The sequence below is a fragment of the Cyprinus carpio genome, chromosome B12 (assembly GCF_018340385.1).
Source record: "Cyprinus carpio isolate SPL01 chromosome B12, ASM1834038v1, whole genome shotgun sequence".
Classification (NCBI taxonomy): domain Eukaryota; kingdom Metazoa; phylum Chordata; class Actinopteri; order Cypriniformes; family Cyprinidae; genus Cyprinus; species Cyprinus carpio.
Window position 1 is genome coordinate 298,738 of NC_056608.1, and position 71,191 is coordinate 369,928.

At 38.0% G+C, this 71,191-nt stretch overlaps 4 protein-coding genes, 3 long non-coding RNA genes and 4 other non-coding genes across 12 annotated transcripts; 7 read left to right on the plus strand and 4 right to left on the minus strand.

The window, feature by feature from the left end:
• Positions 1 to 8,479: 8,479 nt before the first annotated feature.
• si:ch1073-357b18.4 (uncharacterized protein LOC797129 homolog) lies at positions 8,480 to 12,066 on the plus strand. 2 transcript variants are annotated; one of them, XM_019089324.2, is made up of 4 exons: positions 8,480 to 8,930; positions 9,237 to 9,299; positions 10,220 to 10,500; positions 11,264 to 12,066. In XM_019089324.2, exons 1-4 carry the CDS (start codon positions 8,786 to 8,788, stop codon positions 11,879 to 11,881), a joined length of 1,107 nt encoding a protein of 368 aa, XP_018944869.1. In that variant the 5' UTR covers positions 8,480 to 8,785; the 3' UTR covers positions 11,882 to 12,066. The 2 variants fall into 2 exon arrangements, with proteins under 2 accessions (XP_018944869.1, XP_018944870.1); XM_019089325.2 differs by having other exon boundaries at positions 8,864 to 8,930; positions 10,191 to 10,500.
• An 887-nt stretch (positions 12,067 to 12,953) lies between these two features.
• Positions 12,954 to 13,026, plus strand: trnar-ucg. Its single transcript has one exon. It is a non-coding gene; the product is annotated as a tRNA-Arg (tRNA).
• Positions 13,027 to 13,205: 179 nt separating this feature from the next.
• On the plus strand, positions 13,206 to 13,277 carry trnam-cau. The gene has a single exon. It is a non-coding gene; the product is annotated as a tRNA-Met (tRNA).
• Positions 13,278 to 13,619: 342 nt separating this feature from the next.
• Positions 13,620 to 16,693, minus strand: mrpl58 (mitochondrial ribosomal protein L58). The gene is made up of 6 exons (XM_042734881.1): positions 16,455 to 16,693; positions 16,306 to 16,333; positions 16,164 to 16,223; positions 14,123 to 14,205; positions 13,867 to 14,036; positions 13,620 to 13,762 (listed from the first exon to the last, which is right to left on the minus strand). The coding sequence occupies exons 1-6, from the start codon at positions 16,647 to 16,649 to the stop codon at positions 13,678 to 13,680; spliced, it is 621 nt and encodes a 206-aa protein (XP_042590815.1). The 5' UTR covers positions 16,650 to 16,693; the 3' UTR covers positions 13,620 to 13,677.
• A 115-nt stretch (positions 16,694 to 16,808) lies between these two features.
• Positions 16,809 to 16,880, minus strand: trnaq-cug. Its single transcript has one exon. It is a non-coding gene; the product is annotated as a tRNA-Gln (tRNA).
• A 4,530-nt stretch (positions 16,881 to 21,410) lies between these two features.
• On the minus strand, positions 21,411 to 21,483 carry trnar-ccu. The gene has a single exon. It is a non-coding gene; the product is annotated as a tRNA-Arg (tRNA).
• A 63-nt stretch (positions 21,484 to 21,546) lies between these two features.
• On the plus strand, positions 21,547 to 28,024 carry wdr45b (WD repeat domain 45B). Its single transcript, XM_042734883.1, has 10 exons — positions 21,547 to 22,072; positions 23,893 to 23,967; positions 24,174 to 24,275; positions 24,405 to 24,493; positions 25,514 to 25,607; positions 25,688 to 25,878; positions 26,043 to 26,128; positions 26,207 to 26,308; positions 26,434 to 26,555; positions 26,710 to 28,024. Exons 1-10 carry the CDS (start codon positions 22,006 to 22,008, stop codon positions 26,814 to 26,816), a joined length of 1,035 nt encoding a protein of 344 aa, XP_042590817.1. The 5' UTR covers positions 21,547 to 22,005; the 3' UTR covers positions 26,817 to 28,024.
• A 721-nt stretch (positions 28,025 to 28,745) lies between these two features.
• Positions 28,746 to 39,579, plus strand: foxk2a (forkhead box K2a). Its single transcript, XM_042734882.1, has 9 exons — positions 28,746 to 29,219; positions 30,233 to 30,427; positions 30,944 to 31,085; positions 31,215 to 31,361; positions 32,147 to 32,340; positions 32,569 to 32,765; positions 33,247 to 33,528; positions 34,081 to 34,281; positions 37,938 to 39,579. The coding sequence occupies exons 1-9, from the start codon at positions 28,927 to 28,929 to the stop codon at positions 38,087 to 38,089; spliced, it is 1,803 nt and encodes a 600-aa protein (XP_042590816.1). The 5' UTR covers positions 28,746 to 28,926; the 3' UTR covers positions 38,090 to 39,579.
• A 492-nt stretch (positions 39,580 to 40,071) lies between these two features.
• Positions 40,072 to 42,961, minus strand: LOC109073148. The gene is made up of 2 exons (XR_002014816.2): positions 42,343 to 42,961; positions 40,072 to 41,433 (listed from the first exon to the last, which is right to left on the minus strand). It is a non-coding gene; the product is annotated as an uncharacterized LOC109073148 (long non-coding RNA).
• Positions 42,272 to 49,726, plus strand: LOC109073147. Its single transcript, XR_002014815.2, has 3 exons — positions 42,272 to 42,326; positions 46,490 to 46,633; positions 47,010 to 49,726. It is a non-coding gene; the product is annotated as an uncharacterized LOC109073147 (long non-coding RNA).
• A 16,015-nt stretch (positions 49,727 to 65,741) lies between these two features.
• On the plus strand, positions 65,742 to 67,789 carry LOC122139117. The gene is made up of 4 exons (XR_006155991.1): positions 65,742 to 65,833; positions 66,497 to 66,514; positions 66,964 to 67,058; positions 67,657 to 67,789. It is a non-coding gene; the product is annotated as an uncharacterized LOC122139117 (long non-coding RNA).
• The last annotated feature ends 3,402 nt before the right edge of the window (positions 67,790 to 71,191 follow it).

The following is a 71,191-nucleotide window of genomic DNA, read 5'->3' on the forward strand; positions in this document are numbered from 1 at the left end:
ATGAGTACCAAACCGGAGGATTCTATGTAACGAGATCAGAGTAAGAACAATATGATCTGATTAGCTGGATCATATTCTGCACAAATAGAGAAATGACATAGAGTACCAAGAACATTTGGCCAAAGGAGAATATCTTGAAGAAGCAACCGTGTGTATTTCGGTCTGAGCTCTGCATGCATTAGTTTAGCATGCAGCTGTCTGTGGAGCTCATGCATCACTTGCAATTCCAGCTGTGTTTTTTTATCATTCCAATATGGGCTTCAAGTATGTCGTGGGAAGCAAAGTGTAGCCTGCAGGGTCTTATCTAATAACAATGAAAATCCCCATGTAATGGATGTTGTAGGTGACTCGACACAGAATGAACAAGGAGAGGGGATCCCAGGGAGAGTGAGAGGAGAAAAAAAGGAGGAAACACATTCAAACTGGCACTTGGATCTATGGAAACTCATTTAAGTGATAAATTGTGTGAAAGAGCATAGGGAATAAATGCTGAATATCAGACAGACATGAGGAGCATTACAGCAGTGACCTATCTAGTTCTGGGAATGTTTTCAGTGTCAAGTTTTATTTTTATTCCAAGAATGTTCTGCTAAAAGGTGGGATAACATTCTCTAAAAACATTCTAAAAATGTTTATTGGTAACATTATTAGAAGATTATCCCCTAACATTCTAATAAATATTTTAGCAGGAAGCTTTCCATTGCACTAGATTTGGACTTTGTGGATGTGAAATTTGTTTGAAAGTGAAACTTTGTTTTTTTGTTTTTGTCAGACATTTACAAAAGTTCTTATTGACATTAACAGAGGTTTAGATGTTGACAGTTTATTGAAAATAATAGTTTGGTTTGAAGTCACCATTATTCAGATCAGTACTTGGGCAGTTTGACTCGACTTTTCAATGTTAGCTTTTATATGGCTGTTGTAACTATGTTTGTTATGGCAAAAACAACAAGAAAATGTGATCAGATGATGTTGGCTACTTGTTGATGTCAAAGACATTATCATCATGTAGTGATGATCAGCTGATTTCATCAAGAGTCTAATCTATGCTATTAATTTCATTTTATTTACTTTTATGTGATACATTTCAACTGAATGAGATCCAGCAGTGCTATAATCAGATAATCTGTATATCTATCTGTAATTTTAAAAATTCAACTAATGAAAGCTTTGGCACAAACATACATAAAGAATCATTCTATGAATCTCGACAATGGTGACATGCTTCATGCCACAATGTTTTGTATGATACACCCAGAATGCATTGCAGCATGAAGCATGTCTCCATTGCTGAGATTCATAGACTGATTCTTGATGTCTGTGTGTCTTAATGACAAAGGTTTTTTTATTATTTATTTATTTTTTATCCTTGAAGTGATCTGATTAAAACACTGCTGGATCTCAGTCTGTAGAACCACTCAGTGTCTGTAATAAATAGTGTGCAACTAATACCATAGATTAGACTGGAAAAAATCAGATAACAAAACCGTTACATGATGATTATATCTTTATCATCAGCAAGTAACCAGCATTATCTAATTACATGTCATCTTGCTGTTTTGCCATAACAAACATAGCTACCACAGCTAGAGAAAAACATTAAAAAAGTCAAGAGTCAAACTGCCCAACTGATCACTAACTAAACAAACTAACAAACTAAACACTGATCACCATAATGGTGACATCAAACCAAACTATTACTTTTAAACCTCTGTTAATCTCAATAAGACATTTTGTACATGTATGACAGAAATAAAGTCAATCTGGTTTATAAACAGTGCTGGAAATACTGTTTTTGGAGTTATTTAAAAAAGTTTAAATTTATCATCAAACAAAAGGTTGGGTTTTTAACATTTGAGTCCACATCTAGTTTCCACTGGGAAGCTTCCCATTAAAATCTTTACTAGAATGATAGGGGATAATGTTCTAATAATGTTATTAATAAACATTTTTAGAATGTTTTTTAGAGAATGTTATCCTACATTTTAGAAGAATATTCTGGTAACTAAATTAAAACTTGCCACCGAAAACCTTCGCAGAACATTCTTAGAACAATGAAATTTGTAGCTGGGGAGAAGATGCCATATGTCTGGTCACCTGACCTTTCTGTGTGACTCACTAGTGCTCAGGGAGATACAACTGGAGCTCTGCCTACGGCTCCACCTGTCATCCGGTCTGGTGTCATATGTGCTAACTTATCATTGCATCTCTGCAAATAAACAAGCCTAAAGCAATAGATGCACTATTGTAGCAAAATAAATGTACTTTTCATCTGCTTACGTACCCGATGAGTCCATTTAAGACACCCATACCAGTATAGATTGGGGTCAGCCGGCTGGGAATTGTGCAAGTCTTTGGGCAGCTACAATGCAAACGAGTCACGACCTAGAGGCTTGGATGCTGCTGATGGGTAATTAGCCCAGTTCTGTAGGAGCTCGTGGGTGTCTATGGCACAAAGAGCACTGATGGATTGATTTGAAATAAAAGAAAAGAGCAAGGATGATCTCCTTTGTTGCATCTAATCCATATTGTATGAACTGAAATGGGGTTGACAGAGGCAAGCTTGCAGCAAGTTATAACACAATATAGGGAAAATCTGAGGAAATTAAGCTTTCACACTGCCAAAGTCTGAGTAACTGTCTAAATCTGGAGATTTCAAACAATGGGCCGTTAAGGGACTACATACAGCGTATTGGGTGATATTGTGTGAAATCAACTGAATTTCAGAAACTTCCACAGCTAAAATAGTGATTTTTTTTTCTTCTGAAGATGGAAAAGCATAAATAGTGATGAAAATATGCATGTCACAGATGAAAATTTACTCATTAATGCACTAAAAATGTACCTTAGAATTGGAGCCAAATTACACAATGGGGAAATTACTTAGGAAAAATGGCAGCATTTTGCATGTCTGTAACTATTAACAATATTTTTTTTTAGATGTTGGTTTAACAAACAAACAAATAAACATTTCTATCTTCTTTTGTATTCCACAGAAGAAAGTCAGTCACACAGATTTGGAATGACATGAGGGACACTAAATAATAACAAAAGTGACATTTTTGGGTGCACTAACCCTTAAATGTAATAACTAACATGAAGTAACAATGAAAATACTATAAAACAATATAAGTAACATATTTATGAAACTATACCCTGGATGAATAAAATAAATGCTGTAAAATGTTACTCATTAGTAGTTGATTTTATTTCTGTATATCAGATATAGTATCGCTGCACATTTTCATTTAGTAGATCATTTTATCCAAAGTGACTTACAAATAAGAATACAACGACATACTTTGAAGCCTTGAGTCATAGTTTTAATTTAGTTTCCTTGTAAGTGTAAGTGAGAAGAACTCATGCTGAACATGCAAACAGCAGAAAGGAGAGCGAGAAACAAGAGAAGAAGAGAGAAAGATGGCATAATAAAAGGGCAAATTCCCACGTGTATTAGCTCATTATATATTTCTTTACCTGGAACAAAATGCCACTCTATCTTCAACATTTCCTACATCCAGTGTAAAATCCTCAGAAGATTAGAAGATGACTTATTCAGAGCAGTTAAAACCATGTTTGCCATGTTTGCTCTTTTCTGGGCTTAAAGACTTTCATAAATGCCTCACAAAACCTATTTATTTTTCATTCTGTAGGTGATATAATTGTGATTATTCTATCTACACTTCTGTGCTGGAAGGATAATTGCATCATTCTCTGTTAATCACAGCTTTAACAAGCAATATCGTCTCATATTTTTCCAATTACAGTTAAGCTTTAGAGATTCAAAACAAGTTTGCTGGTGTCAATATTAATAGCAACATATAGATGTCTCTGTGGTAACTGAGCTATACTATGTATAACAAAAGTCATCACAGTGAGTCACTATGTGCCCACTCACATAACATTCAAAGGACATCAGCTCTTCATTTCAAATTAAATAGTTAGTTCAGTGTATTTCGTTTGGCAGGTGACACAGCCAAGAGCATCTACAGGAGAAACCAAAAACATGAAACATCCAGTTTCAAGAAGAAGAAAGAAAGAAAGAAAAAAATACTTTAACCACTGTATAAGGACATTTTGACCGGCAAAATAATATATGGGTTATTGTATTGGTCTGTGCCACATCAAGTATGAAACTGTTCTTAGGGCAGGAGAATCTTTAATTTACACAACGTAATGCAAGTTTGCAGGTCATCTGATCCGTGGAATTGCGATATGTTTAGAATTTGTACCCTCTGGGGAAAGAACCATGAAATAACCCTGTAGGTTTCATTGCGATGACTATCAGTGTGATTGTACACAGCTTCACTGCTTTATACTCCAGACAGCATATCGAGAAAACAGGAGAGATAATGCCAAGGGAACCTGTCTTCTGTGTCCGGGTGACTCATTCTCTCGGGAAAAGGGAGGCCATGATATTAATGAGAGTTTGACTGGATAAGCTTGTCACTAACAGTGTTGGGGTCACGCAGTAACACAAGTTACATAATCAGATTACTTTTTTTTAAAATAAATAGTAAAGTAACACATTATTACTTTTTAATTTAGAAGGAAATATCTGAGTTACTATTTCAAATAAGTAACAAGTTACTTTGTTTCCCATGTCTTGACTGACAGCCCTCGTGTTGTCAAGTTGAGAGAAATGGGGAGTAATTGCAAGGCGTTGTGTGTGCTGTGTGAACATGATGCTTAGTTCTATAGTAAATATGAACATGTATTTACTCATCTCACCTTCACAGAACCAGTATTCCTCAAAATGAATAAAAACAGTCACATTCAAACTCAGCACATTAAACAAACCTGCAGTAATTAAATATGTTAAATACGACAAATATCATTTCTGTATTTATTCCCATTTTATTAACTACCCAGCTGGCACATGACTGACCTTCAACGTTGAAATATGGTTGAAATAAGGTCAGTTGTTGTTTCAATGTTGAAACAACGTTGAAAAATGTTTAGTGCTAAATCATTGAAAAAGGTTAACAAAAACACTTGTAAATCAACATAATTTTTAAAAAATAAGATTTATATGTTGAATCAACTTAATGTCTTCAACAGCATACAAAATAAATGTCTGCCTTTTAAATTATTAATATTAAATTATTTAAGATTATTATTATTATTTTAATAGCATTTTACAACATTTTAATCATGATAACCTATTCTAAAATCTAAAGGTATATGTTAAATATTATCATCGTTAATAACAATAAAACTAAATACATTTCGCTGCGTTATCACACTGAAATAATTACTATTGGTTGTTTTACTTTATTGCTTTGATCATGATTGGTTAATCTGGCTGTCATCCAGGAAACTGGACAATGAAACCTTTCTAAATTTGAAAATATGACCGTTATTATCGTCTTTCTGTGAGTGAGGCGGCTGACTGTGAGCTGCTGCTCGTTGTAACTGCTCGTCAGTCCCGAATTATATTTGCCTGTTATTTTTTTTTTATTTTGAATGAATTTGAGTCTTGACATGTCAATGGAGAACAAAAACTGTAATTTGAACACAAGAAGGGTCAGTGTTCTGCGAGGTCCTGCAAACATACTGGCAAAATGAGGTAAGAAAATCACTTTCTTTATTATCTTTCGAAAATAGTAAAGTATAATGTTACCAGAGTTTACAAATGGGTAAAGGACATGTAACCTGCAGAAGATAAATACCTGTGTGTGTATTTTTGTATTGCTTTATCACAGATGCTCAAGTTAGATGCTCATCAGATGTTGTTGTGTTGCTGGTAAGTTATGCGTTAATGTCTGTTAACAGAAAGTTGAGTGGAAGGAAAAAGTGTGGAAGAAAAAGATGCACAACCAACCGAGAGAACCGCAGCCTTATGAGGATTGTCAAGCAAAATAGATTCAAGAATTTGAGTAAACTTCAAAAGGAATGGACTGAGTCTGGGGTCAAGGCATCAAGAGCCACCACACACAGACGTGTCAAGGAATTTGGCTACAGTTGTCGTATTCCTCTTGTTAAGGCACTCCTGAACCACAGATAACATCAGAGGCTTCTTACCTGGGCTAAGAAGAAGAAGAACTGGACTGTTGCCCAGTGGTCCAAAGTCCTCTTTTCAGATGAGAGCAAGTTTTTATTTTATTTGGAAACCAAGGTCCTAGAGTCTGGAGGAAGGGTGGAGAAGCTCATAGCACAAGTTGCTTGAAGTCCAGTGTTAAGTTTCCACAGTCTGTGATGATTTGGTGTGTGTTCTCCAGTTCCCGCCTCCTTTCTTCCCGTTATTATGGAGTTTTTATATTATTACAGTGTTTACCAAGAAATTTTGGAGCACTTCATGCTTCCTTCTGCTGACCAGCTTTTTGAAGATGCTGATTTCATTTTCCAGCAGGATTTGGCACCTGCTCACACTGCCAAAAGTTAGTTAAATGACCATGGTGTTGGTGTGCTTGACTGGCCAGCAAACTCACCAGACCTGAACCCCAGAGAGAATCTATGGGCTATTGTCAAGAGGAAAATGAGAAACAAGAGACCAAAAAATGCAGATGAGCTGAAGGCCACTGTCAAAGAAACCTGGGCTTCCATACCACCTCAGCAGTGCCACAAACTGATCTCCTCCATGCCACGCCGAATTGACGCAGTAATTAAAGCAAAAGGAGCCCCTACCAAGTATTGAGTACATGTACAGTAAATGAACTTTCCAGAAGGCCAACAATTCACTAAAAATGTGATTTTTTTATTCGTCTTATGAAGTATTCTAATTTGTTGAGATGAGGTGAATTGGTGGGTTTTTGTTGAATGTGAGCCAAAATCATCACAATTAAAAGAACCAAAGAATTAAACTATTTCAGTCTGTGTGCACTGAATTTATTTAATACACGAGTTTCACAATTTGAGTTGAATTACTGAAATAAATGAACCTTTCCACGACATTCTAATTTATTGAGATGCACCTGTGTATAATTGCAAATGTCGGTACAATTTAAATGAATTAAGATTGTTTAAAGCAGTGGTTCTCAAAGTGTCAGGCTCCCTCTTATACAGGACAGTACAGAAAGAGCACAAGTGGGAGAGAGTGGAGGGGACGGTGTCAGAAAGGACCTAGAGCTGGGACACTTTCAAGGATCACCCGAAGCACAACCACATTATATGCACGAGGCTGTTGGTTCTAACATTTTAGGATCCCCCTCTGTAGAAATCACATTCCGCGTTCCCCGCGTTAAAAAAAAAAAAACCCAATCCTGGGGGGTTCTCCTCGTTAGAAATTACCCCCCCCCCCCCCAGGTTCCATTCCTGAACTGTCCAACACATTTTCACTGCACAAATGTACAAATCTCTTGTAATGAGACACATTAGTAAAACATGTTTTTTACAGAAACTATAGTTTTCCACCAAAATAAAAGATCAGGTGGTTTCAGTCTTAAAAGTAGAAGGGTTTCTCTTGCAAGTGCAGTGCAAAATATGCATATTGTTTTACAAAAACCTTTAAATATTATTGTATTTGGATTGTTCTTCTATAGGTTTTTAATGAAACATCCATGCACAAACACCGCAAGCTAAAGTTTGTGATTATTTTCATCTGTTTTATACAGTATGTTTCCAAAATAAAACTGCTGTTTTACAATTTTGAGCATGTGGTAGTTTATTGAAGTTGATTGTAAAGCCATAACTGCCAGTCATTTGATTTTTAACCTTTACAATGTACAGTGTTGATCTAAATGAACGTACAGTTGTGTATTTACAGTTTCACAGGGACAGTTTCCAAACAGTGCATCTAGTACAACATATAGGATTAAGTATTTGTGTAATCTCCATTATGAAGACAAAATGAATAATAATAATAATAATAATAATTGTCGAATCATTAAAACTTGGGGACGTGTTAATTATTCAGCACATCATCAAAATCTCACCCCAGCTGGCAACTGAATTTGAAACCTGGTACATCCATAAATAGTAGAAACAGGCTTATGCAAACAAAACACACTTTTTTATGGCATATTTTGTGCTAGTTGCGTATTATGGGAGAAAACACTATAAGCGGTTAGTAAAGTAGTTAAGTATCATTTCGCTGTGTAATTAATATGGTTTGTGCATTAGCTTTCATCAGAGAAAAACACAATTACAAATTCTGATTCATTTGTCCACAGCGCCATCTGGTGGTAATTTTGGTTCTCTACGTGCGCATAATAAACTTAAAAAATATTTTATAAATTTCTACAAAATGCATAAGAGATATACAGTGGGGCTCAAAAGTGTGATACCATATTGAGAATACTGGGTTAAATTGATCAATATTAAAATTCTGATTCTTAACAACTGTTAAGGAAATAACCTGACATGACTCTCTGCGAGCTCCGCAAACTAATGGGACTTCACCGGGAATGTTTTAAAATGTAGCTGCATGGCTGACTAAACAGTATCAAACAGCTGCGTTTCTCCGGCAGGCCTACGGTGATTTTATTAGTATCGTCGTCTGCGATGTGCGTCTGCAGATCTGCGTGTGACGCAGGCGACCAGCAGCCAATGGCGTGACACACAAACGCAGCAGAGTTGCGCAGTTACATTGCGAGAGGAGCGCAGCCATTACACTTGATCTTAAATCTTTAGAAAACGTCGTGCGGATTGCACTGGCCAATCAGTTTTCTCTACAAATTCCGTGACAGTATTCTGAAATTAGCACTCAAATCCGAGCGGGATTTTCGCGATCTCTGCTTAGGAAAGTTGTGAAACTTTATAAACCGGGTTACTTCACAAGGTGTAGCGCGTCTGCTAGTGTCAGTGTTTCTCAGCTCGCATCTCACGCGCGCTTTGATGCAGCGCGATGATGGGCACACCTCTGAAGAACGAGCCATCTGCTGCTGGTTGCATGCCGTTGTGTTCTGACCTTACGTCTACCGGCGACTCGACTGCACGAGCATCATCACAGCAGCGCGAGCAGATCGAGGCCCCGACTCCTGTTTTACTCTGTGAGTGTGATTAACGCATGCTTTAATGAGTCTGATCGTTTTCAGCTATTGACTGCATTTTTCCTTCTTTCAGTAAAGTTGGCTACTGTTTGGTCACCAATCACAAGTCTCTGCTGCCTAGAACTAATTGATTTCTTCGCAGAGACATTAATTGTTGAGCTTAACATAAACCTTTCAAGACACACCTACCAATAATCTCTGAGATAGTATTTCTGCACAAGCCGGCTTCATTAAAAAACCTTTAGAGCCGCAGCAGCATCGTTTCAAGAGGGATTTCATGTTCTGCATTGTATTTGTGCTCCACAGATCCCATCAGCGTTAACAGTGCTTTATCATCTTCACCCATTTTTAACAACAAAGTCCCACATGGTGAGCATGGAACCTTTTCCTAACTTGTAAAAGACTAAACCATGAAGAATTGTCCGGCTCTAACATCAGTCTTGGGAGTAACAATGTAACAGAATTACGTAATTGAATTTGTTACAGTTGCTGAGAAAAAAAAAAAGTGTAATTAAATTAGTCACTTATGAAAATGTTAACGATTACGAAAGGGGTTACATCTGGATATTATCACACACATACAGATTTGATTGGCTGCTTTCCCAAATTGCATTGACTGCTCTAAAATATAAGACACCAATGTCACTTGTTTATTCTATATTTTATTTCCTATTTCGGTTTATGTATATGCTTTATTTGTTTAAGATTCCGTTTTTTTTTTCTCTCTCTAAAGCATTGTTAGCACGTGTTTACTGTCATAGCTATGCAAAGATTTGATTTCAAGAACAGTATCATAGCTATTAAGCTATTTCTTGTTATGATTTTAAATCCGTATTTGATTTGATTTTGATATCTTATTATTTTGAGTTGGTGTTTTATATTTTTATTGTGATTTGTAATAATTATGTTTTTTTGGGTGCTGAAGGATTTTGAAAGTCTGACAGTAATCAGTGTTGAGTACTACTAAAAAAAAAAGATGAACCCTGCCTGCTTTAAATGTTTCAAAATGATTAACAGCTGAAAACATTTGTTAGAAATTTAGAAAAGTAATCAAAAGTAATCAGTTACACTACTTTAATGAAGTAACTTAAACAGTTACTCTACTTATTACATATTAAATAGGGTAACTTGTAATCTATTACCTATTACATTTCCAAAGTAACCTTCCCAACTCTGGCTGATTTTCAAAATAACATGCTGATTGTTTGATGTTTATGTAAAAAATGAAATGTTTTGAGTTGATTTGATAATCTGTTGCAGCCACTAAACAATGTCCACAAAATTGGCAGGTGGTCGAGGGATTGAAGCTGTTTCCACATCTTCTGAGTTCACCCATGGTGCCATCGTGCACCTCATCGAAGCGATGCAGAGGTGCTGGGATGTTTACAGCTCACGCGAGCGCTCGCTTCTCTTCCAGAGCGTTCAGAAAGAACTGGAAAGCCACGGTCACTCCTTACCCGTAGAGAAGATTCGCCGCAAATGGAATAACCTCATTGTTACATACAAGAGAGTTAAAGATCGCAGCTCGTTGTGTGGAGGCCAAACAAAGACCTCATGGGAGTACTTCGAAGTAAGAGCTTGTGTAATGATGCATGTTTATTTCTTTCACATTAAATTCATTCCTTAAAAACTTCCAGCATGTTTTTATCATATTGTTTGCTGCTCCAAGCATTCCCATATCAGGAAAGTTTGAAGAAGTCATAATATTAAAGGAAAAGCTCACCTAAAAATGAAAATTAGTCCACGATTCACTCCCCCTCAAGCCATCCTAGATGTATACGGTTTTCTTCTATCAGACCAATACAATTGGAGTTGTATTAAAAATGGCCCGGCTCTTCCAAGCTTTATAATGGCTGCGAATGGGCTTTAAAATGTTGAAGTCCAATATAAACACATAAAATCATAATAAAAAATGCTCCACACAGCTCTGGGGGGTTGATAAAGGCTTTCAGAAGCGAATTGATGCATTTTTGTAAGAAAAATATCCATGCTTACAACCTTATAAAATGTCATCTCTAGCTTCCTCCAGGATATTTTTTAATATAACTCATATTTATCTGAAAAAGAAAGTCATATACAGCTGGGATGGCATGAGGGTGAGTAAATCATGGAGTTATTTTCATTTTTGGGTGAACGATCCCTTTAACGCATGGGTATCGCCCTTTATAAAAATACTGAAATAAATGCTTGAACAACCTTAAATACAAAATAAAAGTTAAATGCATATAAATGCTGATATCAGGAATATCAATGACGAAAAATAGTAGGATGGTGGAATTACAGTGGCGATTTTATGATTAATCTTCCTTGTTCTGTTTTTATTTTCAATACAGATGATGGATAATATACTAGGAAAGACTAAATTTGCTCAGAGAGGCCCTGCTTCAGCCACTCTTGTTGGATTTGCAACCACAGCCAAAGCAGGTGTAAGATCAGAGGATCATGCGTCTAACAGCATGCCGGTGGCTGCAATGACCGCCTCGTGCCTCCTTCCCACTGGAATCATCACATCCTCTTCCCAGATCCCTACACTTGTGACGTCCCCAGTGCTGTGCAAAGTTACCCCAAAATTAAACCCCAGCCCCTCTTGTAGCACAGACACACCTCTGCCCTCCCTTTCACCAAAGCCAGTGCCGCTGGTGAACCGTCAGCCGCTGAAGCGGAGGCTACACCATCTCCGGCTCAACTCCATGGCCTCTCGTGTAGCTCAGCAGCAGGGGCAAGCTGAGGAACGCACCGCTCTTCTTCGCAGTTTCCTCACCGCTCAAGAAGAGCGCATCCGTTTAGACGAGCAACACCAACGCAAGGTAGATGCGCGTGAGCGACGCAAGGAAAAATCTGCACGGACCATGGCTGATGCGATGGGGAGGATGGCGACGGCACTGGAGCTGATCTCATCCAAGCAGGACACCATTATCGCTCTACTCCAGAGACTGGCTGATAAGCACTAATATTGCTTTTGTAACAAAATTGCATTTAATTTAAAGTATATAAAGTGTGTCCTGTTGTTCATGGTACAAGTAATTGATTTGGAAACCTGTTTCTAGTTGAAAAAGCTTGAACGATACTAGAAAACATGGACTCTTTAATATTAACAATATATACAGAGCCTATAAAAATGATTCCTTCCTTGTAAGTTTTCATGTTTCACTGTTTCGCAAAGGGTTTTATTTGGCTATTTTGACAGTGAATAACAGTATTGTTTTAGTCCGTACAAAACTTATTACAGTTATGAATAATAATAATAAAACTCTTCTTTTTGAAGATGTGTAGTTTTAAAAGTAAAAATAAGATTGCATTTGTTTTAATTATTGTTGCCCTCAAGTGAACACTGGCATAACACACACCACACACACTGCTCTTATTCAGCAATATGCGTCTTTAGCCGTTCACAGGCCCCAGCTCTTATTCTGATACTCAGTTTTTAATACTGTTTTGGATATAAATCAGCTTTACTTGCAGTGAGTCGTTCCCAAGCTGAACATGTATAATATCCTTACTATTGCGGTGGGAGAAACAGCTGCAAATTATCCAGGGTTAGTGAACCGTCTGAATGAATCACTCTGAATCGTGAACAGTTGTCATCTTAGAAACCTGTTTGACAGATTAGATAGAAAGAGTGATTCATTCGTCAAACTGGTTGTGGTTCTAGCGACGTGTAACAGACGAGTGGACGCGTTACTTTACAGAGCAAGAATTCTTTATGCAGAATCGATCACCGATAAATGTAAGTTTAACTGTTAGATAACTGTTTAACTATTAATGGCATCCAGTGGTAACGTTACATGAAAACTGACTAGTTCTGTGTTTAATGCTCGTTGGTTCATCTGCCGCGAGGCATTATCGTTTTACCAACTCAAACAAATCATCTTGTTATCGTGGCTAGTGCGGTTTCGTATGGATGGTCAAATAGCAAACAAGGTTTTAGCTGAGTTACTAGAACTAATTAGAACGTTAAAAAAAAGTGACGTCACCGTAGATACCAAACTAGAAAATATGTAGTGGTAGTGACATATTTGTATCGACCGCGTGGCCTAATGGATAAGGCGTCTGACTTCGGATCAGAAGATTGAGGGTTCGAGTCCCTTCGTGGTCGCTTTTTTTTGGGGTTCGAGTCCCTTCGTGGTTTTATTTTATCATTTTATTTTCTATTATGAATTAAATTTGAAAGCGGCGAATTTTAGTTTAGCGATACAGCGACACATGAACGTCAATCTGTTGAGTCCGCTTGGTAGTATTGCTATTAGTAGATCTGAACTACTATGTCACATCAGTAGCAGAGTGGCGCAGCGGAAGCGTGCTGGGCCCATAACCCAGAGGTCGATGGATCGAAACCATCCTCTGCTAGTTGATTTTTTTTTTTTCTTCTTTTTTTGTTATACCCACCCCAAAACTACTAATCTTTTTCTGACAATGTATCATGTTCATTTATTATGTGACAAATAATAATCTAGATATATTTTAAATTTTGATTAGTTTTTGTCGTTATGTATGGCAAGTTAAATGGATGAGTAAATTCTAGTGTCATACAAATATCTTAATTCTAATTAAATGCACTACAATAGTATTTAATTAATTAATACTGAATAATTAATGATTTAATTCATATATTGATTAATGTAATCTGAAACGTACTAAAGTAGATGCAATACACTACATTCAGCAAAAGAACTCACCACCTTCACAGTGTCATTTTGCAATGTTTATATCAAAGTTTGAATACAGAACAAACACTCATAAATTGGGTTCAGTCAAAGTCAACTCGTCTTGCTTGCTTTGTTGCCGCATGTAATTTCTTCTGTTTGAGTCTTTCCATATTTCTTTTCTCTAATCTGCACACACACACAAAACAGATTTTTGTTAAACTTGTGTTGCATTTGCAATACTTTTTCATTAATTGCTTTTTAAATATATGTTTTGCTTCATGAATTCTAACCTATGAGCTCTCAGGGTGATATCCTCCTCAGAAGGCTCTGGTTTCTGCTGACTGGCTTCAGTAATCATTTCTGAGATCTTCTGAAGACAGTCTTCTAGATTTCTCTGTTGGCTTCTGCTAATATCTGAGGTCACAATTAACTCTCCGGCTTTGTTGACACGTGTTTTATTCTGTTGACACAAGTATTCATGCCTTGAGCAGTACATGTTACACACGTGTTTGCTATTATAAGACTTACTGAAGAGGTTAAACTTACTTTTAAGAGAATCTCTTGCCTCACTTCTTCTGGTATCCATTCTGCTGTTTGCACATGGAAACGGACCTCTGCTTTTGTACTGACTGCAAATGAATATCACAAAATATAAAGTGACAAAACGAAATACTGACTTTATTTAAAATGCCTTCTTTTGATGCTTAATGCTTGCATTGTATAGGATTAATGGATGTGTTCAATAATATTTAGAATTGTTAAATGTTTGACCTGAAGAGCAGGTACATTGTTATTTGACAAACCCATTCCCACAATATCCTGAACCACTTTTTCGTTACATTTCAAAATCCTAATCTTACACACAATCATTTTAGCATGTATAACATTCATTATATTAACATATTTCATACAATGTGTGCAGGTTTCATTGTTACTCCAGCAGGTGGTGACCTGGTCTTTGGTTTAAAAAGTTAACTAGCAGGCTAACTAAAAAATAAGTACTAGTTCTATTTTTTTCTTAACAAGAAAAGTATAATTAAATAACAGTGTTATCTAGCTACTAATAACTTAGTTACTGTAATAATATTAGTTACCATCCATAACACAGCTTAGTTACTAAGTTACTTTTGATGCCTCAATGCTGCTGATTTAAAATCCTTTATCAAGTAATTTCTAGATTTATTTTCATAATTTTCACAACTTGCACATTAATGTGATGTCCCCTGTGCAGCAGGCAAGCCTGGAATATGGAAGTAAATACTTCTGACTGCGATCTAATGTGGATTTGAGGCAAATGATGAGGCAGAAATATGTCATTAGTAACATTCTAGAAGAATTTTATGTGGAAGATACACATCTACAACTTCTGTGGGGCGTGAAGAAAAAATAATGTAACTAGTGTAACTAATTACTGTTGCTGGAAAGTAATTAGTAAAGTAACAATATTACTAACTAGTAACTTGTAATGAGTAATATATCACATTCTTTGAGTAACTAGCCTAACAATGTTAAAGGGATACTCCACCCCAAAATGAAAATTTTGTCATTAATCACTTACCCCCATGTCATTCCAAACCCGTAAAAGTGTCTTCGGAACACAATTTAAGATATTTTGGATGAAAACCGGGAGACCTATGACTGTCCCATAGACTGCCAAATAAATATCAGTGTCAAGGTCCAGAAAAGATATGAAAGTCGTCGTCAGAATACTCCATCTGCCATCAGACGTGCAATCTGGGTTATATGAAGCGACGGGAACACTTTTTGTAAGCGAAGAAAACAAAAATAACAACTTTATTCAATAATTCCTTTGACAACAGTCTCCTCTGTGTCTCTCCATATCACTGTATGCTGCGTATGCGTATAACCCAGATTGCACATCTGATGGCAAATGGAGTATTCTGACGACAACTTTCATACCTTTTATGGACCTTGAGACTGATATTTACTTGTCTATGGGACAGTCACAAGCCTCCCGGTTTTCATCCAAAATATCTTAAATTGTGTTCCGAAGACGAAAGGAGCTTTTGGGTTTGGAACGACATGGGGGTAAGTGATTAATGACAAAATTTTCATTTTTGGGGTGGAGTATCCCTTTAAATAGTAGTGCACAAATGGGTGAATAGTTATTATTATTATTATCATTATTATTTACTCTTACAGTTACATGATGCGCTTCTGGTCTCAAATTGTAGCTTTTTATTTCTTACAGTATATAAATGTGTGAATTTCTGTCATGATGGTTCTTTTCCATATCATCAAATGTAGTAACAAAGGTAATAAAGAGTTGGTTATTATTATTACGTCTCTTTCCGGCTCAGTCTGCATTAGTTACTGTCACGTGATGAACAAACGTGAACTCGAAACAGGTGAAATAATTTCAGTACAGAAGCCATGATGTTGCGCATGCTCGACTGAACAAATCACTCCCTGAGACGATCGTTCGTCCCGAGTCACATTAAAGATATGCTCATTTTAATCGTCCAAGAACAACCCATACTTTAAATGTTAAAACGGCTTTCCATATAGCAGCTGCTGCAGAAAACCTTCAACGCCGAAGACAAGATTGTTCAATAACGCATTTTACCTTTATTGACATGTTGACCGCCGGGTCCACTGCTCCGACTGTATGTTATCTTCAGTTTATCTAGAAGAGATGAAAGTTCATGAGCTGCGGATTTGAGTCGGTTTATTACAGATATGCTGAATCTGAATCCTGAACTTCTTACCGACCGGGATGCGCGAGAGCCGATCGTTCTGAGAGAGAGAAAAATGACATTATGTTTAAGCAGTGCTATGTTACACATCAAGGCGCGTATCATGGAACAAATACACAAATTATGTTTTTGTATTATGGAGAAAATCAAAACATGATCACCTGTGTAAAATGCGATGCCTGTTTCATGTGGGAATAACTATTGCATGTTAAGCGTTTCGGTCGCGTTTTGTCACTACCGAATAAGCCTACAGTTACTAAATTACGGCATATATTCCTCGAGCATGACATCTTATGCAGCTGTAATAAACATAAACTTGTAACCACGGTCGCCGCCATGTTTAAAATGTGGAACATGCTCGCGCAACGAAAACATCCGGGTGAGATCCGCTTTGGTTTCAGATGCGCGCTTTCTTAATATGAACATCAAAAAGTGTGTGTAAAGTGCTTATGAAGACACAAAGTTATTGCATTGTAAATTATTTTCTTTATGCAACACGAGTAAACAATAAGGGAAGGTTCCACCGAGATTTGAACTCGGATCGCTGGATTCAGAGTCCAGAGTGCTAACCATTACACCATGGAACCACCTGTCTCTGGAGCTGAAAATAGTTCCTTAGTTACTGTTGCTATCCCCGACAAACAATGTTTTCACGCACTGAAAAATACGAAAAAATACAGCAAAGGGGAAACTGCAACGTGCTGACAGACAAGACAGAGCAGTTACTTCTGATATGAATCAAGCAAGGTCTCGGGACTTTCAAATTTTGTCATTTGTAAAGAAATTCAAACGATAAATACCGTCTTGTGGCTCTTTAATGTGTGTGTACAGATTACTGTATTGGCTCAGTTCAGGGCTCACACAAAGAGCAGCCTAGGGGCCCCTGAACACCAGCTTCAATAGGAACTGAGGAATGCAGAAGTAAAGTAAACAAGTTTACCAAACAATCCAGGCTTATTTCAGTTAGTCATGTATTATTTTCACTTGATTTGGTTTCACAAAGCAAAATTACCATAGCTCAAGCTCAGTCACTATGGCAATTTATGCTGGGAAGCTAACCTGGTCCGTCAGGCTAAGCTGAGCTCCTCTAACACTGACCGATAGGAACAAGCTACAAAAAAATAGGTTACAACTAACTATATTTAATGCATTGCGGCCAAAATGTAATGACCTTTTTATATATTTTATTTTAAAGATGAAAACATTTTAACATAGTTGCAACTTGCCCATTCAGTTGATCAGCATTTTCTAGCCATGCAGCCTTTCTCTTGGGTTATATGACAGCTGTACCTTTTATGGTTATTAGTAGAACATTAAAACAGTACCATCTAAAATAGCTCTTTAAAGCATTTAAAACACTAAATTAAATGTTAAAACCACTGAATTAAAAATGAAAATAAATAATAGAAATCAGACTACATTTTAACTGTAAAGAGTAACACACAAGTATGAGCTGTTTTCTTTCAAATCAAAGCTAAATACACGTAGAAACAGCGCATTCTTGTGGCGCGGATGATACAGAAGAGCATACGCAGCATACGGTGATATGGAGAGACACAGAGGAGACTGATGACAATTTTTTTTTTCTTCGCTTACAAAAAGTGTTCCCGTTGCTACATATAACCCAGATTGCACGTCTGATGGCAGATGGAGTATTCTGACGACGACTTTCATACCTTTTCTGGACCTTGACACTGTTATTTATTTGGCAGTCTATGGGACAGTCACAGGCCTCCCGGTTTTCATCCAAAATATCTTAAATTGTGTTCCAAAGACGGAAGGAGCTTTAATGGGTTTGGAATGACATGGGGGTAAGTGATTAATGATAAAATTTTCATTTTGGGGTGGAGTATCCCTTTAAATTGTAGTCAATATTGGAATAAGTACTAGTATCCAGGGGAGCCCACACACCATAGCGGCGTCCCTGCTAGTATGTAATAAATAAGAACTAGTACGATCTAATGAATAAGTACTAGTAACTTTACAAAACACACTAGTACCTAAAGAATAAGCACTAGTAGGTAAAGAATAAGCTCTAGTAGCTAATTAATAAGTACTCGAACTTCAGATACTAGTACTAGTGAATACTAGTGATCAATGACAACATTTTCATTTTGGGGTGGATTATCCCTTTTAGAATAAGCATGCACATAAAATTATCCTGACTCATTGAGCCTGGCTCGAATAAGTAAGATTGCATGAACATAAATTGTCGTTTATGAAACCACTTTAGTCCCGATTGATTTGTTGGGTTATTTCAAGTCAGGTTTTGGACTTTAAAACCAACTTTTTTAGTGTCTTTTATGAAACACCCCCTGATTCAGATAATCAGCTCATTAGAAGTGAGCTCTGTGCATCAACTGTGTTCCGATTTACATGGTTCCTACACAGTGTTCATTGCTCCATACTCCCCTAGCAGGGGACATGTGTTGAAGTTTACTCCACTTCGGGCCATTCATTCACAGCTTTGTGCTGCGCAACGTCTTCACACATGGATAAGTGTGACATCATATACCTCGGTAAATAAATACGATTTAAATTCATGTCTCGCACACTTCAATGCACTTTGAATGGAACATATACATTCGCTTTGAACTGGAATCATGGCGGAATATCCTGTGAAGTCCACTTCACAGGGCACTTACGTTCGAATAGGTCAAACATATGAAGCGATAAGAGAAACATACAAAATGTGCAAAGCAGGGGGGCGTGAGGACTGGAATTGAGAACCGCTCTACACTGCTCAAAATTCACGTTTGAATCATCAGTGGCAAGTCATTTACATGTGTAAACGTACTTACAGACTGTGATTCAGAATAGTAGCATTGTAGTCTTCTCTCCCAGGATCACACTTAATATTTGGGTTGGACTGTTCTGGAACAGTGTTGCAAATACAACTTAACCACTGATTTCTAGTTGTGTCCTCTTTTGGAAGGCCAAACAAAGTATTTTTGCTTTCACAACAAAACTCCACGACATGGCAGCGGCGGCAACAGCGAGAATCAAAGTTACGCATTCTTTCTTTGCGTGAACATTTGGGCAGCGTTATGCAAATCTTCCCACAAATCTTTCCACCATGTGATGTAGACATGTGGGGGCGTGTTAGAACGAGCCGTTTTAGGAGGGGTGTGGTTGGTTCTTACTTTAAAGGGGTCATATGATGCTGCAAAAAAGAACATTATTTTGTGTATTTGGTGTAATGAAATATGTTTATGCAGTTTAAGGTTCAAAAAACAGATTATTTTCCATATAATGTACATTATTGTTTCTCCTCTATGCCCCGCCTTCTGAAACGCGTCGATGTTTTAAGTTTGTTCATAAGTATGATAAGTGAGGTGATTTTTTTTTTTGTAGCTATCCAGTGCGTTGTGATTGGCCGAATGCCTCAAGTGTGTGACGGAAATGTTACGCCCCTTACTTTACCGTGATGCCGTCTCCCAGGCCAGCAGCACAAGACTCAGTCCAGCTGCTCTGCTCGTGCACATCCCATCATCACTTTCTTTTAGCAGTTCAGTCAATGTACTGTTAGGAGTAACTGAATAACTCGGGATATTGGTTTATTTAGCATCTGAGGGAGTGTAAGGCACGTTTATAAAACAAATAACTTAAGTTATTACACAGTTAAACAAATAACTTAAGTTATTTGTGGATTAGTGCGTACTGGAGATGCGAACCGTTTCAAATGATTTAGTTCGATTTAGTGAACTGAAGATCCAGTTAAATATAAAGATTTGTTTGCGATCCAGACATCAGATGAGACGAAACAAATAAAACCCGTTACAAACGAGGCATTTGTTGCATCCAGTGAGGACATAATTACAGATTATAATGACTTGTACTGTTTTTTTACGCATTGCATTGCGTATCGTGCGGTGTAAACATAAAACCGTGTATGCATTTGTGATCAGAGAAACAACGAACAACAAGCGCTACTCTACTGCTCAAAACTCGTGTTTGAATCATCATTGGCAAATTATTTAAATATAAGAAACGTACTTACATGCTGTGAGTCAGAAGCGCCAGACTGTCCTTGCAAAGTTTGAACTGGAACCACCTTTGTGCCACAGACACATTGCAGGCTACTGGTTCAGGAAACAGTCCTCATCCTCCATAAAATGTGCAGCACACGTCTGAATATTTGGGTTGAACTGTTCTGGAACCATGTTGAAATACAACTTAACCACTGATTTCTAGTTGTGTCCTCTTTCGGAAGGCCAAACAAAGTTTCACTTCAATCAAACACACAGTGACTCCACAACATGGCAGCTGTGGCAACAGAGAGAATAGGTATGCCTTCTTTCTTCACGTGACCATTTAGGCAGCGTTATGCAAATCTCCCCACATAGTCATGTAGAGATGTAGGGGCGTGTTAGAACGAGCCGTTTTAGTTTGGTGCGGTTGACCCTTAACTTTTATAAAGAATATCTCTTTGGATTTGAGACTTTAGTCTTTGCAACTTTGCAGATCTTCTTTATGCACCAAGAGCTTGTAACACTCCAAAGAGAAAGAAAAACTTGAAATCGCATCATATGACCCCTTTAAGTAGTAATGTAGTAAAACGCAGATATTAAAAGCCGAAATTCAGTATACACCTTATTGATGATGTATATTTTATACAGGCAAGCAGATAAAGCCAGAAAGCAATGTGCAAAGTTTCACGGTAAATGGTTTCCCATAGAAAACCATTATAAGGAAAACACCGAACCATTAAGCGGACTGCGTTCATATTCCAGCATCATCTGCGTGCCTACAGTATGTAAATTGTGCATCATTAATATAGAGATTACTGAATTTGATATTTTAATATGACTGTTTTAAATATATTGAGGCACTTTAAGTGTTTTTACAACGTTTTGTCGCACTGTTTAATGATTAAATTATAGCCGCTGGTGCTTAATACAGATTGCAAATGGCCAAAACTTGCATTTTGTTCACATACATTTGTTTTATTCTTTTGAGAGGTGATCTAAATATTTGCGGCTGTTAAACAGATGGAAAATTGACAGGCTTGTGCTACAGCTCTATGGATGTTTTGCCCTCCAAGTCTTAGAGCCGGTCATGTGACTGAAAGCTATGAATTATATCCTAACATTCAAAAGCAAAAAGAGAAAAGCAGTCACCCCAGATGGGACTCGAACCCACAATCCCTGGCTTAGGAGGCCAGTGCCTTATCCATTAGGCCACTGGGGCAGCGACTACGCATCAACGAAAGAGTTCCACACTTAACCGGTGATTCATGTGAGACGCGTCAAATCTGCAATTTCACGTTTAATTTTTAATATCGCCTACAATACCTTTTACGCTCCTGTTTTAATAAACCTTTAGCAAAACCGCGCTTTTATTGCTGCACAGAAAATGCGTACTTAAATACATCTATAAGTTAGCGGTTGGTAAATGTCATGTGTAAACCGCATTAACGTTATACGTTCTATGTTTTTGCAATATCTGATTTATAGAAATAAGCAGACCACATAACGCGTGAACACTGGGATTCCTGCAGTGAGATTACTGTATTACAGCCTGCGCTTAACCCGGAGAAAGGAGGAACAACAGGCGCCCTGCCAACTTTATTTCCTGGATAGAGAGACAGTCATGATATTAAACCCATGTTCCTAGCATTAGCCTGCCAGCGCTAGCCTTCTTAGAGGAATGCCGTCCTTTAGTTAGGCGTACAGTCTTTTCATTTAGATTAGCCAAATAACGCCAAGCACTATGAATTTATTACCATCAAATCCCCACGGTAATGGATTACTTTATGCTGGATTTAACCAGGATCACGGTAAGATGTTTACTTTTAGCTAACGCAAGCTAGCATCACTCTTTTACCGTTACCTTTAAGAAACACAGAGGCCAGTGAACTTATTCACGTTAGACATCAAAAACGCATCAGTTTTTTTATTTAGATGTTGCAAGTCCAAACGTCTAGTTGTAAGATATATCACACTTCATAAACAAGATTACTGTTTTGCCTAGCAAGCTAACGAACTTGAACAGCTGCTTAGCCATAAAGATTAAGTCACGAGTGTCTTCCCTTCTGCGCTGCTGTCAGCGTTTTGTTGTAATTTATTGTTTGTATTTTAATTGACCGACAGCTGTATATATGCACAGAAACCGCAATGTTCTTAAAAGGGACCACATTTCAACATATTATCAAATAAACATTGTCAGCTGATGTAGCCAGGCTAATACCAGCGCTAGCTCTACGACTGCTGTATAGTGTGAGTTTCAGGGGATGATTTTGGGCATTTGGATTTCAATTAAGTTGATTAACACTGTATTACAATGTATGTGATGAAGACCCATCAGTAAGTGAATAAGGGTGATGCTCGTTTGTCATCAGCAGAGTGCTGACACGCAGTATCCTGAAGCTCTCTCTCTCTCAATACAGCTCTGGAAATAATAAAAGAGAATTTTTGAATTGGAATATTTGAAGGGGCCACTGCAAAATTATCTGTTTCTCTGTAAAATGAACATTTTGATGTTGTTGTTGTTGTCTTATTCTATTAAGTACTGGCAAAATTTCTCCCAAATTTCAGATAAACATTGTCATTTGGAGCATTTATTATTTGCAGGAATTGACAACTGGTTAAAATAACAAAAATGATAGTGTTTTCCCACCTCGTAATGCAAAGAAAACAAGGTGATGTTCGTTTTTAAACAACATGATGCTAATGTTTTAACTTGGGAAGAGTTCAATAATCACATGTGCAGCTTTCATGCATCTTGGCTTGCTCTCCACCAGTCTGTCACATTACTGTTGGTTGACTTTATGCCACTCCTGACACAAGAATTCAAGGAGCTCAGCTGTATGTTGGCTTGACCATCCATCATCCTCTTGATCACATTCCAGAGTTTTTCAATTTTAGGTTCAGGTCTCGAAAATGGTCCTCCATCCACACCTCCATTGACCTGGTTGTGTGGCCTGGAGCATTAACCTGCTGGAGAAATAACAAACAAACAAACAAACAAAAAAGTCCTCTGAGTTGGGGAACAACAACAAGTTTTCTTCCAGGACATCTTTGCACTCATGTTCCCTTCACAAAAAAGACTGTACCCGATTCCAGCCTTGCTGAAGCACCCCCAGATCATCTCCGATCCTCTAACAAATTTCACAGTGGATGGCTTGTAGGCCTCTCCAGGTCTCAGTCTAACCATTAGACGACCAGGTGTTGGGCAGATCTGAAAATTAGATGACTCCAGTCCTCCACGGTCCAGTCCTTATGGTCTTTTGCAAACCTTGGACTGGCTCTTCTTTGCTTCTCATTCAACAGACACTGGAATGCAATGTCTGCCATAGATGTATAGTGGTCTAGTAATGTCTAGTGGTCTCTTATTTTATTTTTTATTTTTCCAGAGCTGTATATGCCTGAATACATTTGCTGTACATCCTTGGGAGCAAATTACTAGTTGCTTTCCAAGCAGATGCTCATAGATTGTTGTCATAAGCACAAACAGGATTGTGGTTCTGATACTGACACCTTCCTGTGGATGTTTAGTCTGTGTAGTCCATCTCTAGAATGGTCCTCTTAAGGGAGAAACTGTAGAGCAGCAGGAAATCCCAGTATTTCCCTTAAAATGTCTTTTTTTTTTTCCCACCAGGATGTTTTGCGTGTGGAATGGAAAATGGATTCAGGGTGTATAACACAGATCCTCTCAAAGAAAAGGAAAAACAAGGTGAGTCTTCTGTTTTTTATGACATGTTAAATTCTGCAGATATTCAATAAACACACCCTGACTGATGTTTGAATAAGACATTTTCAGCAGGGGTTAACGGATATTAACAGTTATTCATTCACCATTCACAGTTTATGGGATCTTTGTCAGCGACAGTATCCCTGTTTATTGTGCTGTTGACTTTCATTAATTCTCTTTGCTCTCAGAGTTTCTTGAGGGAGGAGTTGGTCACGTGGAGATGCTTTTTCGATGCAATTATCTTGCACTTGTAGGAGGTGGGAAAAAACCAAAGTACCCTCCCAATAAAGGTATGTTTTTCTTTCAGATGACAGTTGTTTGATGGCTTTATGGCCTTTTTAATGCGTGTTCTACTGGATTTTGCATCTGGTTGACACATAAATTATTTCTGCAAGTAAATCTTTCCTGTCTTTGTGTAGTGATGATTTGGGATGACCTGAAGAAAAAGACTGTGATAGAGATTGAGTTTTCCACGGAGGTCAAAGCTGTTAAGCTTCGCCGTGACAGGTATTGATCTCATATGTTCTTGTAGTTGTATTCTTCATTTAAATTCTTTGGTATAAAATTTCTTCGACTCTGAACATGTCTGACAACTGATTAAGGATATTTTAAGGATCATTATAGGCAAATTATTTTTATGCATTGATATTGAAAAGCATTTTGTCTTTAAAGTTGCATTTTGTCTTTACAAATGCAGAAATGACTCTTACAGTCTTTGACATTGACTGACAAATATTGTAATCAGTACAATACCAGTAATATACTAGTAAAATTCATTGTACTGCACCAATTTCAATGCCGTAACAAAAACTCTTTGAACATATTTATATGATAGAATAAGTAAAAATACATAAAAAAAATATTATGTAGATTTCAAATATTTTTCAAATGAGTAAACATCGCTTTTAAAAAGTAGCAAGTTGGTAATAAAACAAATAAGAAAAACACTTTACGATTAATAGGACAAAGAGTTATTTTAGGATCTAACTAGACGCTTATTAAAGCTAATCAAGCAGATGTTATCACATCAGTTTCATGACTTTTATTCAAGTTGTGAATGCATTACTGACAAAAAGCAAGCTGCCTTTATAATCACCGAAGATATCAGTCACTTCATGCTGAGTTCTGCACTCTCATATTACAATCAAAGAAGATGATGAATCTTATTTACATCAGATCTGCTCTTTGTTGGTTAAAATGAGAGGACTGGTGTATATGCAGCACTCAGTGAGAGTCTGACTAACCTAAACCCCTCTGATCAGCCGTTGCATCAGACATGTCTACGATTGGGCAATGCTTCAAAAACATTAAAATTAGAAACCTTTAAAGCTCTCCAGAGTGCACACAAATACACACGGACCGTACGAAAGCACCCCTCCATCAGAGTTGGTACCTTCTGATAACTCTGGTCCTTAGTTTGTGATTTTATTAGGAAAACAATAAAGATTAGATTTAAGTTTCTTATAAAAGTCTGTTTTTTGTGTGTGTGTGTGTGTGTGTGTGTGTGTGTGTGTGTGAGTGTTTACATATTGTTTTTTTGCTGGATTCCATGATTAAAGTTTTCACATTTACTCACAATCCTCATCAGCTGCATGTCTTTGAAACATGCTATAACCCTAAAGGTAAGTTGTGTTGTAGCAATTCATCCGTGGTCTTATACTAAACCACAAGCATTATTATCAAACTCCGATTGTCTTTGCAGGTTTGTGTGTCTTGTGCCCAAACAGCAACAATTCATTGCTAGCGTTTCCAGCCACTCACTCCGGACACGTTCAGATCGTAGATCTGGCCAATACAGAGAAGCCGCCCGTGGATATCCCTGCGCACGAAGGAGCTCTGTGCTGCATCGCTCTCAACCTTCAGGGCACACGGATAGCCACGGCATCTGAAAAAGTCAGTTCAGTGCCACTGTTGATTTTGGCATCATTTCGGTCTTCATTTGTTCTTTGTGTGTGACATGCAGAGCAAATCGATTTGATCATGTCACTAGATTCACATGGATTGTTCCAGCACTGCATGCCAGCGATTGGCTAATGGAGAAAATGTCTTCTCTCTAGGGGACCCTGATCAGAATATTCGACACCTCAGCAGGTCAGCTTATTCAGGAGCTGAGAAGAGGATCGCAAACTGCCAATATATACTGGTAATCCACTGCACGCCTATTGTATTATTGTAAAGGGGAATATGTGTGTATTTATAACAGAGTGTATTTGTATTTCAGCATCAATTTCAACCAGGATGCCTCTCTTATCTGTGTATCGAGTGACCATGGCACAGTCCACATATTTGCTGCAGAGGATCCCAAAAGGAACAAGCAGTCCAGGTTTGTGTTAGAGCACACTAAAGGTTTTAGTGGAAATCATCAACTTTTTATTATCTGGCATATTTTTATGCTGCGTGTTTTATTGCCAACGTTGTTTACAGTCCTCAAACCCTCTTTTACCACAGCTTGGCATCGGCCAGTTTTCTCCCCAAGTATTTCAGCTCCAAATGGAGTTTCTCCAAGTTCCAGGTCCCGTCCGGTTCGCCCTGCGTCTGTGCCTTTGGAACAGAACCCAACGCTGTTATAGGTAGAGTGAAGCGTACTAAAATGCACATTTTAAACATGAGCTCATATTTTTAAAAATGCATGCATGTGCTGTAAATAATCAATCATTTACTGATATGACTTGCAAAACTGTTCAGCTGTTTAGTGACTAACTTTTCCTGCAACCCCTCCTCCAGCTATTTGTGCTGATGGCAGCTACTACAAGTTTCTGTTCAACCAAAAAGGGGAGTGTTCAAGGGATGTTTACGCTCAGTTTCTGGAAATGACTGACGAGAAGATCTGAGCATAGACACTACTTTACCAGATTGTTTCTTTCTTAAGGACGTCAAGGGACTCGAGTGGCATTCGTAACACATATGACCGTGACAGACATATGGAGGAGAGACCAAAAAAAAAAAAAAACTCGAAATACTCTTTGATTCAAACATGAGAGAGCTTTCTTTGAACAAACTGAGGGATGACTGAAAAACTGTGATTGCAGAAAACACATTCTGTGGAGTGACGAGAGGGAAACCTTATTTTTTTTGAAAGGACAACATTTTTTAAATTGTCTTCCATTGGATTTTTTAAGCTTTGGATGTCCTTGGCTAGGTAGCGAGAGCGAATCTCTTTGTCCACTAACAAAACCTAATCTAATGTAGGAAGCGCCTCTGTAACTAAGAGCAGAGGCGGGTGGAAACATGTACATCATTCACACTATGTATTTGCAACTATTTGCTAGTGTTAGAATTCTTTTTTCTTGCTGTATGAACGCAGGATACCGGATGAAAAGTATGTAGCTACATAGTATTTAGACAAGTATAACAAAACAGCTATTTTATGGTGTATATGTGTGCTTCTCATTTCACGTATTTGTTGGCTCTAAAAAAAAAATCTAATATAATCAGTGCTCTGTAAAAGTTTTACTTCAGTCACCGTACTATCACACAAGATGCGTGACTGATATACACAACATATTACGCCGTGGGAGGAATGAAGAGTCGCATCATAATATTTAGTCTATACTTACACTCTAAATGGGTTAAAATAAAACGATCGACTCTAAAATCCTGTTTTCTTCTCAAGGTAATTGAGAATAATTACATTGTTACTTTACAAGAGGTTAATTGTAATGTGAATTGTATACTATTTAAGCCTGGTTGCAGATGAATGCATTGAACCGCATCTTTTTGTTCGTTAGTTGTAGATTTTATCACTTTATGTAGTATTGCAGTAGCCACAGACGCCCTGATCTTTCTCTTGTAAAGACTAATGCACTCAAATTCTAGAAAAGTTCCCAGTCGGTTCAGTCATCTGAAGAACGCAGTGTTTTTATGTTTTTGTCTTAATTCTCATAAACGTTCTTTGAAATGTATCTATAAGCAATTTTGTTACTCATTTGATGCTTTTGTCATGGATAACGTGCAAGTGATACACATAATTTCATGAAGATGATGACGTAAGATGAGAATTCAGTATCATATGACAAATTAAAGATGATTGTAAAATCAAGAATTGCAATTCTTTCATAATGATAAGAGCAATTTTGGGTCTCTAATGATTGGACAGACGGCTGATGTGTGTTAGAGAGGGTTCTTCTGTTGGTGGAAAGTAATTTTAGTATTAATTTATGTGCTTTTTTTCCAGTGTGTGTATTATCGTTGTGTATCGTGATAAACATGATAACGTTTACAAAGTAGATTCTGCTTTTAATGTTGATTTGTTGTTCACATTGTATGGTAAAGAAAATTTTGAAATGATCAGTAGATTTTGCATTTTATGTGATTCGTCTCTAATCTGCAATGCAGCATACTAACATTACGAAAGCACATTTAATACAGAGTAGACTGTAACGAGCAGTTTCCAAGCACGAAACACGATTATTGCCAAGAAAAGCAAAGTCTTGTGGAGATGAGTGGATTATTATATCGCCATAAAATCTACGACCACCACTGTAGTCTAAGTGTGTTATTTTGTGCGTAGGATGCCAAGAAGAAACAGCATCACAAGCCAAACTCGTGAATCTGTAGCATCGGCAATCCGCCTCTTAGAACATGCGTGTCAGCAGCACAGCGCAACCAACCCCTTAGCACTACATGCTTGTTCGTCTCACTGCTGATTGGCGGAGTCGCTTCTTCTCCCGAGTCGCAGAGCCATTGGTCGGTACCGCTGTCCATCAGCTCGGCCCCGCCCCCAGCGTTTGTTTGGTAGAGTGGATCGTGCGCTCATTCTCTCTGTCGCGGCTGTGGGCTGGAGCCGCTGTCCTCGGACTGCGGTCCTTCGTGTTTATTTCTCATCCTTTGATTCGACCCCCCCCTCCCACTAAATTTTGCAAGCAGGCCTTCCGACCGAGCATCAGCCGTCTGCTGTTTCATTTTAATAGTCTCAAATTCCCGTCAAGAGAAGTAATAAAGATGGCGGTGAGCGGGGTGTCAGGGTCGGTCGTCGCCCGGCTCGAGGGCCGAGAGTTCGAGTATCTGATGAAGAAGCGCTCGGTCACCATCGGTCGGAATTCGTCACAAGGCTCCGTGGACGTGAGTATGGGCCATTCGAGCTTTATTTCACGGAGGCACCTCGAGATTTTCTCCGCCGGCGAGGATGGAACGGGAAGCGGAGATTTCTACCTTCGATGCCTCGGCAAAAACGGGGTGTTCGTGGACGGGGTGTTTCAAAGACGAGGGGCTCCTCCTCTCCAGCTTCCCCGCATGTAAGCTAACGACTGTCGGTAGGAATTAGACCAGCGCCAGGCGCGTGAAAGCGTTTGCGACTATCGCTCGCGGTATTTGTTTTGTTTCGCGAGCAGCACGTGTTGATTATGACAACCGCCACTAATGCACGTCTCGCGCTGCAGCCTTCGATTAGCACAACAGCTAACCATTCCCTGTGTTTACACAACACTAGTCACAATGCTCGAGGGTTACTTTTGCTTTTGTCGTTATCTTTAGGAGCCGACCCTAAAGGATATTAATGGCATATTTCCAGCATAACGAACGACCGCAGTAACGTTACTGTTATTATTGCCAATATGATACAAATCCTGTGGTCAAGTGTGTTTCGAGTTCATTTAGTCCCTGATGCCCTCAGCTGACCCAGATCTGGCAAGATAATGAAATATGACGTATGCTTGGGGCACTAATTAAATGAAAGGATCGGAAATGGTGATCAGAAACAATAGCCTGGTTAATATAATTTATGTTTTATGCACTCAAATTAATGATTATGTTTATGTCTGTTGTAGTCACACGTTATAACGCACTATTTTGACCTTGCATTCAGTGGCATTGCGTGCATGATTAAAAAGCTGCATTGTGTACGTTCATTTACATTTATAGTGATGCCATTTTTATATGTTTGATTTTTGGCAAGTTATGACCTTGTTTTATTGTTGCGTCTGTATCAGATGAGCTTCGCTTCAAATCAGTTATTAATTCCACTAAGTTCACAGCTGAGCGCTTTTTTACATGCTTTATGTATGATGTGAAATGTGAACGCACTGCAGGGTTACTGTGTTCAATGGAGGATAGAGGTTCAGAAGTATTTCTGATGGTTAAATGTGTCCGTCGTGTAATCGGGTCAAGCTGGCGTCCATATATAAACCGGCTCTACTTTTGTATTCTGTTGCTGGCTGGTTTGTGTATCAGTATGTGTGCTGTATTTTTAATATGCTACTCCATCAGTGCGTAAGTGGCTGAAATTCCAACTCTGTTCCCTGTTTTGTAGGTGCACTTTCCGGTTTCCCAGCACGAATATCAAAATTACATTCACTGCCTTGTCCAGCGACAAGAGAGAGCGCAGGAACGCGCCGGAGTCTCCTGTGAAAGCGGTGCAAGCCCAGATCTCGCCGCTGACCATCAACATTCCCGACAACATCGCCCACCTGATGAGTCCCCTCCCGTCTCCAACAGGTACAATCAGGTAAGCGCATCTGCTTCAACTTCTTGTCTCATCATCTCATACTGACCTTTATTCCAAAGTTATTATACTTACATTTGCATTTAGTCGTTTAGGAGATGCTTTTATCCAAAGCGACTTACATTTGAGGACAAACAGAAGCAATCAAAACCAACAAAAGAGCTATAATATGCAAGTGCCATGTCAAGTTTTTTTAAGAAAACAAGCAGTTAAAATACGAATAGAGCGTGCAAGTATTATTTTATAGATAGTGCTAGAGTCAAAGTGTCAAAAAACGATGGAAGAGATGTGTTTTTAGGACTCAGCTGCTCTGATTGAGCTGGGCAGAGCGATCCACCAGGAGGGAACAGTTAAAGTAAAAGTCAGTGAATGTGATTGTGTGCCTCTTTGGGATGGCACAGTAATGCGCCGTTCACTTGCAGAACGCAGGCTTCTAGAGGACATCTACAGGTGTCATTAGGAAGTTTTTTTTAAATCTCAGATTAAATTATGCTTTTATTATTTGTAATTTTTCTTCAGCGCTGCCAACTCCTGTCCGTCAAGTCCCCGAGGTGCGGGGCTGTCCAGTTATAAAATGGGTCGCGGTCTCACAGCTGACCTCATCAATGAAAACTCCCAATCTGAAAATGACAAGGAAGCGTCTGGAGGAGACAGTCCAAAAGTACAAGATGTTTTAAAAATGCATGCTGCCATGTAGAATAATGATGTTTTGTTTATCACTGTGGACATTCACTGGTCAAATCTGAAATGCAGTAACCTGTCCCCATGCTCTTTTTCTTGTCTTTAACAGGATGACTCAAAGCCTCCTTACTCGTATGCACAGCTTATTGTTCAGGCCATCACAATGGCACCTGACAAACAACTAACACTGAATGGAATATATACCCACATTACTAAGAATTATCCGTATTACAGGACGGCAGACAAGGGCTGGCAAGTGAGTGTCAATCAGCTCTTCTGTGTGCAGTGTCTTGAGACCGTTTAGTCATTTAATGTAATTAGTCATTGTTTTAGTGCTATTGTATGTCTGTGTGGTTGAGGTGAACTTGTTGAGCAGACCCAGGCAGACTAATTTATTATTATTATTATTTAGCTTTTTTTCACTTATTGTTTAGGAAAATCCACAAAATTAATACAGCATTGATAGTTAAGTTTTTTTTTTTTTTTTTTCTTAATGGAGTTGAGTGTAACAAGCACGTGTGAGTAGCTTTCTGAATTAGTGAGAATATCTAAAGAGGTCACACCATGAGGAATCTCAATGCTTTCTTTGTGATTTTGATATAAAAAGAAAATTGTTCTGTCATACTGATGGGTACATCAATGCATGATCATCTACACTTATAAGTTAAAGAAGATAAAGCTATTGTCTTAATGACCAAAGAGCTGAGAAGTACTCCAAACCTCTGCTCTGCTGACTGTGTGTAGCACCTAAAGCTCTGCAGACCCTTCTGAAGGATCTCAACATTTGAAACAAGCAGGTTTTTTTTAGAGCATGGCTGTTGCTTGTTTCAGTCTGACTCTTACAGGGTTTTTTTGTTTTTTTTTTTTTATGCATATTACACATGCTGTCAGGATGTTATACAGACTTTTCAATGAGGCTATTATTAGTGCACGTTGTCTCTTATTAATTGCTTCATCCATAAAATTGTCAAATTAAATTAAATTTGTACCTTAAGTGGTTGTGAAAACGTTAACCTTTTTGTTGCTTTTTTTCTCTCCCAGAACTCGATTCGTCACAATCTGTCTTTAAACCGCTATTTTATCAAAGTGCCCCGATCTCAAGAGGAGCCGGGCAAAGGCTCTTTCTGGAGAATAGACCCCTCGTCTGAGGGAAAGCTCATCGAACAAGCTTTCCGCAAGCGCAGGCCTCGCGGTGTGCCGTGTTTTAGGACACCACTTGGGCCGCTCTCATCCAGGTGATCATTAGTATTCTTCCCTTGTTGTTACTATAAGACTATTGTCATTTTTAGATAAACTGTTCCTAAATTGTAGTCACACTTTGTAACAAACAGACTTAAATAGCTCTTTTATGGTGGTGTGGGTCACAGAGATTGAATGCTTACTTCCCATGCTTTTAAACAAACAGGACTTCATGAACAATGTCACTTGAGTATATTCATACTTTTCTTCCCTTTGTATTTCAGGAGCGCTCCAGCATCTCCTAACCACACGGGGGCGCTGTCGGCCCACTCCAGCGGCGTTCAGACTCCAGACAGCTTATCGAGAGAAGGCTCACCTGTTCCTATGGACCCGGAGCCCACGCCTGCCTCCACTCCTGCTCCAGCCATTCAGCCCAAATTAGCAGTCATACAAGAGGCTTGCTTTGCACAAAATGCTCAAGGTAAAGCCATTCCTCATGCATGAGTCAAAACATGACCTTTGCTGAAATTAAGAGTGCTAAAGGAATTGTGTATTGAGTATAATGTTCACTAAAAGGCCTGATTGGTTCATTGGTGAATCAATTTGAATCAAATCAGTTTTGAAGCATCCTTATCCAGATATCACAAATGCCCGGAAAAGTCATAGAAATTCATTAGTGAGAAATTATGGAAACCTTTAATGTGTTCAATGTAATAAACATATGGTCCTTGCCTCCCTTTTTCAGTTATTTAATTTTAAAACAACACATTGGACTTGTATGATCACTTTTACTGTTGTTTGCTCACTGTATAAATGAACCTGTAAATATGTAGCGCCCTTTATATTTTAGAGAGATGCTATTCATCATGTGTGGGGCGTTGTTCTAGAGCACATTACAGAGCAACCCAACTGTCAGATTGTGTTTTCTCACTGCATTTTAACCAAACTTATGTTCCACACAGGTTCGCCTCTCAACACCCAACCGGTTCTCATCACAGTTCAGCGGCAGCTACCGCAGACCATCAAACCTGTGACCTACGCCGTCGCCACGCCGGTGTCCACTCCCACGTCCCAGCAGCCTGTCATGCAGACGGTCCATGTGGTGCATCAGATCCCCGCTGTTTCCGTTGCAGCCGTAACCGGACTGTCTACAGCCAACACACACGTGGCAGAGCCTGTGTTTACCCAGTCCAGCATCGTTTGTGGTGAACCGGATGAATGCAGGGACCGCACTGTGCTCAAAGGTGAGTATGCAGAATTAGAGGTCTGCACAGACTTAAAATTTATATAAAGAATGTGTGTTTAAGTGAGGTAAATAAAAGGTATTCAGTGAGCAGAGCAATGAGTGATTTCTCGTTGGTTTACATCAATGACGGACTGCAGCAGGTTTCACTTTAAAAGCAGCGCTGTCTTCACCATCGGCTTTTGCCATCGTTAGTTCTTTGAAGTCAGCTTGGTGTTTCCTGGCCTTTAGATGCTATTTCTTGTCCATGTATATATTTATTTGGTGAAAAGCCTTGTAATCAGTGGTCTGACTTTATTCCTTAAATGTTTGTCTGAATTTGTTCGTCCATCGTCCAGTTTTTTTTTTTTCGTTCAAGTTTAACTCGAATCAATATTTCACGTCCAGTTCTTTACTTATGTGGCAAGTAACCATGTAATGAGCAGGATAATGTATATCCAGCCGGTGTATCATCATGAAGGGGTTTGGATTAAGACTGGCTGGATGTCAGTTAACCATTTCAGATGTCAGAGAGAACTGCTAATCTTTAATCCTGTTTTTAAATTTTTCTCAGTGAAAGTGGAGCCCGTGCCTGCTATTACAACCACTTCTATAGGTGGGACGAGTCGCATTCTTCAGACGTCCCAGTCCAGCCCAATACAGACCATTACCATTGTGCAACAGGCTCCAATTGGCCAGCATCAACTGCCTGTCAAGGCCATCACTCAGAATGGGACGCATGTGGTCACTGCTGTCCAAGGATCTGGCAACACAGGTCAGGAACCAACGTCTGTGTTATCGCCATGTATTTACATTATAATTACAGCCAGCATTTCAGAATTGATATGGCATAACTTAGTACATTTATTAAAGCTGAATGGTTAATAATATCTTATTTTCAACTACAGTTTTTACTTATTTTTGTCTCGTTACAAATCTAATGCATCCCTTAATGTTTCAGTGCACTGTCTAGTTGTATCTTTCTTAGATCTATTTTTATTTTAATTATGGTGTTCTAAGTGTGAATTACATTGTTTTAAAGGGGTTATGAACTGAGAAACTAAAATTCCATTGATCTTTTCACATATAAGAGGTCATTGTGCTATGAAAACATCCTGTAAGTTTCAGAACTCAAAACTGTGTCGTTAGTCTAAAAACGGCTTATATTGAAGGCAGTCTGCCAAAACGACAACTTTTGGAACATTCTACTCTGATGTTATTGTGTGAATAAGCACCACCTTGCAGAAGAAGTTCCACATCAATGTTGATACATGCATGGTGTTTACGAAAGAGGCGAACACGCAGGTCTACACTGAAGCCAAACGATAAAGATGGCTCTGAAGACAACAAGGTGCTGTGCAGTGACAAGTTGTGAAAAAAAAAAAACAGTATTTGCATTGCCTTCCTTCTGATCCCAACATTACAATGAATGTTGGTATCATTATCTTCATAATGTTTTAATGGGCTTTTCAAAAAGATTGAAACTAAAAGGTGATGCCGTGCCGTGTTTTTGTGACATGATCACTATTGCTTTGTCTGTTAAACAGATCGTTTGAGATATACTGTGTATTTATGCGTTTTTAACCTAAATCACATCTGTGAAGGACGTAGACCAATTATTTCTCTTATAAACAAAGCTTTGTACTTGTCACACTAGTCACAGAAAAATGTTTCATGTGAGCAACAGTGTGATTTGCCGTAGGCTGCTGCAGGTGAAAGAGTATTGTATTGTATTCACTGACTGCGTGGTACAGCGCCAACGCACTGTAGTTACGTTTGGGATCATTTTATTTTAAATGAGGTTAATGTCATTTGCAAATGTTAATATTGTGTTTTAAAATACAACGACGAGCACCATGAAGCCATTTAAAAAGGTGCATTCAGTGGTCTTCACGACAGGATATGAAACAAAGTAAAATGATCTCAAAAGTAACTACAGCGTGCTCTTGTGATTTTATCAAATGATCATAGTCACATCTATTCATCTATGTCAGTGTTTCTCAACTTTTTTTTACACGGGGCCGCACTATGGTCCAAGTGCAAGTCTCGTGGGCTGCACGCATATCATTTACATAATACATCTCCAATACAAACCAACCTGATTTATAATATTAGTCTAAATATTATGATATCTAATCGATTACATTTATTGAAATAATTCTACTGCTCACAAATAAAACACCTAATGTTGTCGGAAGCTGACCAATTTTGTGAAATTCGGCTCAAAAGGAGTAACAGCACAATGAAGTTGCGATTGTAAGCTGCAGTCTGTAAGACGCGCACGGGAGCATGACTTGAAGCACGACACTGCAGAAAATGTGCGTTCACAAATGTAGCCTATGTTGATCCAAATATGGAAAGCACTTTCGAATTTAATAATATATGAGGTTCTCTCCAGAGATGTTTTGCCACATTTCTGCAGTTAAGGATGATTGCTGTGTAGTATGGGTGTTTCCATTTTGCCTGAACTTCTTCAAGTGAGTTGCGGGACAAACTGAAAATCCAGCACTCTCCTTCACTACCGATACTCAGACTGTTCTTGTTTGTATGTGTTCATTCGCTGACATTTTTCCACATTGTTCCCTTAAAAACAAATTTGTCCATTCTGATGCTCAATTTTACCGAACTAATGGCTGTTGATGACTATTTAAATTGAATTCTGCCTAAGTGCGCACTTGTATGTGTTCGTTAAATGCGGAACGTTATGTGAGTAGGTCTGCTCATGTCTATAAAATAATATGAAAAACAAAATAATTTTACGTAAAAACGTTAGGCTATAAGTTTTTTTAATTAATGTAAAAACTAAAATGAATTGTAAAACTGAAAGTTATTTTTTAAAATTTTGTTCAGCATGGTGGGCCGCATTTGAATTCGTGACAGGTCGCATGTGCTTATTATTATTTATTTATAATTATTTACATATTTATAATAAATGATTCAGAATTTTGAATGCACTTTAAAAATACATTTCCCATCAACTGGTCACAATGCACAGCACTGCTGTGTGCTGCGTCAAGATACGTGTGCGCGCTGATGTAAACAAGCACGGATGAAAAGCGCATGGCGGAGCGAAAGCACATTCACTCTCTGACAGCAGATGGCGCTAAACATAATGCAGGTGTTACCCTGGAAACAAAACAGCTTTTTGTGTCATCAAGTGTTTAAATGATTTAAATAGCCATTTAGATTAGTATATTCACTATAGTGTTCATTACAGTGCCAAATGCTTAAATATTTAGACTTAAAAGGCTATTTTATTTTGCCCTAGATATTGTTTGAAAGTGTTTTGATTCTTTATTGTTCGGTCAAATTTTACATTAGGGCTTCATTAGTTAACATTAGTTAATTCTTTAGTTAACACAAACTGAAATTCTTCTAAACATTCATTAATCTTAGGTAATTCCAATATTTAATAACACATTGTTCAAATCAAAAGTTGCAACTGTGTTATTTGATGAGCTAACATGAACTAAGACTTGTATTTTTTTTTTTAACAAAGATTAATAACTTCTGTTGCAAATGTAGCTCATTGTGAAAGTTAATGCATTAACTAAGGTTAACTAATGAGGTCTTATTGTAAAGTAATACCTATTGGTCCTTATAATTCTTTTGCACTTTAATCTGTGTCAAATTTGTAACTTTATATATATATTTTTGTGTATTGCTTTATTGTATTTAAATGTTCAGCTATTTTTAAGAAAAAAGTCATTAAACCTGTTGTACTGTATTATGACTTCACTTTTTTGCAACTAAATTTCAGTATCACGATAATACTGTATACTGTGATAAAAGCGTTATGATTTAATCACAACATGAAAATTTGATACCGGCATATCCCTTCCGGTGACTGTCACTGCAATTGACACATTTTGCAGTATTAAGGTTAATGATTAATTGATTTTTAATTTAAACAACGATAGATCTTGGGAATGATCGAAAATTCCACCCCTTGTTGAATTATGTATATGTTCAAGCAAATCCACTGTTAAAAAGATAAAAGCTCTATAAATTTGTGATGTTTCCACCATCAGTGAGTAATCTTGCTAATTAATCATGATCTCAATATTAAAATAATTCTAATTTTATTTTTTGCTGCAAATTACCAGGGCTGCTGTTTATGATGCAGAAAGTTCATTAAAGATATCTTAGCCTTTAAAGAAATGAAATGCTGCCCCTAGTGGTTGATTTTAATGTTAGGTTTAGGGCAGGCAGTACAGTCTGCACATAACAGGAAAAGAGCTACATTTTCACTAGTGCTCACATAGTCCTCTATATGGTTACGAATCTATAAAAATCACAGACTTCCCATCAGCACATTTGTGTGCTTTTACAAACTGATGTAATATAGTTGGCTGTTTCTAGCTTTGAACACAGAGCGTTGCTTTAGCGCGTCTTGCGCACAGCTAACGCGATCCGTCTGCTGTTTTTCAGCGAGTCCTCTGCACATTCTGGCGACCCACGCCTCGGCCTCGGCATCTCTACCAACCAAACGGCAGAACGGAGACCAAGCAGAGCAGCCTGACACTAAAAGAGCCAAGACTGAAGACACAGCGGAGAGAGACAAGCAGAACGCCACTGACTAGGGCAGCCATGTCACGACCTTTGACCTCAACCCATTTTTTTGTTTCTCCCCGCCTGCCACGCACCTGCTGCAGCCACATCACCTGTTAATGAATACAAGGTGCCAAATAGTGAGGTGAGATGAAAGTCAGTGGATTTTGAAGAGTAGTAACGATTAGAATCGGGGTGAGAGAAATGCAAGGTGGAGGTGAAAAGAGAAAGGTTGCTGTTCTGAAGGAGGGACGGTGGGCCTTTTACATGATTAGGTAAATACTCACAGATATATGCACACACATATATTAATATAGCCTACTTGAAGTTATAAAATTAAATGTATCGTGGGTGTAACCCAGCAGAGAATTTCTCCATCGCTATGAACTCTGGGCTGAACGTGGATGGAGAGCAAATAGACGAACCCCCTTTATGTTACCGAACAAAAGACCGGCCAATGACCGATATAAATATTAACGTAATGTCACGCATGTGTATCAGATGTGTGCTCGAGATTCCCCTGTTCCCAGTCAGAGGTCTTGAACATTTGCATTCGACTGAAAAGACAGGTCAGATATGGACTTGCCAAACATCGTTTAACACCGATTAGCTCTTAAAATGTGAACCTGCTTCTTATTTCAGCTTCATATTCACAGATGGGAAAATTAGGGTTTTTTTCTCTTGGGCAAAGGGAAATGTGGGGAGGTTTTTTGTTTCTTTTTTTTTTTCCTGTTTCATGGCAGCTAGCTACCATGTCCACCTACCTAATGCAGTCTTTAGTAGGTATGCAGTATTTTGTCGTATGTGTACTTTAGGACCTTATTTGTGTGTGTTTCCTGAGGCACAAATACTCAACTTAACAGGCAGTGCTGAAGTGAGGTCATTTTGCTTTTGCTTTTTTTCTTTTTGTTTTCATTTTTAAAGACGTTGACTCATGGTCATGGAAATGAATGTAGTTTCTTCATTTTTATTTTATTATTATTTTTTTTTTTCAGAAAAAAAAGAAACAACACTATTGAGGGTTTGAGTTATTTGCTATTACATCAAATCAGAACGATGTTTACTCGCATCCTCTTTTTCATATTTTAACCAATAACCTATGAGAAATATATTTCCATTTGTACTTTAAAATATATCAGCTTGCATGAACGTGTTGAGAAAATGTGCTGTATCTGATTCGTTTCCTGACTGCAGGAAACTGCAGAAGATGAAAGAAAAAAATGCAAAATATTATTTTATACAGTTGGGATCATTACTGCACTTACCTTTTGTTTCTGACATTTCCTTTCCTCCCGTTGTTTTTGCTTTTATATTCCAGATGTTGTTGGCTGTGTTTGATATCTTTGTGTTGAAGTTGTCTCCTTGCCTGTTAATATTATTTTATTCTGTTCAAACAACTGAAAGAGTCTCACGGATAGTACATGCTCCACAAGAAGAAGTAAGTGGTAGATGTTGTTCCGCTTCAGTGGGTATATGCATTTTTTATAAATTAAATTAAAAACTCCATAATTTCTGTTCTGTATTTGTGTGACTGCTGAAGATGATGATTGTCGTCTAGATGGCGCTGTACGACACAACTGTACAGGATGATATAAATGCTGTCGCAACAGTATCCAGCTTCTCAGAGAAATCCAAATGAGAGAAAACTAAAACCAAAGCCTCTTGTTCTTTTGTTCAATCAAAAGTAGGACAACAATAGCCGGTCCATTGTTGTGAAAGGCTTTGTTGACTCTCCTTGTGAAGTTAAAGGACACCCAGAAGGGAGGGTTTGCCACAAAACATTAAGGATATGAATGATTTATTGTGAAATATACTACATTTTCTTTTCAGGTTGTTGCTGATTACTCATTAGAAGCAGGTTCGGAGACAAAGGAAAATGACTTATGGATAAAGATTCTATAGTTAGTCTGTTGACAGAAACTTATTGTTAAATAGAAGTGAGTAACGTAAGGACGTGGAATTAATTGTTGCTCAGAGTCTTTTAAGTGTTTCCTATTTATATTCATTTTTTTTCCAGGAGGTTCTAATCAATTATCACATGTGATTTTTTTCTAGTATTAACACAGTAGCCAGTATTTCTTCAAAGGTAACATTAACTTGTTAAAGGATAATTAAAGAGCATCTTTTCCATGTTCTGCAGCAGGACGGTCACAGTGACAGTCAGTGTTTTCTTCAGGGTTGTGTGATTTGAAGGTGTTGGGATAATTTGATATCGTTCTCACACCTCAGGTGTTGATGGAAACACGACCCGCTGTCCATCTGGGCCGTCTTGTTCTGCTTGTCGCACAAGTTGTCTGATTTCTTGACAGTGCTAATGAATTAATAATAGGAGTCGTAATTTGCATTTCCATGGTGGCAGGAACTTGGGAACAGTGGTTAATGTGAGGTAGTACTGCCATGAGTTTACATGAGAGATATTTCAGCAAGATTACTGAACTCTACTGCTCGAGTTTTTATTGCATATCAAAACAAACACCACGTCTGCTATGTCGCGAAACAAGTCCTTCCGCTTATGATTTTCAGGACTTTTCCAGTGGTTACCTTCCTCTCCCTTATTCTCCGTTTACTGTGATTGTGAAAGACTTGAGTATTTAATGGCTCAAATATCCAGATACACAATAGCAGGGTGTGTCTCTTGTATTTGTCTGGCGGGTTTCTCTGGGTTTGTAATCATAACCTTAGGTGAAAAGCGATGGTGTTGCAGTGTTTGATAAGAGTACATGTATAATTCACAGCTAACTGTGTTTCTAGTAAACACACCGAAAAGGTCGTCAGTCCATTCCTGTCATTGGAGAGCTGCAAGATGGAAAAAGGGTGAGACGCTTCCAGGTGAACAGGTTTTCTGAAACGCTCAGGGTCTGAGCCTAAAATACTTTGATCCCAATAAAAGTTTGCAGAGGAGTATTTGTAATGCTTGTTTTAACATAGAGTTCAAATAGTGGTTCATACACAACTGCATATGCCTGCCAGGGCTGTATGACTAATAACAAACAAGTGATTTTACATAATTATAAAGCTGGAATAAAGGGGTTATATAAAACAATGCAGACATTTCAGAAGAATCAAATCAAATAAGATTTATTAAAAATAATGAGAAGCTTCCATATCGTGTAAAATAACAAAAACAAGTAACTGGCCAAATCATTTTATGAAAACTCTTTATCTGATAAAGATGAGAAACAAACAAAAAAATCTGAAATTAAACTTTCAGTACAAGAAAAAAGTATACATTTATTAATCATGTGTAAAGTGCTCATTAAAAATCCCTGAATAATGACTTCATTTCTCAGTCAGTCCAGATATGAAGGTTTGGTTAAAACATTCCGGTCTTACTGCTGCTTTTCCTCAGACTCTGACGAACAGAAGTAAAATGCACCTGAGAAGAGAGAAGAACAGCATCAAGTTTCACCAGTGTACAATATCCTCAAGACATTGAATCCATACAACAAATACTCATGGAATACACATTGTTAAGGTATAGTTTGGAAATATAATCATAACAGTGCTTTTCAGTACTGCTCAAAACAAAAGTATCAGGTCCACAACAGCCACGATAGTTTACATTAATTTTTTCTTAAAACAGTAGGCCCACAAGAATCTGTATTCATAGGACTGATAGCTACAATGAGCTTGAACTTGTAAAGTTAAGTAATCAACACCAATCTGCAATATGACCCTGAAGCAAATACTATGAAGTTATATAGGCCATTCCTGTTATGTTTTGTAATGCCCTGTCCCTCTTTCTCTTTTTGGTTGATTAAATTTTATACATCTATCAAATGATGAGAATATACTAGATAGCTACACAGTATTCATAAAGATCCATCAGATCGATAGATGTGCAATCAGTGGACAGATATAAAAAACTATGTTTAATAAACAATGTCTGCAACATGAAGAACTAATTAACATTTTTCAGATTCTTCATAACATCATTTTTGGTGGTTTGTCTCACTGCAAAACACTACATCCAGTTAGATAAAATTCCTAGAATTTCAAAAGATGGTTAAAAATATCGAAATGAGCTGTTGACACTTTAATATAGGCCTAGGCTAACACTCAATCTCTACTGAAGTGATTAATTTCCATCCTGTTTATTTTCTTGCCCCCGTTTAGGCTAAATCAACTTTTAATAACTCAAGGCCAGTGCATATTTATTAAAGTCGGCTATAGATTTTCGTAATATAAAGATATTTCCATATCCTACAGCACAGGAAAGGTTTTAAAAGTGAAATTGCTCAAGAAGAATGTCAGATATAAGGTTAGCAGGTAAGTGTCAACGTACCGGTCGCTGTTCAGAGAAATCTCTCCGCTTTGCCGCTGCTCTGCAGGAACATCCCGGAGTTCTTCAGGATCTCCAGCTCCACGGTCTTCTCGTTCGGTGGCGCATCGGAGCCTCGGTCGTAAGCTTCGTTCACGCATCCCGCCGGTCCCGAGTTTTCCCACGTTATCCGCCTCGGAGCGTGATGTGTCACATCCCCGTTCATCGACTTCTTAACGTTATCCATGCACTTCTCACTGTGCATCCCCTTTTTGGACAGTCGCTCCGAGAGCTTCCGTGCCCAGTGCGCAAAGTTATCAAAAGTCCTCTTCTCTACATCCTCAGAGGAAACTCTAATATTCCCAGTGTACCACATGATCCACCAGAAGAGACTGAGAAAAACTATTAAAGAGCCAGTATAGATTAAGAAGTCTCCGTAAAATATGCCGTCCAATCGCAGATTGGCAAAAATACCGAGCAAAACCAAAGCAAACCCGATTATATCAAATGTAATCCCGAGGACAAATAACGCGGCGCAGCCCCCAATACACTTTGGAGCCATTGTACGGGACTAAACGGACTCGTACTTCTCCTCTGGCATTTACTTTTCTTTACACCTGTGAAATACACCTGTTCGGAGCACCGCCCTGTAGGCTATGTGACGTCACCAGAACGAACCTCAAAACGCGTGTAAAAGTTGTTTTGAGAAAACTAAACGTTCCAAATGAACGCTTTACAAATGTGTAGCGACAGAAAGTGTTTATATCGTAAAGTCATGGGTTGCATTACCATTAGATGAGTGCAAGCAAAAATAAATAATAATAATAAAAAAAATTGTTAAACAATTGTAACCTAATTTTTGTCTGGAAATGATTTTTATCCACTTTGCAAAATTGCGACAGTTATTATTCTCAACACTCCTTACCATTGAAAACACCAATATGCGTGAGGAAAGATGAATGATTTAGAAGACAAGCGATGTGTGAAGAAAAAGATGAAAAATTAAGGTAGCTACATTTCAAGTGTCGTTCTAGCTGTATATGTTAAGATTGTAAAAATATGATTCGCAAGTGTTTACGATATAAACAATCTAGCTATGTATGAAATATTGAAAGAAACTACTAGGTAATTTTATTCTAAAAAAAATAAATAAATAAATAAAGCTGTTACTAATACGGTTTGACCGGCAGATGGCGCTAATGATCTTCGCAAACTGCGAGCATCTGCAGACATGCGTTTTGTAAGAATCAAATAATAAAAAAAGGCACCACAAAGGCAGCAAAAACATTCATTTATACCTCCGTTTCTAATATATGAGCACATTATAACAGCCTTTTTTTTGTATAAAATAATCAATGTGAGAAGTAAAAGCATGTCTCAGTAATGTTTCCTAGATTCCCACCACACTGTGGAGATATTCCTCCAGAAACCAGCAGCTGGCATCCAGAGTGATGATGCCAGAGGATACAATATTTTGACTAGGGACAAGCATAATAAGGTGTTAGAAATAATTAAGTCCTGGGGGACAAAAGCTAGTAAAAAGCTTGTTTTTTCCCCCCCGAACTGTTCATAGAAGACGTTCAAGAATTGAGTGGAACGTTAGGGTGAAAGAAAACGTCACAGTCTTTTCCTGACAGCAATATCATTGCAACAATACATGCAAATGTTGATGTGCGAGTGACAGTATGTAGACGAGCTCTGTCACTGATCATACAGTAAATACAGCAGTAAAACTGTCCCTTGAAGTCTTCACCAGTCGTGTGAAGATGTTGTCCTGCCATTTCTTTACCTGAATTCAACCTCAACTTGCTGTTGTGTGCTGCAGTTTTTGAACTAAGTGAAGCTAAACTCTCTGGTTTTGTCACAGACTGCATTGCAGGGTCAGAGTGGCCATTTTGTTGGAAGCTGTGAAATTCACAACAGCTATATATTATGTTGTGTATCGAGCTAATCATTTATTTGAAGGACAGTAAATCATTCATTACTCAGAGGAAAAGATTGTGGCAATGTGCTTTTAATAGTCTGAATCTGCAGCCTGTGGAGATGTTTAAATTAATCATTCTTTATAAATATATATATATATATTAAAAAAAAGTTTTTCCAGTAATCCCGATAGCTTGCAGCAGTAATGTTTCTGTTTCGCCGAATCGATACATGACACTAAAACATCTTGTAACATCTAAAATTGTTGTACATTCTTTGGTTTATAATTATTTTTTTTTTTGATTTTAGATTTTATACTTTCTATAAGTAACTTTGCAACTACATGTCTACTAACTCTCAGAGTAGACTGCTAGGTTAGGTTTAGGGTTAGTAGAATAAGTTGACATATACTTGCAAAGTTTCTCGGTATGTTGAATGTTGTGGACCCATCAAAATAAAGGGTTAGAAGATATTAAGCATTAGACAGTCTACTAATACTCTAATGACTGCTAGTTGACATGAAGATACTTAATGTTAGCAGAATGTCTAAAGTGGACTATCAAAATGAAGTGTTACCCATTCTTCTGTTTTGTGAGCCCCCCACACACTCATCACCGTCAGTCTCCGATTCGCCGCCGTGGCCTTTCGCCCTCAAATCACTAATGAACGTTTTTACAAGATCTCCATGGGTCCTAAAGCCTATTGGAAATGATGTCAAATATTTATTTTTCCTAGAAGAGTTTTTGCGAAGAACAGATCTGCGCTGCATAATTCAGCGTCAGAAGATGAATGAAGACATAGACATCACACGGGGATCGCTCAGAGCTTGATCTCATTACAGGAGAGATTCTCAGCAAAAGAACCAGAGCCGGGCACCAGATGTAACAAGACAAATGCTTTCTAATCAGGCCTCAGAATGGACCTCCGTTTACAGCAGGTGGTCCAAAACTTCACATTTCAAAATGTCAGATCTCAGCACTTAGAGCTGGGGATCTTTCCAGAGCGTCTGCCTCTCTCCTAAGTCTTGATTTCCCAAAGGATCTGTAGTCCTGACACGCTTGAGCTTCCCCGAGCATTTAAGCAGACATGCCTGTTCTGCTATCAAAGGCATTGTTGCTCCCCGTTTTGCTTTCTTTACGCCTCTTACCTGCAACTTTCTCAAATCTGGGGATGTTTTATGTAAGAAATGACAGCCTGTGAAAGTAATTTGAGGAATCAGATGGTCCCCGGGACAAGAACTGCATTGCGTAGGCTACCAGTGAGTCTGCGGGCCTCATATCAAGGATAGTCAAGCTGCAAGGCTGTAATTTCTGGATCAGACTGTTGACGCTGCGGGCGAAGTGTGGGAGAGCTGTTGTTTTTGTGACTTCCTCGGGGTCAAAGTGCACTGGTTCATTACATCAGTCCAAGGTTGTTTATCTATGGATGGCCACGCGGCTCTAAGCTCTCATATTCGCTAATCACAGCTGAGTGTTTACATTCGCGATCATCGCCTCCCTGTGAGCGTTCAATATCAGCCGTGCCACAACCGCAGTGCAATAATTCAGAAAAAAAGGAGTGGGAAGGAGGCTAATTTGTTTTTTTATTATCCGTCTCAATGATGGCTTACTGGGTAGGATTTGTGTGGTTGTTGAAGAAATCCTTCGAATAATAACTAGAGTGTATGCGTGTGTCCTTTTACTGTATGTATGGATGCGTGCCAACAAAGCCATGCATCTCATCTGACAGCGGCGTGATAAACGTCACTTCTTCTTGTGTTTTAATCAAGCTGAAACACAATGCGCCGTCATGCTGTGACATGCACGTATCCGTGTGCATGTTTTCATTGGCGGGTCTCAGTTCGATGGGTTTGAATGTTTTGATCGAGGCTGTATAGTTGTGTTTGGTAGAATGATGGATCTTGACTGAATGCGTGTGTATCGAGTGCAGCTCTGTCCTGTTCAACCCACACACAAAAGTTGATCCCCACGCGTTTGATTTAGCAAAGATAATCACAAGGCCTGCAGCTCGTGGAGAGAAAGAGAGATCAGTCTTATCTCGCCCAACAGATCCTCACACAGCAGGTTTATCTAAACCCGCAGTTGATTCATCCATCTGTGATGATTATGATTTTGTCATCATTCGTGGCTATTCTTTTTTAAGCTCTGGGGATATTTGTGAATTGAAGCCCACATGAGGCGCTTGGCTGCATTACATGATTAAACCCCATTGGTACGACAAAGCTAATGTATCTTCTGCCTGCTGACAGGTATCCTGAATTGTGTTCCCAACTGAAACTGATGGAGTAAGACTTAAACCACTGCATTCATCAGGAGCCAACTTCAATTTACAACCTGTTAAAAGAAGAAAAGAGTGATCTTTATCTAGAGGACTAACAGACAATAAGCTTCAGGTAAATCACAACCATAAATATAATTGCTGATTACCTGCAGAATGTATTCTCACATGTGATTGGACAGAAATCTGCGTATTGCAGGATGAATACATTAGCACAGAGGTTGTTAGCTGTCTTCCAGCTAATGTTTTGTCAGGCACTTGACGCTGCATGGTTTCTCGTGAGACATTGGCTATTGAAATGGCCTTACAATCTTTATTATAATCTTTATCATCTAAAAACATCTTTCCTCGGAGAAAAACAAGTCAAGTGCCTTCGTTTAAGGATTCCAATTTTCAGAAGTGAATTTCTCATCCGATGTTTTGTCTTGAGTATTGCAGACACATTCTTTTGCATCATCTTTTATTTTTTTTTGTTGTGTTTCTCCTTGCAGATCGTACATTAGGAAAATAATACACGTTTCGGGGGTAGTCATGAAATTGTTTATGTCTTCTTGTCATGTGCTGGGAATAAATAACATGAGCATTTTGATGTTACAGTTTATGATTTACAGTTACATTTTCTATTCTTGCTCTGACTTTGATCTTTTCATCTAGGTTAGGATGTAAAATCTCTGGTTAGGGATGCATGAAATATTACTATATGTTATCGGATGATAGTAGAGGTTCAAGTTCAAATTACAGGTAATGGACTCAATTGGATATTCAATCTTTCATGCTTATTTCCATAATTTTTAAATTTAGGTTACCCTTTCATCATATAAAACTTACTAAAAGTTGACCTTAAAAAACACTAATAATTTTGTGTAATAGAATAGAGAACACATATTCACAATCAACTAAGAGTTTTCCCTGCACAAACTCCTAATTTGCTGCTTATTAATAGTTAGTTAAGGTAGTTGTTAAGTTTAAGTATAGGGTAGGATTAAGAGATCTAAAATACGGTCATGCAGAATAAGGCATTGATATGTACTAATACACAGCCAAAATGCTAGTAATATGCATGCTAAAAAGCAACTAGTTAAAAGTGAGAATTGATCGTTAAAATAGTGTTACTTTTTTTCTTTTTTCTTTTTTTGACACCAGACATTAATATGTTGTGATTGCAATTTTTTTATTTATTTATTTACTTTTAGACAAAGTATAGAATTTTAAGATTTTAATTTTAAGATGTTCGTCTGTTATCCACCATCAGGTTATTGGTATCAGCCAGAATGTTAATATTTATAAGGCAGTATAAGAAGGAAGATACGGACCACTTAATGTAAACCACTTAACGCATGATTTGAGTTATAGAAGCAATATCCAAAGCATTGTTGTCAGATTTTATTGCTGACTTGAAGACATGTGGTATTGGAATGCAGTCCAATGTCTTGGCCCAATTCAGATAGTTGCAATAGATAGAGCTACTCGCATAATGAAAATAGTAAATTGCTGCACAATAAGATGGCTGCCGAGCACACTGACTTGCCTTAAAGGGACTTTGAGTTTATTCCTGTGCTTCTTCTGAAGTATCGGAGTCTGTTTTTTTAATCAGGTAGATTTGCCTTTGGAGACAGCCTGCCATAGATAAGGCTGGAATTTATGAGATTCTTCGCATTCTGAAAACAAACAATCATATTTTGCCTTGAATGCGGTGTAGATGATAATTTAATTGGACTGAAGTGTGCAATTTGACACTTCACCGCCGCGGCTTTCATTTGAAAACATCAGTATGATAAGCTAGTGCTTCATTGATCTGTTCTGAGTTGTTTTAGCCGTTGTCTGTTTAATGAGTCTGCAAAGCTAAGCTCTTTTCATTTATTTGGGGACTAAGGGATCTGAGCATGAATAATCACTTCATAAGTATGATAGTAACAAAAGGCGTTTGTTATATATGTGTATTCATATCTGCACATACTCTAGTTTACCCAAGGATCAAGTTGTTTTGAATTAGCTTTGAAGCACAAATCACCCAATGCAATTACGATCCTCACCACGCCTCAGTGAGGTATATCTGCGCCTGTATCTGTGCGTCAAGGACGTGTGACAAAACCCCCATCAGGAGCAGGGCGAAGGTCTGGCATAATGTGATTTCAGGCAGCATTTATGAGAGACCTACCTGTCAGATACTCACCCGAGTCTGACATAAACAGGGTTCACGTCTGAAGACGAGCCTTCTTTGTTTAGCAACGCCACCTGGAGATGTCTAATTGTAAAATAAACCCACTGACAGCTCAGAAGACGGACCATCTATCACATTTGTCCTTTGACTGTGGGATTTGGCAGGTTCGGTGGATGAGAGCAATTTGTAGTGCTTCCCGCAGCCCGCTGGGCCATGCCAAGACCGATTGGTGGACTTGGCCTCGTTCACAAAGCGTACAGCTTTTTAGGAGCTCCTCTGGCACTCAGTGAATGGATACTGGCATAATCGTTTGAAGGACGACATTCCTGCTCCATTTTTGTGGTGCATTACTGGCTGTAATATCAATAACTGTATCCCACCTGTTCTCAAGGGAATAAAAATTACTGTGCATATGTTTTTACAAAACCAGCGTAGCATTGCTTCAGTTTCCTGGTGAGATGCGCTGAAAGTGTGATTTTTATTTCTACTGAATCCTAGGGAGCATACAAACTCAACAGAATGTGCCTTCAGTGAAGTGTGAATGGCTTAAAATTGCTATGGACACTTCTGATGTTAAATGTTGTATTTAAAATTGAATTTCAATTAATAAATGAATCCAAGTAGGTTTAAAGGTTACATCCACTTAAAAGTTGCTTCGAATTCAGACTGTGCGCACAAAAACAAAAGGAATTTCTTGCGGTTTTCAGCAGCTCTGAGTACAAACATACACTTACACAATAAAGTAATATATATCTAGATGGAGTAAGTGGAAGGTTTGTGTGCAGGTATGCAAATTCTATGAATAGATGAATAGAAATATGTATTTACATTAGTATCTACTTATTAAGGCCCAGGTGGCATAAAAACTATATAAAGATTGAACTAGAACATTATTTGGAAATAAATTCAGCTTTTCAAAATGATTAAAGTCTCATATGTATTGGAAAAAAGGATGTGCTTCTACCACACAAACACTATCATACCTTTGCACATAGAAATATACACAATTAAACTAGTAAAGTATCTAAAACATTTACTGTATGAATAACTACAGATAAATATAAATGCTTATGAATAATTTTAGATTAATAGAAAATTGAATTTATGGAATGAATAGTTTGTTTCTTTCATCGAGTTAATTCTATCATTATTTAATTATTTCTTAATTTTATTGTTATTTTTTTTGTTATTTGATTGTTTATTATGTTACTTATTTTTATCATCATTTAATTTTGTTTTTGTTTTTGAGGAGTGGTCAGATTTAGGGTCATGCTGGGATTCTATACTGTAAAATATCTATATATCAATAAAATATTAATGGAAATGAGATCAGGCTGATACAGTATTCACCTGGGAATGGCAGCGATGTGTGAAGGACTAGAGGAACATATTTTGGGTTCAATCTATATATGCTTGTCTTTAAATTAGCTACCACTTATAAACTTGTATTCTTGTTTTTTTTTTTTTTTATGACAGTGCAACATTGTTTGTGAGCGTCATGTCTTAGTACGGCCTGTTGGCTGTGGATTACATGAATCATAAATCAGCAAATACAGCAATCAATGAAGCTGAACAACAACAAGCCAAATTTCACCTCCAACACTGACATGCGGCTCCAGCTTGGCAAGAAAAGGTTAGAGCAATTAACTGAGTCATTGTCATCTCAGGACCCGTAATTATCAGCTCACATTTTCCTGATCCACGCCATCCACCTTGCAGTGTGGGGCAAACACGCATTATAACCACTGTCTTGGTTTAGAGCCAACAAAACGGATGACTTAAATTATTAAGACATAGCAGAACACAATAATTTAATGTTTCCAGTGTCTGCGCTGCAGCATGTGTATAATATATAAAGCTCTGCCACAGACATTGGCAGGCAGACTCGATTGCGAGCAGCTTTGCTTGCTGGTCAGGTTTCAGAAAATTCCTCCAGCATGTACCTTAGTTATCCAGCCCACCCCAGCATGGCCTTCATGAAAGGGCATCGTAAGACAGGAATATTGATAGGCCTGTACCATGTTCGGAGACCGAGTCTGAAGGGCCCAACAGGATTGAGGGCTGTGCTGTGTTATAAAAGCCATGTTATTTCCACTTTCTCCAGCCTCTGGGTCCATGCAGCAGACTCTCTCTTGATTTAAAAAAAAAATGGAGGAAGAAAATATTTTGTTATTTGTTTTTAATGGCTAACTCGTGCCATCATTCATGAAATGCATGTATTTAATGTATGTATCTTCATTTTATTTTAAATTGTTAGTTTGCCTGATGACTATTAAAGGGATAGTTTTTACTATAATTATTGTTATGTCATTATTTGTTTTTTTTTTTTTTGTTCATTTCCAAATGTTTTTCAAAAATGTCACAGGTTTGGGTGTGAGTAAAAGATGACAGAATGATCATTTTTGGGTGAATGATTCCTTTAAATCAGCATAGTGTGTAAAGAGCTGAGTGAGGATGGTCTCAGTTGGACTCTGACAGCTCGCCTGATGTGCTGCTACTAAATAATCCCACAAACAGAGAGATGTGTTATGATTCATTCACAAATTTAAATAGTTTCTCTCCGTCAGTCCTCACACATACAGAACTGTTCATGAAGAGCCACACGAACACAACGCAGCACTGTTGATGATGTGGTCATCATGACAACTATGACTAGTTCTGTATTCACACAGAATGTTCATTTTAGTGTTCCAAAGATAAACGAGGGACTTATGGGTTTGGAGCGACATGAGGGTGAGTAAATAATGAGAGAATTTTAATTTTTGGGTGAATTATCAGTTTCATCTGAGGTAGTAAAATATTTTAGAACATTGTCAGACGTATGCTTTTGATGTTTTGCAATATAATGTTCAGCACATTTGTTGGTTGTATCTATTTGTGTTCTTCTGAATCTCTCTGAGACGCTATAATGAGGTGTCCTCTGCCATCCAGAGGCTCAGCGACCGAGACTTCTCTCAATCTAGCTGGGGAAGGTCCCTGTCCTCCCTCTCCCAGATTAAAGGGAGAAGCTTTTAGATACAGGTGAAGCAGCCATGCATTAACTGCGTGACACGCTGCACTCTCTGGGCTCGGGTGCAGTGAGATTGCCATGGCTGAGAGCCTGCCTCTCTTTTCAATCCTGCCAGTGAGATCAAGGCATCCCAGAGTTATGAGCATGGTGAGAAATGGATGGCTAATTCAATCAAGTCTATTATTCCTCAGGCTGAGCTCTGTTGTCTGCAGCCCATGTGCAGGCGTTTTGATGCATTGCTTCTCTTCTCAGCACACCAGCCCTCTGAAATCAAACAGGGCCTAAGTCAGTGTACCGTGGTGAGGCATGGAGACCTAGCCTCTCTTTCCCAATGACTGACAGCATTTTCACTATTTCTCCACTGACATACTGTTCACTGCCACACGCGGCCAGTTTGAGATGCTGCTTGGAGTTTTATACGTTCATAGAATGTTTACTGTCTTGAGACATGCTGAAGTTTGGTCTCGTACTCTATTGCATACTTTGTTAGTGTTGTGCATTTGCTTAGCCCTTTGTTGTGATAAACAGTAAAGTGTGTTCAAGCATTAGCAAAAGACAGTGTAAAGAAATACTTTTTGTGGTGAGCGGTAAATCAGAGGAGGTTGAAAGCGGTTAGTAAGTGTATTTATTTTTTGTCTCAGTGTTTTGCAAAGTTTTCGTTCTTAGGAAATGCTTGTTTTGTTTACTGTGTTTAGACCTTCTGAAGTTGCATTTGGTCTCGTACTTTATTGCATAACTTGTCAGTGTTGAGCGCTTGCTTAGCCCTTTGTTGCGATACACAGTAAAGTGTGTCCAGCTCAATTCAATTTCCATTTTGTCAAATGGGTATAAAAAAGGTTAGTATACCGCGGCAGTGGTCGCAGCAGCCCTCGTGTGAAGACCGAAGAGTGTAAAGACCATTGACTCTACACTCAGGGACACCGGCAAGGGACATAAGTATCGCTTTGATTTATCCTCATTTCCACACCTTGCTTCAGTTCTGTTTCAGTTTTAATGACCAACTCTTACTATCTGTTTCCATAACCCTACTATTACTACCACTTGCAAACCACACATCGCACACTATAGGCAGCACAATCCTAACAATCTGCGCACTATGTCTGCTAATAAACTACTTTCTTTTTCTATTGGTCTCTGGAATTGTCAGTCTGCAGTAAACAAATCAGATTTCATTACATCTATTTCTAGTCATTCAAGACTAAACCTCATTGCCCTGACAGAAGCGTGGATCAAACCAGAGGACCCCCAGGACCACAAGGTAACTTCTTGGATGAATTAGATGTGCTGCTCTCAACCTTTCCTGAGGATGGTACTCCCCTAGTTATGGTTGGACACTTCAGCATCCACCTAGATAAACCTCAGGCTGCAGACTTTCACACTCTGCTTGCCTCAAGAGAGTGTTAACTACAGCTACTCACAAATCAGGCAACCAACTGGACCTTATGTACCCACAACACTGCTCCACTGATCATGTACTGGTTACTTCACTGCACACCTCAGATTATTTCCACCTCACTCTTAACCTCATCATGGTTCCTGACACAATACATATCCCTCCTCATGTCATCTTTCGACGTAACCTACACTCACTCTTACCCTCCCGGCTATCTGCTATGGTTTCATCTTCGCTTCCTTCCCCTAAACAGTTAGCATATCTTGATGTTAACAGTGCTACTGATACTTTCTGCTCCACTCTTGTTTAGACACTGTCTGCCCCTTGTCTTCCAGGCCAGCCCGTACCACCTCTTCTACCCCTTGGCTGTTCTGATGTTCTCAGCGAACATCATTCTAAGCTCAGGGCTGCTGAAAGGGTGTGGCGCAAATAAAAAAATCCTACTGACCTTAATGTGTATCAGTCACTCCTCTCTTCCTTTTCTGCTAATGTCTCCACCACTAAAAGGACATACTATCATAACAAAATTAACAATTCCTCTAACTCTCCCATGCTCTTTAAAACAATTTCCTCGCTCCTTTGTCCTCCTCCTCCATCAACTCTAATAGCTGATGACTTTGCCACGTTCTTCATTAATAAAATTAAAACCATCGGTGCACAATTTTCCACTCCACAATCTGTCAAGCACGTCTTACCAGCAAACATACACTCATTCACATCCTTCTCTTCACTCTCTGAGACAAAAGTCTCCAAACTCATCCTTTCTAATCATCCTACTACTTGTCCTCTTGATCCTATTCCATCTCATCTCCTTCAAGCCATTTCTCCTGCAGTTGTACCTGCACTCACTCACATCATTAACACATCCCTTCACACTGGTGTTTTTTCCCTCAGCATTTAGACAGGCTCATATAACTCCAGTACTTAAGAACCCCCCGCCCCCCAACCCATCTAATTTAGAGGACTACAGACTGGTTTCCCTTCTTCCTTTCATTGCAAAAACACGAGTTGTATTCAACCAAGTCTCTGCCTTTCTCACAAAGAACAATTTCCTCGACAGCAACCAGTCTGGTTTCAGAAGTGGACATTCAACTGAGACTGCATTGATGTGAGTTGTTGAAGCCCTAAGACTGGCAAGAGCGGATTCTAAATCTTCAATACTTATCTTGTTTGATCTGTCCGCTGCTTTTGACACAGTTAACCACCAGATCCTCCTGTCATCCCTATTGGCAAAGGGCATGTCAGGAACCGCACTCCAGTGGTTTGAGTCTTACCTCTCAGATAGGTCCTTTAAGGTATCTTGGAGAGGTGAGGTGTCCAAGTCGCAACATCTAACTACTGGAATGCCTCAGGGCTCAGTTCTTGGACCACTTCTCTTCTCTGTCTACATGTCATCACTAGGTTCTGTCATTCAGAAACATGGCTTTCATACCACTGCTATGCTGATGACACTCAACTCTACCTCTCATTCCATCCTGATGATCCATCGGTAGCTGCTCGCATCTCATCTTGTCTAACAGACATTTCTTGCTGAATGAAGGACCATCACCTTCAACTCAACCTTGCCAAGACAGAACTGCTTGTGGTTCCATCAAACACATCGTTTCATCACAATTTCACCATCCAGTTAGGCACATCAACCATAATTCCTTCAAAAACAGCCAGAAACCTTGGAATTATGATTGATGATCAGCTGACTTTCTCAGAAAGTCCCATCTAAAAAATGTAACATAAAAAAATTTGTTACATAAAAAATGTAACAAAGTAGTCTTTTAATTTAATTGTATTCAACCGTTCTCTGTAATCGCTTTTTACCAAAATAGTGCTAATTCTCATGCCAGTGTGTCACCAAAATCTGAGCTGGTGATGGGCTGCTGTTCGCAGAGGAACTGCAAACTTCAGACTTCGCTGAGGAAGTGCACCACATCATCGCCGCTGAGAACCGCTCTCTCCTGTAAGGATGTAACTCGGCAGCTGGGTTGTTTCTTTGGAAATAGGCTCAACCTAATGTCACGTAGCCAGACCTTAGGACTGACGGCTGAAGGTATAGAATCCATGGAAGCTTTCATTGACCAAGGCCCCCCCATGAGGCCGTTTGACCGACATGTCAAACAACAAATCACAGTTCATTTAGTTTCAGCGTCACGTTTCATGGCGTGGAAATTTCGCCACAATAACAGACCAGTGTGTAAAACTCTCAGATGTATTTTAGAGATTCTATGCCGTGAACTTTAAATATCTCACATACTTGTGGGAATCCAGCGATTAGTTGATCCTGAACCTGACAGCTGTAAACACAGCAGCTTTATTCTTTCGTGAGGGGGTTTGGCACCACGGCATCTTTGTTTCCAGGTGGAACGTTAAAGAATGAGACACACACGTCTCCCGGAAAATCTGTATAATTCAACCAATCAAATGATGACTTCGGAACTCCTGAAGTGTTTCCACTTTTGTGTGCCATATGCATCAGATGTTCAGCCAACAGTTCATGGGCATGACGTCTGAGGCTGAGACTAGGCTCAACACAGCGGTTGGTTAGAAAAAAACAACAACAAAAATAAAACAACCCAGCAACTTAGTTACAGAAAATAAACAACAACAACAGCCATCATAAAAGTTGCTAGGCAGTTCAAAAGTACAAAGGTAGCGCTCTGATACTTTGTTCTCAACCAAAATTATTGGCTGTTGAACACCTAATAGATTAATGAGACCAAAGACTGCCTGTTAGATTTACCCAAAACAAATTATATCTCATGTTTAACCACTATAGAGGCATCAGAGCCAGCGGCGAATTTCAGAAGATTTTGCTGAGGTGAGGCTGCTCTCAGCAGTTTATTTAAATAATTATTTAAACAAACCTCTAAATAAACTACAGCTGAGTCCAAAAAAATGTATGTGTGTAGATTAATAAAAATACATTACCAATTATAATTGTAAATTGTTTTGTTAATTAATATATAGATTTTTTTTTAATAATTTTTTTTTATTAAATAATGCTTATTTCTTTATTAATTTTTCATAGGGACTTTTAGCCATCACTCAGGACTGGCATATGTGTGTTTACCGTGTGACCCATTTTTATCAACAGTTCATCCATCGATTTGAAGTGTGACCTTCATTATATGTACTTGAGTTATCTTATATTGATGCTACTGTGTTCAGCATGAAGTGTACATTTCAGTGGCCATAATTACTGATTATTTCTTTCACAGGAAGGCTCATTAAGGGTAATCTCCTCTTCCAACAGCAGTAAATGTGCTCCTAAGATATATGACAACATTTACCAAGTGAAGCTCTACTGAGTAGCGAGATCATACAGCTGATTACATGCTGAGCGCTCTGATAACTGAACACAGACGAGAGATAGAAAGGGACAGATATTTAGAGGGGAACTGAAGGAGATATGGATTTCATAATTGGAGTGGGAGGCAGAAGTATAAATCCCCTCTGCTGAAGTTAGCGAGGAGGTATATGAAAAATCATTCACTTAAACACAACAGATCCATTTAATTTTCTCCATTAATTAGAATAATAATGAAACACTTACTCTGAGTCCGAGTCCTTTCCATTTGAGTGTAGCAAAAAGCAGACCTAAGCATTTTAAAGCTGTAGTCGAGTTCATAGAAGCCAGTCTGTAATTGATTTGCCTCTCATGAGAGCCGGAGAGAGAGAGACAGAGAGTAAAAGCAACAAGAAAACGTCACTCCATTGACTCCATTTTAGCCCCAGAACATCACACAAAACGTGCCATTATCAGTTCCTTTCACTGTTTTTTTTTTCTTTCTTCAAGACCAAAACTGTTTTTAAATTGGGTGACCCAACACAGTACTAAAACAAACATACATTCAAACATACATTAATTAAAATGTAGAATTGTTACTATCAAATGCACAGTCCTGACAGTAATGTTACCATGACATAGACTGAATAGAAAAATCTGCCTATTGTTTTTGCCACCCAACCTGGATTTTAAAGTCACTGCTCTTTGGATTTAAGAGGAATAGCGCAGCAAATGCTTGATTATTCCCTCCGAAGTTTGTAGTCAGCAAGGTCAAAGGGGGACCAGTGGGACAGAGGCAATTTATTCTGGAATAGATAATGGGAAGGATTTAGAAATGGCCTTTGATATGACCCTTGAGAAATAAAGAAAAAGGTGACTAAATAATTTATCAGCTGCCATTAATATGAATCAGAAAATAAATTTGTAATGAGATGAATGCAAATGTGCTGTGTGTTTGTCTGTGTGTGGTCAGGATTCACAGGCGCAAGGTTATGAGTCTATCCCTGATCCGTCAGCCGGAGGAGATGAATTCACCAAACAGAGCAGTTTCCACAGCTTGAATAAGAACAGAACCTGAAATAAATTTTAAAGCAACACCATTTGCTGGAAACTGTAAAATCACAACAAACTGATGTCAGTATTTAAAATAAGCTACATTCTGATTAACTGATGAGAATGTCTGTATTGGCCAGCAGTTCTGAAGAGACTTGATCTGGAAACTGCATAATTTGGCAAAGATCTACGATCATTTTCTTCCCTCAGCAGTGCATTAGCAGTACTAAAGAGCTGCACTCTTTTCCCCATTTGCTTTAGTGTCACAATTATTTTCTCATTCGCCTCTTATAATTGGATTGAAATAACCATGATTATCCTTATCAGCATTATTTTCTTTATATGGACTGCATCTCTTTGTTGTGACACAATGTAATGCTATTTTTTACACTGATTGCCAAAACCTTCCATATTCAAATAATAATCATCATAACCATAATCATCACAATTATTTGTCTTTAAATGGTAAGTATCCTCTAAGACAGCAGCATTTAAACTTTTTAATGCCCCTTTTCCCATAGCTTTCTCACTGACTTTGTGGCAGAACGGAAAAATCTGTATGCCACTTTCAGCTCGGTGACGTAAATGTAGGCGTGCAACAATTAATGGGAAAAGTGAATAAAAATGACAGTTTTTTTGTGAGAGGTTTGTCAGAGGAGTTAATCAATTGTGCTACCGTGTGGAGTGGGACTGGTGTTCCGGGTCGGTCTGAAGCTTCCAGATGCGCTGTTTCCAGTCTGTGAACTGGCACGATGCACTTTCACGTACCCTCTTTATGCAGCTGTCCAAGTTGGAAAGCGTGGCTAGGAAAAAGGAGCATCCTAGAGTCCACAGCGGTCACCAAGATACTCTTTAGAAACCTCGTGATCTGCTGCACTTGGGTCTGTGACACAAAGCCATTCTTCCTCCCAACCAGCACAGCACACGCGCGCTCACACTTTTTTGTTTATTTGTTTACCCATTCCTACTACTAACTGCTTATTACTAAGTTTTTTTATTTTTTTTACATGGATAAATTTGGACATAATATGGACAACATTTTCATACAAAAATGGGAAACTTTTTATGCGTTTTGACTGTTCATTTACACAATAACAGCGTTTTGGGGACTGAAACGCGTATATTTGAAAACAGCACCATTGTCGTATCCATGTAAACACCCAATAAGGGAATCTTTGAAAACAGTGGAATCATGCACATACATAGTACGTGTTAGGTTTGTAGAAATGTGCAATGTTTATTTTAGGCAAAAGCGTACAAACATACACAACAATGGCAGAGTATATGGTACTGTGGTTGCTGCTCAAGAGTTTGCTAACGCTTCTTCAGCAAAGTGTGGATTTACTTTACCAATATTACAACCAACAGCAGAGACGCATCATAAACATCATATGTGACCCTGGACCACAAAACCAGTACTAAGTGTCAATTTTTCTAAATTGAGATTTATAAATCATCTGATAGCTGAATAAATAAGCTTTCCATTGGTGTATGGTTTGTTAGGATAGGACTAGAATATTTGGCCGAGATACAACTTTTTTGAAAATCTGGAATCTGAGGGTGCAAAAAAAAAAAAAAAAAAAAAAATCTAATTATTGAGAAAATCACCTTTAAAGTTGTTCAAATGAAGTTTTTAGCAATGCATATTACTAAACAAAAAATACATATAATATAATCGTCACTTCCCTACAGGCACTGTTTACTAACAAGGTGACAGCGCCAACTACTTGCCTGGCATATGTAATACAGTGTTTTTTGGCCGTTTTCGCGAATATGCGTAAACGCGAATTGTTTTGAAAACATTGTCGAGTTTATGTGAAACTTTTTAAAAACGCAAGGGAAAAACTTTTCCATTTTTTACCACATCGTTGTAGTGTAAACATAACCTAAATAGTGGGTTCTAAAATTGTTCTCCGATTGTTGTTTCACTCTGAACGTGTATGTGTGTGTGTGTGTATATATATATAAATATATATATATTGTTTTGTTTGAGTTTTGTTGTTTATTTATGTACTTATTTTGTTGTTGATCAAACTGACTTTTGTTTGTTATTCGAGGGAGGTGATTGAACCCTTTTGTCCATTAAAGTGTCTAACAAAGGAAAAGTTCAGACAGTGAACTTACTTTATATATATATATATATGTATATATATATATATATATATATATATATATATATATATATATATATATATATATATATATATATATATATATATATATTGATTTAAGACAAGTAATTTAATTGTTGAGTTAAATTGTGTTTCTGTGGCCCACCACCGTCACAACTTCATCAAGCTAAAAGGGGGAAAAATGTAATCTCTAATAATTTTGCTTTTTATTATTTTATTTTCTATCAAGAATTTTTAATGAATAATGATCCCCTTATGTGGGATTCCCTTCCCAAAATATAATCACATCCACATTCATCTATACTCTCTAAAAATAAAAGCATGACACTAAAAATCTGAATGTTGTTTCCTAAATTAAATCATGAATAATGTCAAGCCAACGTCTAATGACAATGTTAAATTGAAGTCCAAGACCAACATCAGCTGACGATGATATTTGGTTGTTTTTAGGTTGTGTTATAAAGTAACCAAAATCCAACGTCGAGCCAACGTCTCAAGCCAACGTCACATTGACATCAAATACTGATATTTAGTCGTCAGGTATGGCAACCATAATCCAACGTTTCCTAGACGTCATAATGGCAACGTCTACACAACGTCAAATTAAAACATCATTTGATGCTGATCTGTAGTTATTTTTAGGTTGTGTTATAAAGTAACCAAAATCCAACGTCGAGCCAACGTCTCAAGCCAACGTCATATTGACATCAAATACTGATGTTTTGTCGTCAGGTATGGCAACCTAAATCCAACATCTAGTAGACGTCATTATGGTAACGTCCAATCAACGTCAAGTTATAACATCATTTGATGTTGATCTTTAGTTAGTTTTAGGTTGTGGCATTAACTAACCAAAATCCAACGTCGAGCCAACGACTCAAGCCAATGTCACATTGACATCAAAAACTTATGTTTTGTCGTCAGGTATGGCAACCATAATCCAAAGTTTCCTAGACGTCATAATGGCAACGTCCACACAACGTCAAATTACAACATCATTTGATGTTGATCTGTAGTTAGTTTTAGGTTGTGGCATTAACTAACCAAAATCCAACGTCGAGCCAACGTCTCAAGCCAACGTCACATTGACATCAAATACTGATGTTTTGTCGTCAGGTATGGCAACCAAAATCCAACATGTCTAGTAGATGTCATTATGGTAAAGTCCAATCAACGTCAAGTTATAACATCATTTGATGTTGATCTTTAGTTAGTTTTTAGGTTGTGGCATTAACTAACCAAAATCCAACCAACGTCGAGCCAACGTCTCAAGCCAACGTCACATTGACATCATGTTTTGTCGTCAGGTATGGCAACCAAAAAAATCCAATGTCCAACTAGACGTCATAATGGTAAACGTCCAATCAACGTCAAATTTAAATCATTTGATGTTTGATCTGTAGTTTAGTTTTAGGTTGTGGCATTAATTAACTAACCAAACCCAACGTCGAGCCAACGTCTCAAGCCAACGTCACATTGACATCAAATACTGATGTTTTGTCGTCAGGTATGGCAACCTAAATCCAATGTATTCAAGACGTCATAATGGTAACGTCCAATCAACGTCAAATTATAACGTCATTTGACTTTGATCTTTAGTTAGTTTTAGGTTGTGGCATTAACTAACCTAAATCCAACGTCGAGCCAACGACTCAAGCCAACGTCACATTGACATCAAATACTGATGTTTTGTCGTCAGGTATGGCAACCATAATCCAACGTTTTCTAGACGTCATTATGGTAAAGTCCAAGACAATGTCAAATTAAAACATCATTTGATGTTGATCTGTAGTTAGTTTTAGGTTGTGGCATTAACTAACCAAAATCCAACGTCGAGCCAACGTCTCAAGCCAACGTCACATTGACATCAAATACTGATGTTTTGTCGTCAGGTATGGCAACCAAAATCCAACATCTTGTAGACGTCATTATGGTAACGTCCACATCAACGTCAAGTTTATAACATCATTTAATGTTGATCTGTAGTTAGTTTTAGGTTGTGGCATTAACTAACCAAAATCCAACGTCGAGCCAACGTCTCAAGCCAACGTCACATTGACATTAAAAACTTATGTTTTGTCGTCAGGTATGGCAACCATAATCCAATGTTTCCTAGACGTCATAATGTCAACGTCCACACAACGTCAAATTAAAACATCATTTGATGTTGATCTGTAGTTAGTTTTAGGTTGTGGCATTAACTAACCAAAATCCAACGTCGAGCCAACGTCTCAAGCCAACGTCACATTGACATCAAATACAAAAACTTATGTTTTGTCGTCAGGTATGGCAACCAAAATCCAACATCTAGTAGACGTCATTATGGTAACGTCCAATCAACGTCAAGTTTATAACATCATTTGATGTTGATCTTGTTAGTTAGTTTTAGGTTGTGGCATTAACTACCCAAAATCCAACGTCGAGCCAACGTCTCAAGCCAACGTCACATTGACATCAAATACTGATGTTTTGTCGTCAGGTATGGCAACCATAAACCAACGTTTTCTAGACGTCATAATGGTAACGTCCAATCAATGTCAAATTATAACGTCATTTGACTTTGATCTTTAGTTTGTTTTTAGGTTGTGACATTAACTAACCCAAAATCCAACGTCGAGCCAACGTCTCAAGCCAACGTCACATTGACATCAAATACTGATGTTTTGTCATCTGGTATGGCACCACCAAAATCCAATGTCTTTGTAGACGTCATAATGGTAACGTCCAATCAACGTCAAATTATAACGTCATTTGATGTTGATCTGTAGTTAGTTTTAGGTTGTGGCATTAACTAACCAAAATCCAACATCGAGACAACGTCTCAGGCCAACGTCACATTGACATCAAATACTGATGTTTAGTCGTCAGGTATGGCAACCAAAATCCAATGTCTTCCTAGACGTCATAATGGTAACGTCCAATCAACGTCAAATTAAACATCATTTGATGTTGATCTGTAGTTAGTTTTTTAGGTTGTGGCATTAACTAACCAAAATCCAACGTCGAGCCAACGTCTCAAGCCAACGTCACATTGACATCAAATACTGATACTTGATGCGTCAGGTATGGCAACCAAAATCCAATGTTTCCTAGACGTCATAATGGCAACGTCTACACAATGTCAAATTAAAACATCATTTGATATTGATCTGTAGTTAGTTTTAGGTTGTGGCATTAACTAACCAAAATCCAACATCAAGTCTCAACGTCTCAAGCGAACGTCAGATTGACATCAAATACTGATACTTAGTCGTCAGGTATGGCAACCAGAATCCAATGTCTTCAAGACGCCATACTGGTAACGTCCAATCAACGTAAAATTATAACGTCATATGACTTTGATCTTTAGTTTGTTTTTAGGTTGTGACATTAACTAACCTAAACCCAACGTCGAGCCAACGTCTCAGGCCAACATCACATTGACATCAAATACTGATGTTTAGTCGTCAGGTATGGCATCAAAATCCAATGTCTTCAAGACGTCATAATGGTAACGTCCAATCAACGTCAAATTATAACGTCATTTGACTTTAATCTTTAGTTTGTTTTTAGGTTGTGATATTAACTAACCTAAACCCAACGTCGAGCCAACGTCTCAAGCCAATGTCACATTGACATCAAATACTGACAACGTCAAATTATAACATCAATTTATTGTTTTTTTTTAATTATTATTTAGTAAAGTGGTTTCACTTTATTTGATGGTCCATTTTGAAATTTATGTTGTTGCACCTACAGTCGTGGCCAAAAATATCAGCACTCTTGGTAAATATGATCAAAGAAGGCTGTGAAAATTCATCTGCATTGATAATCGTTTTGAACTTTTATATAAAAAATTCACAAAAATGTATCCTTTCATTGGATAATAAGAATTTAAAACGGGGGGAAATATCATTATGAAATAAATGTTTTTCTCTAATACACATTGGCCACAATTAATGGCACCCTTTTATTCAGTACTTTTTGAAACCTCCATTTGCCAGGTTAACAGGTCTAATTTTTTTTCCTATAATGCCTGATGAGGTTAGAGAACACCTGACAAGAGATCAGAGACCATTCCTTCATCCAGAATCACTCCAGACCCTTTAGATTCCCAGCTCCATGTTGGTGCTTCTCCTCTTCAGTTCACTCCTCTCATATTCCGTAGGGTTCAGGTCAGAGGACTGGAATGGCTATAGCAAGCAGAAGCTTGGTTTTGAGCTCAGTGACCCATTTCTGTGTTGTTTTCGAGGTTTGTGTTTGGATTATTGTACGGTTAAAAGATCCAAACATGGACCATTATACGATTTCTTGCAGTCACTTACTGATTTTTTTATCTGTTGGTATTTGATAGAATCCATGATGTCATGTATCTAAACAAGATATCCAGGACCTCCAGCAGAAATATAGGCCCAGAAAATAAAAAATACAGCAGTATATTTCATTGTACACATGGGGTACTTTTTTCTCTCTGTGTTCACCAAACCCATCTTGAGTGTTTGCTGCTAAAAAGCTCATTTTTTAGTTTCATCTGATCATAGAAGCCATTCCCATGTAAAGTTCCAGTCTTGGCTGATAACTGAATATGCTTTAGTTTGTTTTTTTGAATGAGCTAGGAGAATTTTTCTTGTAACCCTCCCAAACAAAATGTGTTGATGTAGGTTCTGTTTGACCATTTTTTTTTTACGGTTTTCTGAACCAGAGACTCTGCTATTTTCTGCAATTCTCCAGCTGTGACCCTTGGAGAGTCTTTAGCTACTCAAACTCTCCTTATCATCGCACATTAGGATGATTTAAACACACATTCTCTTCCAGGCAGTTTTGTAACATTTTCTGTTGATTGGAAATTCTTAATTATTGCCCTGATGGTGGAAATAGGAATTTTCACTGCTCTAGCTCTTTTCTTAAAGCCACTTCACCAATTTGTGAAGCTCAATTATCTTTTGCTGCACATCAGAAATACATTCTTTGGTTTTTCTCATTTTGATGAATGATTAAAGGAATTTGGGCTTTGTTTTCCCTCCTCTTTATATTTCTGTGAAACAGGTAGCCATGTCTGGATAATTTCATGTTTATAATCAAGCTGGAGTGCTCAAAATTGTGAATTTGAATGGGAATATACTTCAGAGATATTTTACTCATAAGAATTTCTAGGGGGGCCAATAATTGTGTCCAAAGAGCATTTGAGAAAAAAACGTTTTCAATTCTTATTATCCAATGAAAGGATACATTTTTTGTGAATTTTTTTTAAATAAAAGATCAAAAGGATTAACCAATGCAGAAGAATTTTTACACTCTTCTTTGATCATATTTACCAAGGGTGCCAATATTATATTTTGGCCACGACTGTACATACCTGCTCTCATTAGAGTGTTAGAATAAGTTGATGTACTTGCAAAGTTACTTGTAGTCAGTAAAACATATTTTGGGAGACCATCAGAATTAAGAGTTAGAAATTAAGCAGACAGGCTATTAACACTGTAATGAGAGTTAGTTGACATGTAAGTGCAATATTATATTGTCAATAGAATATTCAAAAGGGACTATGAAAAAAAGTGTTATGACTTTAATTTGACCCATGACCCATTCATGAACCATTGCAGTTTATATAAATTGATATCCAATCTTTTTTTTTTGCAATATAATGCAATTCAAACACTCTCAAACCTGTTAAGACATATTTAGGATGATCAAAACAGTATTGCTTACTGGATTCTGGGCTGGAAACATAAACTTTTTGATCTTTGTGTTGGAAAGTAAAGTGAGTGCATGCAGACAATGCAAACATTACTGTTTATTGTACAGTCTTGTAATTATGCAATATAACTCTAATTCCTTTGCTATAATTTGGTCTGTTCTTTATATTATATTCTTTTATTTTATATATATAAAATAATTGATCAGATTGATTGCTGCTTCTTACTTGCATTTTTTTTTTTTATATTTAAAGTACATTCTAGTTAAAAATGTAAAATTACAAATCATTTCATATTTAAATGTTGATCTCATCCATCAAAGATGATTATGCTTCAACTTTTTTTTTCTGGTCTTGTAATTATGCAATATAACTTTCTAATTCCTTTGCTCTTAAATTTGCTTCAACTTTGCTAATTTTTTGTTTTTTTTGATTTGTTGTTATTATTATTATTTATTTATTCTTTTGCCAACCCCCATAATCCCATGCCCAAACCTAATGCAACGCGGTGACAATCGCGCTATTGCGCCATTTTGCGACTACTTGGCGGTCTTTTTTGAATCGGCATCAATTTATCAGGCGGCCTGCAGTGCACTTACAGCTCGAACTGTGGTGAGTATATCTGGAAATTAGATCATGTATAATGTAAGTGTTTATGCCCCCCTATATAATGATATTACTTGTAATACGTATCAAATACATCGAAGTGTTTTAGCTGTAAGACGATGGGTAGAGATAATTAATTAGAAAATGGTAACGTTATCTGTTATATCCCTGAAATAACGCCTGAGTCACTAAAGCCATCTAGCGCTGAAAAACAGTTCAAATAAAGTTTAAACTTAAGACGTATGTTTTTAATTATTATATTATTATTGTTTCGGATAATTTAACGTTAAGCTTTTCATCATGAAATTCATCCGATTTGATGCTTTTTTTCCTTCAATTGTGTCATGCGAATTAGTTATGCAGATGTTTATAGTAACTTAATATTTTGCTGTACAAGTTGTTTAATTAATTTGGGAGTAATTAGGCTATCTCCTTTAGCTGTCAGATTTCTACACAGGATGTAAAGAGGCTCCTTTTTTTTTTATTAATTTAAGCAAAAACAGCCCTTTTTCTACTACAAGCTCTAGTTTTATATTTTGGGTTCAAGTTTATCACTGAGGTCTATTATAGTATTTAATATTGTGTGATTTCAGGTGTTGTGGAGCTATACTATATGAGGTTATAACATTTGTTTTGTTTTTGCTTTTATCTCCTTGCCATGGTCTGAAGAAGCCATATTGTTGTAAGGTAACGTTATGTTTTTTGTTCATTTATAAATGAGCAGCTAGAACACTTATGTTTTAATATATTACATTAACTAGATTTAAAATATTAATAGATTGAAGGTCATTAATCTGATTCTTCTGGTTTTCTTGTGTGCTCTTCTGTTATCCTATAATTTTGCACTTATAATTTTACTAGCAAGGAGAAAATGAATGAAATTAATATTTACAGGCCAAGTTGTTGAAATAGTGTTGGTTTTACATTTTGAAATGGCACAATATCAGTTGTTCTGCAATAAGATAAAAACCTGCCAGTTTGGGTGAGCCTATGACTTTTAATCTAGTACCAACTGGAGGACCTGTATGATATCTGCATTATACTAGATATGATGAACACGTAACACAAACTATAATACCTGCCTCATAATGTGTCATGTATAATCAATTATTTGGGCATTACTCTTGTATCCACAGGTTGATGACAAATGAGGTCATGGCCTGTTTCAGTATGAAGTGGGGGAAGGGGAAGCTTGCCTTCACCAAGATCAATCTGTACACTGTTGTCACAGGTAAAACAAAATTAACAAATAATACAAATATTAGCGTCATATCACTGTGACACTCAGGGTTGTTTAGTTTCTGTTTTAGTTGGTTTAGTGAAAACCAGTAACCTCGTATTGTAGGTACTCATCTGTCACACAGAAATCGCACAAACGTTCATAAGACTTCTTGCTGATTGGCAGGTCATTCCTGTTGTCAGCCTTTCTTTATTGTTCAGAACTCTAACAATTGTTTTTGCATTCTTAAAGATATGTATTAGACATTAAATGTTAATTTACCTTAAGACACTCTGCAAAAATACTGCAATGTGTCTTTGTTGTCATGGTTTTCTTTTGCTAGATTGTCTGCTTAGTGTTTGTGAATTGCATCACAAGCTGAAATATATTTTGATGACTTATAGCTTGTACTTTACATTCATGGCTCTTAAAGCTATGGTAGATTTTTTTTTTTTTTTTCTCAGAAACTGATTAAAACCCAGTCAATAGTTTAAGTGGTCTAAATGTATTCTGTGGAAAGCAAAGAAATAGTTAATGATTAAATACAGTGATTACTGTAGTGCATCATATTCTATACTTATACATTTTCTTATTCAAATATTTCTTACAGAGAGTGTCCAGAAAACATCAAAAGAGACGGGGCAAATATTGCAGCGGCCACCGCCTTTTGTTTAAAATATGCCCCAGCAGACCCGTCGCAAGGAGGGTGAGAGGCCCTGTGCAAAGTTGACATGCGAGGCCCTCTACAATTTGTTTGTGTGTGTGTGTGTGTGTGTGTGGGGGGGGAGGTTGCTGTAGTAAGGCAAGGCAAGTTTATTTATATAGCAGATTTCGTACACAATGGTAATTCAAAGTGCTTTACATAAAATAAAGTAAAATAATCATGAAGAACAAAACTAAAACAAGCCATTTTAAAACTTTGGAAACGATTTAAAAATTGACTTGAATTTAAAACAGTTAGAAATAGAAAATGATTTTACATAAAATACAGTGAATACGTAAAATACAGTGCAATCAGGTCGGACATCGCACAGTGCTCATTAAATAAATGCACAGCTAAACAGATGAGTTTTGAGTCTAGATTTAAATGTGACTAGTGTTTTAGCACATCTGATCTCTTCTGGAAGCTGATTCTGGAAGCAATGTATTTTGGTCCTAGGTCACTGAGTGACTTCTAGACGAGTAAAAGTACTTTAAAATCAATCCTAAATGTAACTGGAAGCCAGTGTAAGGACCTGAGGACTGGTGTGATGTGCTCAGATGTTCTGGTTCTAGTCAGAATCCTGGCAGCAGCGTTCTGGATGAGCTGCATCATTTTTGAAAAAAAGATGTGGGAAGTGTGTCAAGATAGCAAGTTGACGATTTTAGTTGCTGCACTATGTCTTCCAAAATGTTGCTATCAATTGCTTCAAAATAGACAGTATCTTTTTGATATTGCAGCCGAATCTGTCTGACCTCTGCATTGCTTGAGGATGTGCTAATCGCCTTCCTGATATTGATGATCTTCTCAGAAAAGAAGGAAGCAAACTCATTGCATTTGCAGTCTGACAGCATTTCACTGGGAATCTGACTCTGGGAAACTGATTTCTGTCTGTTTGTTTTCTTACTGACTATTATTGGAGCAATATCATTAATACCATTCTTAACTTTTGAGTTAAAGGAATCAAGGAGAATATCAACAGAGTCTGCAAAAATACTTAGTGTTAAAGATATAGCCTCCATAAATAGTACACTAGTGTTCTCGTTAGGTCTGCACTATTAATCGCATGCAATTGTCATGCGCGTCTCGTCAGTAAAGCTGGTTCTGTGATTAGCGCTTAATGTCCAGAGCCGTAGTTCGCTGACGCAATATCACGTTCATAACCGCATGCGATTCATCTGCGATTATGAACGCGATATTGCGCCGCTTGTCAGCAAACTACGGCTCGGTCTATTAAGTGCAGCTACATTTGAAAGCATCTCCTTCTGACAGAGACAGATCTAGATTCAGTGGTAGCAGAGATCAATATATCAAAGAAAATACAGAAGTGATCAGATAGTGCTACGTCCTTAATAACAATGGATGAAATGTTTAGAGCCCTACTGATGATTAAATCTAGGGTGTGTCCACCCTTGTGTGTGGGTCCATGCACATGCTGAATCAGGTCAAATGTGTTTAGAACTGTTATCATTTCTTTTGTAGTTTTGTTTTCTGCATTATCTATGTGAATATTAAAATCCCCTGCAATAGCAAAACAGTCAAACTCTGAGGAAATCATTGATAACATTTCTGTGACCTCTTCAACAAAGGCTGGAGAGTATTTTGGAGGCCTGTAAATAATGATAAACAGAATGCATGGAGCACCTTTCAGCACAATTCCTAGATATTCAAAAGACAAGTACTGACCAAATGACACTTGCTTGCATTGATAGACATCTTTAAATTGAGCAGCTACACCTCCACCTCTCCTAACAGTCCTGCAGACACTCATGAAAGTAAAGTTAGGAGGGGTGCTTCATTGAGGACTGTTGTACTGCAGCTGTCTTCTAGCCATGTTTCATTTAGAAACATAAAATCCAGATTGTTTGTGGTTATAAAGTCATTGATTAGAAAATGATTAATTTTTTAGTGAGCGAATGTTTAAAGATGCTAACTTGATGGCAGTGCTTTATGTCATTACATCAATTTTAGTTTGATGCATAATAGGCTGCAGATTAGATGAGTTTGCCCTTCGGCTTGAGATGGACTTAAACTTTCTGTCACATGATAAAACTGAAATAGAGAAAGGTACAGGCACACTGGGTTCCCGCTTGTTCTTTAAACATTTGTGAATGTTGCTGCTATTATAGCGGGGACCCGACACATATCACTGAGAGCTGCTATCAGCTGTTTTTGGTTCACCTACAGCAGATGGAGGGTTTGGGCCCTGGCGTTGTGGCAGCGGTCGGAGAGCTCTCAGAGGAGCAGGTCCCACAGGCTTTGGTGTTTGGGGGGCCCGCTGTTTTCTTGTTGATATCTGCGGGCTTGCAACGAATGAGTGTGAGAGTTTAGTCCCAGCATACACCAATTCTACCATTTTCTGTGAAAAGCACAGAAGTGGAGATGCTGGAGAGAGGGATAATGTGTCTGGTGAGATGGGCTGTGTCTCTGGTGTTTCCGGTGACTGTGATATGTTGTCTTGGCTTCCCCGGCTGTCTTCCAGAAAGTCATCCTTGAGTGCTGAGTCTTGTAGCTGTTTTGATACATCACAGTCTGTCTGTGAGGAGCTCTGAGGGCAGGGCTCGGCCGGGATGGTGTCCATCAGCAGTGCTTATTGTGGCTGCATGGTGTTATCAGTTGGGAGTGGTCCACTGAAGAACTTTGAATCTTCAAAGTGTTTGAAAAAGGTTCACTAAAGTCCTTCTTAAGGAGTTCTGACTGCTCTTTCAGAGTATCATTCTTCCCCACATGGATGATAATTGGATTTGTAGTCTTGTGCTTCATCAGAATATTCTGAAGTTCCTTGTTCACATCAGAGACCATTGCTTGAGGAAGGCAGCATGTTGTTGTAGTCCTGCTACTGATGTTTCTGATAATAGAGTCACCCACTATCAGAGTCCTGGGCTCGACTGCGCTCTGAGCTGAATGTCGTTGTCTGCTCGACCTTGAGCACCTGTTAGTAGCGGTGTTAGCTGCTGGCTGATCCAATAGATGTTTAATCACATTTGGGGATTCCTCACCCGCATTCATTAATGCTTCAAATCTGTTCTCAAGATGTATAGGGGGTGGTAGAATACTGGTATTCACAAGCCTTGTCATAGTTGAATCTGGGGTAGAGGATGCTACAGCAGCAATACGAGAAACTCGTGACAATCTGATGTCTCGTGTTCCTTTGGGTCTCGCTCCCTGTTTGTGCCATCGATTAGTGTGGCGATCAGTTTTGGCTTGTTCCTCTACACTTGGTATAAACTGTTGAGATTCAGAAGATTCATGGGACTCACCGGCTGTATGCTGAGAGGGTCCATGACGATGGTCTGTTAAATGTTCCGTCTGTTTTGGAAGTCCGGCAAGTAACTTTGTTTCAAGAATCACAATCCTTTGTAGAAGTTTGCAGCAGTTCATGCAACAAGTGGATCCAACAGGAGGCATTTTCTCTCTCTTCTCTTTGAATGTAGGCAGTTGTTAT

Coding starts and splice junctions, on each gene's coding strand:
- si:ch1073-357b18.4 (XM_019089324.2), top strand. CDS start 8,786: ATGATGGGCACACCTCTGAAGAACGAGCCATCTGCTGCTGGTTGCATG. Junction 8,931..9,236: donor CCCGACTCCTGTTTTACTCT/GTGAGTGTGATT, acceptor TGTGCTCCACAG/ATCCCATCAGCGTTAACAGT. Junction 10,501..11,263: donor CCTCATGGGAGTACTTCGAA/GTAAGAGCTTGT, acceptor TTTTCAATACAG/ATGATGGATAATATACTAGG.
- mrpl58 (XM_042734881.1), bottom strand. CDS start 16,649: ATGTTCCACATTTTAAACATGGCGGCGACCGTGGTTACAAGTTTATGT. Junction 16,224..16,305: donor GCTCTCGCGCATCCCGGTCG/GTAAGAAGTTCA, acceptor CATCTCTTCTAG/ATAAACTGAAGATAACATAC. Junction 13,763..13,866: donor ATCACCCTGAGAGCTCATAG/GTTAGAATTCAT, acceptor GTGTGTGTGCAG/ATTAGAGAAAAGAAATATGG.
- wdr45b (XM_042734883.1), top strand. CDS start 22,006: ATGAATTTATTACCATCAAATCCCCACGGTAATGGATTACTTTATGCT. Junction 23,968..24,173: donor CAAAGAAAAGGAAAAACAAG/GTGAGTCTTCTG, acceptor CTTTGCTCTCAG/AGTTTCTTGAGGGAGGAGTT. Junction 25,608..25,687: donor AACATGCTATAACCCTAAAG/GTAAGTTGTGTT, acceptor TTGTCTTTGCAG/GTTTGTGTGTCTTGTGCCCA.
- foxk2a (XM_042734882.1), top strand. CDS start 28,927: ATGGCGGTGAGCGGGGTGTCAGGGTCGGTCGTCGCCCGGCTCGAGGGC. Junction 30,428..30,943: donor TCTCCAACAGGTACAATCAG/GTAAGCGCATCT, acceptor ATTTTTCTTCAG/CGCTGCCAACTCCTGTCCGT. Junction 32,341..32,568: donor CTTGGGCCGCTCTCATCCAG/GTGATCATTAGT, acceptor TTTGTATTTCAG/GAGCGCTCCAGCATCTCCTA.